This window comes from Odocoileus virginianus, chromosome 2 (assembly GCF_023699985.2).
Source record: "Odocoileus virginianus isolate 20LAN1187 ecotype Illinois chromosome 2, Ovbor_1.2, whole genome shotgun sequence".
NCBI lineage: Eukaryota > Metazoa > Chordata > Mammalia > Artiodactyla > Cervidae > Odocoileus > Odocoileus virginianus.
In genome coordinates, this window is record NC_069675.1 from 8,966,903 (window position 1) to 9,027,850 (window position 60,948).

Sequence of the window (60,948 nt, forward strand, 5' to 3'; positions counted from 1 at the left end):
TGCATAACTAAAAGATGAACCACAGACACAAATACAGATCTGTCCTACCTATGCAAAGTACAATGACAATAACATCAACTATTTAGAACATATCGATATCTATAACCTGCTCTGAAATTTACACACCCTTGTTGCTAATAATCGCCAACCACCTGTATTGTTGAACTATTGTCCTGATTATGCAGATCCCCCCAAACTGAGGTTCAAGGAAGTTTGTTAGTCACTGGCTAGAAAGTGGCCATGGTGGATTACTGCATCTGACTGCAAAGTTCATGTTTTTTTTCCCTTTGTACCTTGATACCTTACTAAAAAAAAAAAAAGAAAAGAAAGAAAGAAGGAAAGCAAGCAGAGACTATCTATTCACAAAAATCTTCCTGAGACAAACGAGAATTGTGCATCTAAAGAATAGCACTCAACTTAAAAGAAAATGGATCAAGGAAGTTCAGCACAAGCAGTGTTGAATGTCTTCTGCTCATTCTAGCCCAGAAGTCCCAGAAACAGTCATCAACTACAAGCGACATTCAAATCTTTTATGAACTCCGTGTGTCAGTATTTGATCGGTTTCCTTCTAAAATCACTACAAAGTATTACTATGTTATAGCCAATTTTTTTCTAACGATTTGCACAATTCTGTCATCTACCCAGGGAAGCAACTATAGATAGTATTCAGTCCGCAGAGTACCAAAATCTAGATGGAAAGGGTCAAGTTTCCATCACAGCATTACACCACGTTATACGGCTATTTCAGCCATAATGTCAGTGATTATATATTGGCGGCGTGCCTAAAGGCTGGTTCGAATCTATACTTTAAGCACATATCATGCTAAAGAGTGTCGTTGTGCCATAGCCAAGAGGTATTTGGTATGTGATGCCGTTCCCCTTCCTGAGACACAAAGAAGCTTAGTCTGTTCTCCAGTCACAGGTGTGACGTAGGAAAATGCCTCGAAAATTCCACCCGCGAATTGCCTGGGAAAATAACTGAGTTTTCTGAGCTATAAAAATTTACCAGCTTTTCCTTCCGAGTGGGTTCATGGAAATGGGTAGAAATGTATCATTTCCAGCTGATATACATTTGTGTTCCTGACACCTTGGAAACATTTCAAAATAAACAGCCCTAAATAGGTAGGCTCATAGGCCGAAATGCTTATCAGACTGTTTTGCATCGAACCTTCACCGGCACACAGGAGTATGAGATTAAGTTGATTTCAGTCCATTTGGAACTTTTCAGAAAGTCACTTGCTATGAATACAAGGTCGGGAAAAGCTCAAATGTATTCTTAAACTCAAGCTCAATGAGTTTGTGGCAACAAATTTCAGAAATTAAAAAAAAAATGATGGATGGGAGATGGCAATTATGCTCCATGCACTTCCCTTACCCACACGGAGTGTCACACAAACGTGAAATATCATAGCATCTGCATGCAGTGTGTGTGGCTGAACTTGGACTTGAACTTCATCACAGAACGGCCTTGGTAACAACCTGGGTTTACAGAAAGCCTATTCCACTTCTCCAGAGCCCAAATTAAGCAGTCTTAGAATGTGGGAGGAAACAAAAGGTCTATTTATTATTTGACACTGTTAACCAAAAAGAAAAGACAGTAAGTGGCATTAATTGTCCGTCTTTCTATTCTCGCTCCCCTCATCCAGAACAGCGGTATCATTGCCTGAGCATTCTTGGTTTTAAGTGGTCAGAGAGACGACACTGATGGCTTCTTGTCCAGACTGGCTTGGCTGTGGCTGGCCTTCCCTCTCTCTTCTGTCATGTGACTTGTTCTCTCGGGAAATTGAGAAAAGGGCATTTAGGTCTTAATGGGTATGCTCAGCCGCTTCGGTTGCATCCGACTCTTTGTGACCCCAGGGACTGTAGTCCGCCAGGCTCTTCTGTCCGTGGGATGTCCCAGGCAAGAATACTAGGGTGGGTTGCCGTTTCCTTTTCCAGGGGATCTTACTGACCCAGGAATCAAACCCGTGTCTGCTGCATTGGCGGGTGGATTCCTAACCACAGAGCCATTATGGATGCCCAAGACCAAGTTTTAAAACTTCCAGGACCAGAATACATAGGCTGTCCTAGGAAAGGACCAGAGAGACTATGATTCCCAAGTCACCACTCTCTGCTTCATCCACTTTGATGAGTGATGGGGAGCTGAGCTCAGAGGAGATGGAAGGCTGGTCTCCATTTGCTTGGCCTTCTTGCACGAGACTGATTCTCCCCATGAAAGTTCTCCTGTGAAGACAGACTCAATGAGAGGTCCACCCCTGGTCCAGAAGAGAGGGTGAAGCCAGAGGCAAGTCAGCATGTTACAGAAGGTCAAAGAGAAGGGGCAGGGTCAAGAAGGAAAATGCAGAACCCTTCCTGGAGTGAGGGACAAGGTCAGGGAAGAAGCAGCAGTCGACATGAACCTTGGAAGACTGAGATAGAACAGAAAGGAACACCTGATGAATTGAGCATCTGAACAAACGCTCAGGTGTGGGTGTGCGTTCAGGAGGATTTAACAGCAGCGTCTGTCCCCAAGGAAGCATAAGCTTTGCTCTAGGGATATTCAGATCTGCAGTCATATGACTCATCAGATACAAAAGTTCATTTTTTAACGTGATCCCATGTTTGAATGTCCTCACTTTTTGTATGACACTTGTAGGCTCTCCAATGTAGATGTTGCAAAAACTGTATTAGTCGTATCTGTTCCTATAATCGATAGGAACCTAGTCCCTGGGAAAGTTCATTTGCAGTCTCAATCTTTTCAAGATACTTAAGGGTTTCAGATACTTTCAAGAAAGGGTAAGTATTCCCTTTCACTCTGAAGCTATGAGTGAGCTTCCTTTAATTTCACTCAGATCTTCCTTTAATTTCTCAAAGCATTATAATATAAAGTTTAGTTTTTTCAGTTATGTAAGAATTGCATGTCCAAATATGATACTGGCCACATATGGGAAGGAGAAGCCTCTTACAGCCATGCCACACTGAAGGTCCACCGTTGATATTTTGGTGTTTACTTCAAAGATTTCAAGGCACTCCTTGACATAGTGGTGATTACCATACATATTCATGTTATTTCTTGCAAAGAATATTTTTATGTCTATAAAGGTAATTAATTGGGTGACTGGGTTTATTTTCACTTTAAATCACCAAATTAGGGCTTCCCCAGTGACTCAGTGGTAAAGAATCTGCTGGCCAATGCAGGAGACATGGGTTCGGTCCCTCGTGGGGAAAGATGCCACATGCAGTGGAGCAGCTAAGCCTGACTGCCTTGACTGCTGAGCCTGCCCATCCTGGAGGCTGTGCTCCACAACAAGAGAAGCCGCCACAATGAGAAGCCTGTGCACCTCGACTAGAGACAGCGCGTGCAGAAACGCAGACCCAGCACAGCCAAAAACGAATAAATACAATTAGTTTTTAAAAATCTGGGGTTTACATCTGCTCAAGTACAATACAAGAGATCTATCAGTGCATGGGATCATTAAGAGAGAGTTCTCACATGGATGCTTGATGACTGAAGGACAAAAATTAAAGCAGTATTACTTACGCTAGCATTCAATATTATGATAGCATTCAATATTAAAGCACTCAATAGTAACTCTATTAATATGCTCCATTTAAAATCAGCTAATGGACAGTTAAGCATCAGCCAGACCTGTTCTGAACTTAACAAGAATCATCAGCTTCCTGAGAGCCAACTTTGGGCTGGAGGGGTTTTTCAAAGGAAATGTGTGCGTTCGATGAATGCTAATTACATGGTTCCAGATCTTCTTTAGCCAATCCGCTGGCAGCTGTTATCCAAGTTATTTTATAAATGTTGGAAGCAGCTGTCAACATTCTGAGGGAGAAGCTCTTCAATCAATGAATTGACAGAAATGCAATACTTAGATTTTTTGGAGCAGAAGGCAAGAGAACATAATATACATCTATTTAGTGATGTAGCCAGCAATGAAAGGGAAGGATTGATATCACCACTGTGTTTTCAAGTGTTATAGAACATTTTCATGCTCATGGGCATGGAAAAGACATTATGAGATCACACGACGTGGGGGAGACCCGCAAAGTCAAATGGGCTATTTGAGTGTCCTAAGGACACAAAACGGTGCAATCTTATTTTCCTTCGATAAGAATGCTTCCAGTGGTGTCGGGCAACATCGTAAATCATATTTTAATTAAAATTTTAGTACTTGTTGATGTTATTTGTTTATTGTCTCAATAAAACATTTTTAACAGATGACATCTGGACATTTTGCTTAATTTCTCTCTCTCTCTTTTTTTTTTCTCTATAAAATTCTTTAGTAAATCTCATTGTCAAAAAAAGGCATTAGACTGACATTTCTGGAAGATGAAGCCTTTTCTTCAGCCGTCGAATCTGTGTGTTTAGAAAGGACCTTATTTGCAAGGTAGGAATGGATACGAAGATGTAGGGAGTGGACTTGTGGACACAGTGAGGGAAGGAGAGAGTGGGACGAACGGAGAAAGCAGCGTCAATATACATGCACTATCAGGTATAAGGCGGACAGCTGTCGGGAAGCTTCTGTGTGACACAGCGGAACAGCCTGGCATTCTGTAACGACCTAGAGGGATGGCGTGGGGGAGGGCCGTGAGACTGGGAAGCCAGGGGATGTCTGTATAACTACGGCTGATTCACAGTGCTGTAGGACAGAAACCAACACAACATTGCAAACTTGAAAAAGAAAAAAAGAACGAATCATAAAATCAGAAAAGAAAGGAGCTGCCTTTCTGCTGTTATGGTCTCTGTTCCAGGCTAGAGAAACGACTGCTTCAGAGAAGGCTCAGGCCACTTTTGACCTTGGTCTAGTATTTGCTTCTTTGCTAAGGCTGCAGGCTAAAGAGCAAAAACGAGTGTCTGTTATAGCAGTGCTTTCTTGAGCCCCCATGTCTAAAATTAGACTGAATCTACTTTGTCTTTCTATTCGCAAGCAGTCCAAAAATGACTCTTGCATCACGGTGACCCACTTAAAAGTAACCCAATATTTTCTTGCCAAGAAAGAAAGGAAAATGCTATCTGCTCTGACTTCTCATGGAACCACATCTCTACATGGGCATGTCATCATTGGTCCCACACCAGTAGCCAGTAGACAAGGCATCTAATTAGAGTGTACTAGTTTCACAAGTCTGCCTGGTTAAGTTATCCTGGCAGAATACATATACTCATCTGTACAAATTTGATACTGATGATCAAATATATGCTAGCATTTTGCTGTTGATGCTGTTGCCTAATAGATGGAAATATCAGTAGTTGTGGCATGGGATCTTTGGGCAGTTTTTAAAAACAGAATAATCTTTTAACTTTCAAATGAAGATTAAAAACAGAATGTCCTCTTTGGTGACTTTGAGGCCTCTTCAAGCATTGCTGAATAAGTTTGTTCTTTTCCAATTAACATTTCACTGTATGATTTTCTCTTTCCTTCCTTAACGAATATCTTTGTATGGTTGGTTAGTTACTCTACGAGGCCACCAAGGAACCGTAGCCACACTGGGTTCCCAGAAGCAGATTCTGAGACAAGAATGTGTGTTCAAATGATTTATTCAGGAAGTGCTCCCAGGGGGAACCACTCATGAACGGGGTTGCTGGGTGGAGCAAGACGAAAAGAGCAAAAGTAAGCAAGGGTGTGACCTCGGGCAAAGTTTGCTGGAGAGAAGAAAGAGGCTGATCCCGCAGGAGAACTGAATGTGAGTTTTGCCAGAGTTTATCCAAATGGAGCAAGAGAGCTGCGTTTTCACTGGTCCCAGCAGTTAGCTGTTAGCTAAAGGTATGGGGGCCTTCCCAGGTGGCTCAGCAGGAAAGAACCCGCTTGCCATTGCAAGAGACGTGAGTTTGATCCCTGGGTCGGGAAGATCCCCTGGAGGAGGGCATGGCAACCCACTCCAGGATTCTTGCCTGGAAAATCCCATGGACAGAAGAGCCTGGCGGGCTACAGTCTGCGGAGTAGCAAAGAATCAGATACAACTGAAGCAACTTAGCACACGTGCATGTCTTCTAAAAATTTCTTCAGTTTTCCTTTTCCCTTTTCATTTTCTTCTTTTGAGAGTCAAACATTTAGGGTCTAGAACATTTCATAGCAAGTGTGTATATGGGGGAATTAAGAAAAGTCATCATGCTTGCCCAAGGAAACAAATATATGACATTGTGTTTGCATTTCAGGGTGATTCTCAGCACAGAGACAGCCTACTGCAATCAAAAAATAACAGAAGTCTCTCCTTATCTGTGAAGAGGATGAAAGAAGAGAGTGAAAAAGCTGGCTTGAAACTCAACATTCAAAAAACTAAGATCATGGCATCTGGTCAGATCACTTCATGAAACAGTTCACATCCCCACTAGATGGAGAAAAAATGGAAGCACTGACAGATTTTCTTTTCTTGGACTCCAAAATCACTGCAGACAGTGACTGCGGACATGAAAGAAAAGCTAAGACAAACCTAGGCAGCATATTAAAAAACAGAGACATTACTTTGCTGACAAATGTCCGTATAGCCAAAGCTGTGGTTTTTCCAGTAGTAATGTGTGGATGTGAGAGTTGGACCGTAAAGAAGGCTGAGCACTGAAGAACTGATGCTTTTGAATTGCGGTCCTGGAGAAGGCTCTTGAGAGTCCCTTGGACAGCAAAGAGATCAAACCAGTCAATCCTAAAGAAAATCAACTCTGAATATTCATTGAAAGGACTGATACTAAAGCTGAAGCTCCAAAACTTTGGCCACCTGATGGGAAGAGCCAACTCATTGGAAAAGACCTTGATGTTGGTAAAGACTGAAGGCAGGAGGAGAAGGGAGCGGCAGAGGATGAGATGGTTGGATACCATCACCAGCTGCATGGATATGAATCTGAGCTAACTCTGAGGGATAATGGCAGGCATGCATGCTAAGTTGCTTCAGTCATGTCCAACCCATTGTAATCCTATGGACTGTAGCCCACCAGGCTCCCCTGTCCACGTCATTCTCCAGGAAAGAATACTGGAGTATGTTGCAACACCCTCCTCCAGGGGATCTTCCTGACCCAGTGATTGAACCTGCATCTCATTATGTCTCCTGCATTGGCAGGGTTCTTTTTACCACTAGCCACCTGGGAAGCCACTGGGAGATAGTGGAGGACAGAGGAATCTGGCATGCTACAGGCCATGAGGTCTCAAAGAGTCAGACATGACTTTACGATTGAACAGCAACAATTCTTTAACAGTAATTTCTTTGAGAGTAAGTGGATTAAACTCTCCAATCAAAAGACAGAGATTGGAGGACGCACTGTTTAGGGAGCATTAGCTTGCTGTGGCCCCCTTTGTCTGGCAAAGCAATAAAACTATTCTAAAAAAAAAAGAGAGATTGGCAGAATGGATAAACACATGACCCAACTATATACTATCTACCCAATACAAGAGGATCACTTTAGATGAAAGATGCTAACAGATTGGAGACAAAGGGTGGAAGAAGATATTCCATGCAAATAATAACTACATAGTAGCACTATTCATAATATCTAAAATGAAGAGGCAACTGAGCAGCCACTAAGAGATGAATGGATGAGAAAAAATAGCATTCATACAATTCAGCCTTAAAAAAAGGAAATTTTGACATATGTTATAACGTGGATGAGCTCTGAGGGTATCATGCTAAGTGAGGTGTGTGTGTGTGTGTATGTGCTGAGTTATGTTTGACTCTGTGACCCCATGAACTGTAGCCCTCCAGGCTCTTCTGTTCATGGGATTTCCCAGGCAAGACTAATGGAGTGGGTTGCCATTTCCTTCTCCAGGGAATCTTCCCAACTCAGAGATTAAACCTGAGTCTCTTGCATATCCTGCATTGCAGGCAGATTCTTTACCACTATGTCATCTATAAGCCAGCCACAAAAAGACATGTTCTGTGTGATTCCACTTACATGAGTTTCCTCGAGGTTCAGATTCATAAAGAAAAAATTAATAAGATGGTGGTTGTCAGGAGCTGGGGAGAAGAAGGGATGAAGAGTTACTGTTTTGTGAGTTTAGAGTTTCAGTTTTGCAAGATGAATTAATTTGTGTTTATTTTGCCACAAAAAGAGAGAGAGAGGAAAGGTTGACATGACGAGAACAAAAAGGCACTGAAGGAAAATGGCAGCGAAGTGATGGGGGAAATGTCTCAGCCAGGATTCCCTGCTGGCTCAATGCATAGGAATCTGCCTGCCAACGCAGGGCACACGAGTGCCATCCCTGGTCCAGGAAGATCCCACATGTGGTGGAGCTGCTAAGCCTTTGCACCACGACTGCTGAGTCAACACTCTATAGAGCCCATGCTCCTCAACAAGAGAAGCCATCGCAATGAGAAGCCTGCACACCATAATGAAAAATAGCCCCCACACGCAGCAACGAAGACCCAGCACAGCCAAAAATAAACAAATAATTTTAAAAAGAGAAAAAGAAACATTCAGCCCCTTGTTTTCTGAATCCTTGCTGACTCACTCTTACCCTGAATTTGGAGAATAAGCTTGAGTCCCTGGCCAAAGGATCATTTCATGAAACCTGGATATCAATATTTAGGGCAAATTTGTGTTTGTGGTGATGAAATTATTTCAATAATTATTAAAGGATTTATTTCATCTTATTCAGGGTAATCTTTATTTACTGTGTGTGTGCACGTGTGTTTGTGTGTTATAGAAATTAAGAACATCTGATAAATGCAAGGAGTAGTTCTATTTTTGCAACCAGTCTACCTAATGTTTTATTTTTCCTTTGAATTACTTAATTTTCATGATATCAATAGGTGGCTTTTTCTTTCTAAAGATCAAACAACATTTCTCCATTGTGAATATCAGTTTTTAGCATTTAACATATCAAGCCAGTGTATCCAAACTTGACACAGTTTCCAGTATGCTTGAAATATAATTAGGTTGTTGTGAAAATCAAATGACATAAAATATGTAAAAATGCTTTAAAAATATATTATTGAATAAATATAAGGTATACTTTCTGCTGTAGATATGGTTGTAAATCTAATTTTGGAAAGAGGCAGTCTTATGAAGTGGAAATTTGTGAAATAAAACACAGAATTGTGTATAATGTGCAATAAATTCCCTTTAATTAATTCCTAAAGGTGCTGAATTTGGGGTAATTCGATTAAATAATCATCACAATAATTCACTGATAGAAATATGCAGAAACTGGGTCTGCACATAAAATGAAATGGAGGCTCCTACAGGTATTGGAGCAGGAAATGAAACACCAATGACTTTTCTTTAGGAAAAGAAAAATCAGAGTTTTAAAAATAAAGGATAAAAAAAACTTATGAGTGTAGAAAAAGGGAGGGTATCCTTCACTCCCACTCACAGCAATAAAGCCACAGCAAGGACGTGCTTTTGGAGCACTGACATGATGATCGTCATTTTCTGATTAATCCTATGGCATTAGCCTCGCTTCAAGAGCCAAGGTGCCGTTTTCTAAGGTTAGAAGGAAGATAGCTTCTAGGAGGATAAATATCTTCAAGGATATTTTTCTGTGCAGTAAAAATAGAAACAGACCCAGCAGACAACAGCACTGTTATTGTAATGGCCAGACTTACTCTGAGTTAACTAAGCAGCAAAATAAACTCAGCTAACACAACACTGTAAAGCAATGACACTCCAATAAAAAATAAACCACAAGGATGTATTGCACAAAACAAAGAATACAGTCATCATTTTATAATGTTATATATACTGGAGTATAATTGATAAAAGTATAAGTAAAGTATAATCTAAAAAAATAAATTCAGCTGTCAGCATGAAGAGCAGGTGCACACAGACGTACTCACAAATCCTGTTTGTACACATCCTCAACTTAGGAAAAGGAAACCAAATGATAAAAGTGTCCACTATAACATCTATACGATAGCAAAAAAAAAAAAATAGGAGAATAATCAATATATAAATCTTGACCACTAAAGAATGGCAGAGATGAAGAAAATGACAACTTATGTTCTACTTATCATTCATTCAACCAGCAAGAGTCTATTGATAATCTTGTACTGTACCTGGCACAGTTGACTTGGGGACACAGTATGAACAAAACAGACATGGACTCTGTCCTCTAGGGATTTGATGAAGACCCCAATTCATCTCATCTAAGCATCTGTCCACGCTAAACCTCCTTTGCAATATATCCCCACTGTGTATACCTATATGATCAGTCGTACAGGACTCTTTGCAACCCCATGGACTGTAGCCCCCCATGCTTCTCTGCCCATGGGATTCTTGAGGCAAGAATACAGGAGGAGGTTGCCATTTCCTACTCCAAGGGATCTTCCCAACCCACTGACTGAACCCATGTCTCCTGCATTGGCAGGCAGATTCTTTACCGTTGAGCCACCTGGGAAACCCTATCCCCGTTGAGTGGATGTGGCAAAAACCATGAATTAGCTTCCAATTTCCTTCCTTCAACGGACGTTTATGTTCCAGGTTCTGGGTACTGTTTGGAAAACTGTTAGGAATAGAGTAGCAAGCAAGATGACTAAAAAGTGTCATTCCTCCTGCATAGCGAAAGCTAGAAAGTTAAAGAGCCCCTTGCAGCTAGAACTCCAGGTATGATTTAGTTTCTGGCTAATCAGAGGCCTCTGTGTGAGACTTGGATTTATAGTTGGATGTAGTGATCCTAGGGGCTTCCCTTGTAATCTAGGGGCTCAGACGGTAAAGAGTCCACCTGCAATGTGGGAGGCTCAGGTTCAATTCCTGGGTTGGGAAGATTCCCTGGAGAAGGGAAAGGCTACCCACTCCAGGATTCTGGCCTGGAGAATTCCACGGACTGTACATGTACAGACCATGGGGTCACAAAAAATCAGACACGACTGAGTGACTTTCACTTTCACTTTCACTGGTCCTAGACGGGCAGAACATGAGGCATCCACTTGGCTGGTGCACACCTTAGCATCCTCAGTGTAGTTCCAGGGAGATGGTGCTTGACTCACTATCCTGTTCCATTATTTTGTCAGTTACTTACTACCAGGTAATACACCCCAGCCACAACTGAGCACAGATTGAGGCAATGTTAATAATCCAGTGCTTCCATATGTGGTTTCTTGGGAGTCCCTCCCTGCTGCTAGGAAGATGTAATTCTATAATACTGACTCAAAAAACAAAAGAGGAAAACAAAAATCCCATTTCTTTCCTTTCACTTTCTCTTTCCAACAATAGATGAAACATATAACAAAATCTGGAAGTCACAAAGGCTCGTATTGTCAATTTTATCTTCCCTGTATAAATTGCATGAACGGTTGAATTCGGAAATTGAACTTGAGTTCTGACTGCATAAAGAAACTCACTGCTCTAATTAGATATGAAGTCACAAAGAATATGAATATTTGACAAGTGTGTACCCTGAGGTCGGCAACCTATATCTAAAGAGTGCTGGACACATGAATAAAATGACAGGAAATCATGGATTTACTGTGTAAGCATAGATGTTTCTAAGCTTCAAGGTTATTAAGAATCTAACTCTAATAGCTTCATTTGAAAATTGACATGCTTATTTCAGGAAGCTGCATTTTCCCAGGATAAAATGTTCTTTTGAGTCTAAAGTTAAAATAACAACATGCAGGTGTTTACAATCTAATCACAGTGAACTTTATTCATAAAGAGATGTGATGGTTTAATCACATACCAGGCTGTGATCTGCTCAGTGAAATTGGACACAATTTCAGTTTTCAGGTAGGATACTTGATTTTGGAAAACACTTGGAAAATGGGCCAGGAATGTTTCCTCACTGGAAATAGGAAAGGTGGTGTGCAAATTCTTGAGAGTCATTTAAGGATATTGCAGAATAATTTTTAATCGCCTGATCTGATAAATTGAGATAGAAAATTCCACTTTATAGGGTTTGTAAAATGGGGTTGGTTAATTGCTTTCAGAGAGAGTTTAGAAGTGGTTCTGCATAATGGTGAAGAAATGAGTTCAATGGTTTCCTTATTTTGATTTGCAGCTCTTTAAAACATTTAGGAAATAAAACCATCTTGATCCATTTGGCAGGGAGTAATGTTTTCCTTTGCAAACTCCCACTTTACTTTGCGATTCTTTCACAACTACATCACAGTCTCTCTAGAATGATTAGATTTGTGTAAATATCTTTTTTTCCTATAAGTTGATAAGCTCTGAAAGACAGGTATCATCTTAATACCCAGATAGTTTCTATCACAGAGCCTTGCAAAGTATACATCAATAAATAGTGGGTGATAAAGTAGTCTCTGTGTAGAGTAATTTTTTACTTTAATTCCTAATGTACCAAACTCCACTTTCCAGCTGGGTGGCAGTCAGCAGAGTTGTGGGGCACGTTTATCCAATGTCCTCAAATCACTAAGTATCCACTTCCCTGAAAGTTTGACCTTTCTGGAAGAATTCTTTGAGTCCTAGAACTTGAACATTCCTAGCTATCTTTTAGTAGGTAAAATCTGAATAATTTGGGGATTCATGTTTATACTGTTGTTTTTTGGTCACCAAGTCATGTATGACTCTTTGCAACCCCATGAATTGTAGCCCGCCAGGCTCCTCTGTCAATGGAGATTCTCCAGGCAAGAATACGGGAGTGGTGTGCCATTTTCTCCTCCAGGGGATCTTCCAGACCCAGGAATCGAACCCGGGTCTCCTGCATTGCAAGTAGATTCTTTACCATCTGAACCACTAGGGAAGCCCATAAATACATGCAAGTACCATTTATACAATTCTCTTCTATATGGCTTAGAATCATACCCTGTGGTCCATCTGAATCCATGCACTTTCCCTGATGGAGACCCTAGAGATTTGCTCTCTCCTTTACGAGTAAAAACTGACAATTACCCTTCAGTACATTTTTGAATGAGAACACTTTCATTTTTCAGGTCTGATCACAGTCTTCTACTTATTTACATTTTCAGGTTGTATCAACCTCTTAGGAGCAATGCGCTTTTTAAGTTGCCTCCCTGCTGGGTAAAGTGGTACTTCCTCTCTTGGTCCTAAAATCATCTCTTTGATGCCTCAAGAAGTACACTTTAGTTCTGGTTTTCTGGAATTTGATTATTGTTTATTTTTGCCATGCCCTTAGTGATTTTATTGATTCCAATTCTGTTTCATTCTACAAGCCCCAGGCTCTTGACTATACCCAGGCTACAACCGTGTTCATTTCGTTCCTCTTTTCTAGGTCTTTTTTATGTTCACTCAGTATCCATCAAAGGGGAGAACTGGATGGAGCCCAAATCCAGGCCACAGGCATGGATAAAGAGACACCCAACAATGACACAGAACATTTTGTACACACTACTATTTCAGATAGGGGAACCACTTATAGTCCCACCACTCTATCAGGATAACCACTTTCACTGTCTCAATGCACTTTAAAAAATGACTTCATACAAATGAATTACAAACACGGTCAAGGAGACCAAGCACATGGCCCCTTGAACTTGTGTGTGTTTGAAGTCATTTTCCATGCACAGCAAATCGTGCGATCAATCCACCTTTGTGTTTCATGTAAATTTGTTTTATTTTTGATAATGAAGCCTGAAGGAATGATTCTTGAAGCATCATAACAGCGTTGACTGACAGCTCCCTGAGTGCTGTCTGTTTTATAGCAGACGTAAGTGACAGCTTGTAGGTAAAGAGCATATGCAGATGGATGGGGTTCACACTGAACACAGTGGGGTAAAAAAACCAAAGGAGATATTTATTCTATTTCTTATTTATTAAAATTCAATCAATATGGTAAAATATATGCATCTTGGGAGAATACATTTACTTGTGGGCTGAGACAGATTCCGTTTTTAAACTGTAATAGAAGCTTGATCTATAGAAATTATGTACTAAAATTACCTCATAAATATTTTTAAACTCCAGTGAGATTTACATTACTCATTTTCACACCCCATGTATACTATCTCTTTAGCTGGGAGTGGTCAATATAACTAGAGCCTTTTTAAGTTGTAGATTTAAATTATCAAGTTATCTTTTATGGGCACCCACTTGTATTGATTAAGTTAAAAATCTGGCCAAGTTAAAAACAAGAATCCTGCAATGCCACTTCTAGGTATATACCCCAAAGAACTGAAAGCAGTGATTTGAACAGACACTGTACATCCATGTTTGTAGCACCATTATTTACAAGCTCAAAGGTGAACACAACTCAAGTGTCCCTGGACACTTGGATGGATAAACAAAATATGGTCTGTACATACAATGGAATATTATGTAGCTTTAAAAAGGAATGAAATTCTGATGCATACCATGAAATAGATAAATGAGTAAGACTTGAACCCACAACTTTTTCATTAGAATTACTCCTCTTCAATATTACTCAGCCGTAAAAAGGAACAGTTTTGAGTCAGTTCTAGCAAGGTGGATGAATCTAGAGCCTGTTATACAGACTGAAGTAAGACAGAAAGAGAAAAACAAATATCATATGTCAATGCATGTATGTGGAATCAAGGAAATGGTACTGATGAGCCTATCTGCAGGGCAGGAATAGAGATGCAGACATAGAGAATAGACCTGTGGACACAGAGTGGGAAAGAAAGGGGGGGACGAATTGAGAGAGTAGCATTTAAATATATATGTTACCGTGTATAAAATAGATAGCTAATGGCAAGTGGCTGAATAACACCGGGAGCTCAGCCTGGTGCTCTGTGACAACCCAGAGGGGTGGGATAGGTTAGGAGGTAGGACGGAGGTTCAGGAGGGAGGAGATGTATGTACACATATGGCTGATTCATGTTGATGTATAGCAGAAACCAACACAACATTATAAAGCAATTTTCATCCAATTAGAAGTTAAACAAAAAAGAATCGCTTCCCTCCCTCTGCCCCTTACAAGTGATGAGCCTTTCTTTATTCCCAGTTTGTCGCAAGACCAGCTCCCGCTCACTGCAGACACCACCGGGGACACCTTCTGTACCATTCCCTTGCAGCAATTTTCCGGGCTCTGACACCCCGTTGGGAGACCATTTTGGAAGGGATAGCATGTGAAATCAGAAGTGCAAATCTCAACCAGATTGTGCCATGGATTTTCACTTGAATGGAATTTTGGCTAGCATGGGAGTTAGAAACATTATCTTAGGCTTAGATCTGAAATGGGTCAGGCTGCATCAATCCTGGCTGATACCTCATGGATCATATCCTCTGGGATTGCAAAAGATTCAGGCAACAGAAATTAGAAAGGAAAAATAAGCAAATAAAACACCTTAGTAGGATATGTAATCAGGTTTGATCATATATGAATTAGGATGGAAGCACCCTATATCTAAATTTTCATGTCCTTGTGTCTAGGCAGTGGAACCCAAAAGGAATTTAAGGCCTATGTAGCTTGGACAGAAAGCTCTAGAAAGGACACAGGAGATATTTTAACTGACCCACCCTAGAAGGCCATGGGTGTCAAACGAGCAGGGATCCCTCTCACCCAGCCCACTTCCGCCCCCACCCCATCCCCTGGCTCAGGCCCTTTGGCCATGCATTTCACTGCCCAGTCTGCCCCAGACATCAGGCACAAAGTTCAGAACACAGTGCTGGTCCTCAGACTCTAATGAATGATTTGTTCCAATTGTTTTATTCAGTTTTCAGTAATAGAGATATGGCCAAAAAAGCTGAATAGACCCAGAGAACTGTGCAAAAGGCCCAAATGATTGCAGTGGGTATGTTCGTTCAGGGACCACCAATGAGGAGGTCGGTCTTTGGGGGCCAATCTGGCCCTGGCAGACCACGAAGCCCAGGGGTACCCAGACAGGACCACTGCACCCTGTGTGGACAACAGGGGCACTCGAGGGAGGGCTGCAGCTGATGCACCCTTTGCAAAGGGCCAGGGTATTGGTGGAGGGAATGCCCCAGATGCCAGAGAATATCAGGGCCCCCTCAGTCACTGACACTTTTGCAATCAGAAGACTGAAGGGGCCCAAGGCCAAAAGTGATTCTGCCTAGAGATAGCATCTACATAACTAATGTCAAGCCTTGGGCGGGCAGTAATGTGGCAGGCCACGAGATAGAGTTTCTGACAGACACTGGTGCAACCTTTCAGTCTTAACCCAAAGGGCTGGAAATCTTAGGAACCATAAGGAATATGTAATGGGGATGTCAGGGATGAAATCGGGGCACACTTTTCTGGAACCCCTTTTGTGCAGCATCAATGGCCTGTTATTTTTACAACGCTTTGTTTGTGCCTGACTGTCCCATCCCTATAAAGAGAAGAGACTGACAGGCCGCTCTGTTTCTCAAGGGGCAAGGGAACCACCCTCGTCACCAGATGGTTCTCACAAAGGAACAGTTAATAGTAGACCTTAGTAGATCATGGAATGTGGAATTTTGAGGTACTTAGCTTGGCCTAAGATACTCAGCTGGTGATTATTAAGTAAAAGGGTTGTACAGTGTCTAAATAGAGAATACAAATTTCTTAAACCTAGGGAAGATCCTCAAAAATGTTTGTAAATAGATGATCAAAAGGGGAGGCCACTGGTCTAACTAAACTATGTGCATGCTCAGTCGTATCCAATTCCCTAAAACCCCATGGACTGTAGCCCCCCCGGCTCCTCTGTCCATGGCATTTCCCAGCAAGAATATTGGAGTGGACTGCCATTTCCTCCTCCAGGGGAACTTCTCAACCCAGGGATCGAACCGGCGTCCTCTGCACTGGCAGGCGGATTCTTTACCACTAATGCCACCTGGGAAGCCCCTAAAATTTTCCATATTGATCAAAAAACCTCTGCAGTTCCAGAGATTTCTAGGAATCCTTTAAAGGTGTGTGTGGGTTTTTTGTGTTGTTACAATAAAAAATGATTCTATACATATTTGCATGCATGTATCCTGATATACTTGTGCAAGAATTTCTGCAGGGTATATACCTACAAATGTAAGCAGTAAAGTTGTGTGCTGTGTTCATCTTAACATAGACCACTGGCTCGTTGATTTCAGGAAAACTGTACCAATTTACACCCTCCCCAGCAGCACCTAACAGTTTCTGCCGTTCATATCTGGCAGCACCTGTTTTGTTAGTGCAATGTCTGACTCTTCTGATATTTACATTATAAGCTGGTTTTAGAACCAAACTTTCACATTTACATGATTCCACCATGTTGGATAGTTGGGATTTTAAGATCCTGATATGGGACCAAGAATACCTGATGTCTCCAACATAACGGGTGCTCAGTAAATGAGAAAAGATTAAATGAATCTAAACTTCAGCTGTTTAGTAAAATCATAAGATTTTTTTTTCATATTTTAAATGTTTATCAGTAAATTCCTGATTCCACTCTTTCCTTCTGTCTCCAGATTATGCACCCAGTGTCAACTTACAGTGGTGTATTTCTTCCCAAATTCAGAGGCTACACAGGAAATTGAATGCAGCAGTCTAAGGGTTGGCCCTAGAGGTGGGATATGTATTACAGTTACTTTATTGTAATCTAGTAAATCTAAGTGAAATATCATAACATAAATTTTAGAGGAAACAAACCCTCCACAATTTCTAACCTTGATTTGAGTACTTCTGTAGTTTTTATGTGTTCTGACATGTCATTTTTAAAAAATGATATAAATTTGACTTTAACATACTTATTTGATTGTTTTATACTTGGTGAAATTTTCATGAGCTAAATCTTGGTTCCCAATTACTAGTTCATGGGCCTCTGCCAACTTCTGGCCTAAAAAGTAACAACAAAAAGAAGAGAAGAGTGAACTTACCATACAGCTAAATGGATTCCAATTAAAGGACCACATTTCATTCCACAATTATGTCATTTCTACCTTCTTACTATTAAAATGTTCTGTTTTACAAAATAAGCAATAGTAGATGATATTTATCTGTTTGACAACTTGACCTCAGATTTTCCTTATGTGTGTGTCTGTGTATTAATTTTACTGACCTTTCAAATCTAAGTGTTTGGAAACATTTTCAGAGCTGTTTACTGCTTCCTTTAATAAGTATTTTGTAGAAAGCATGTTGGGAGTTACCATCAGGAGCACACAGCCTCAGAAGGTAAGGCACAGTCATCAGGATTCATACCTATTTATTAATATTTAGTTCTGACTGGGTTTCCAGGGAGGCTTAGTATTGCTAATAGTAAGGGTTATTGTCGTTGTTCAGTCACTCAGTCCTGTCCCACTCTTTTCGACCCCCATGGAGAGTAGTCCGCCAGGCTGCTCCTCTGTCCGTGGGGTTTCCCAGGCAAGAATACTGGAGTGGGTTGCCATTTCCTTCTCCAGGGGATCTTTCCAGATCAGGGATCAAAGCCCTGTTCCCGGCATTGTGAGCCACCAGGGAAGCCCAACAGTAGGGGAAAGTGAGAGTGAAAGTCGCTCAGTCGAGTCTGACTCTTTGTGACCCCATGGATTGTACAGTCCATGGAATTCTCCAGGCCAGAATACTGGAGTGGGTAGCCTTTCCCTTCTCCAGGTGATCTTCCCAACCCAGGTATCGAACCCAGGTCTCCCGCATTGCGGGCAGATTCTTTACGAGCTGAGCCACCAGGGAAACCCAACAATAGGGGAGTGATGAACAAAGACAAGGGTCTGTTCCCGCCGGTGTAAGGGTTAGCCTGTGCACCATACACTTAGGAAACAATCAGTTTCCCGGAGAAGGAGGGAGACCCTGGGCCCGGATCCAGGTGGGAAGGTGGAAGGAGGAAAACCCGTGCTCCGACGCGGTCGGCTGGGAGCAGAGGCTCGGAGAAGAGCTGAGTGATAATGGGCGGGAAGTCAGGGCTGCGCAGGGGGGGCTGGCGCAAGGGCCGGCTGAGCGTGGCACAGAAGGGTTGGCGAGAAGGCTCCTGGAAGTCGCTGCAATGAGACTCGATGAGCTACCGACTTCAGGGTGCGCAGAAGCACCAGGATGCCAAGTAGACTAGAGACCTGGATCAGAGGCGGGGGTGGACTCGCCCCGCGTGCTCCCGCGCCCAATCAGCGACGAGCCAACCACGGTCGCGGGACACGCCCCCTGCTCCGCGCCTCTTCCCGGCAGCCTCGCGGACCCGGCGCCCATCTGCGCCGGCGCAGTTTGCAGGCCCTGCCCCATCGCCCTCCGGCCCGCGCCTCCTGCCGCCAACATGGCAGCTCCCTGTATGTCCTGCGGTGCAGCAGCTTCCTACCGGCTCTTTCTTGCGGGTAGGGTTAGCTTCGCCCGGGAACAAGGCCTCTGGAAAGCCGCGGCTTCTGGGCTGCAGACAGGTACCAGATGCCAGGTAAGGCTTGGGAAAGGTGGCAGTGCTGGTCCTTGTAGCATGCCGTGTGGCCAGGCGCCGCCAGAGTCTTTAGTTGCTCTGAGGATCTTTAGTTGCTGGGTGCGAGATCTCTTTAGGTGCGGCTGATGAGGTCTAGTTCCCTGGCCGGAGATCTAACCCGGGCCCCCAGCACTGGGAGACGGGGCCTGTGGGATCTTAGGTGCTCAACAGAGGTCTCGGGTAAACAGAGGGTGGACTTGCCTTGCAACGGCCAACCTTTGAGGTTGTTGCTGGTTTTCGCAGGGTGCAGTGAGGGGGAACTTATCTGAGACAGAAACAGAGCGACTCCTCCCTTGACTTGTCGCCCGGGTGAATTATGGGTTCAGCCCTGCCCCCCGAGACCCCGATCAAGAGGGTGTTGGTGGATGAGAACTGGACTCCTGCAGTGGCCCGAAGACTTAATGCAGGAGGTCATATAGTGGAGAGGAGAGAGAAACATTTCCAAAGTGTCTTGCGTCTGAGCAGTGTCCATTCTGTTAATTTTCTCGGCAGTCTGTCTCTGATTGATGGAGAGCATAACTTGTAAGTTACATTTAATCCCGGGGCCAGTGGGAAGCCAGGATTCTAACTTCAGAACTGATTGGATGATAATGCCATTTACTGACATGGGATCTGAGTAAAAGGAACAAAATTTGAGAGGGAAAAAAACGAGCATAGTTTTGGAAATAATTGTATTTATTACATAGTTATATTTGCGGTGTCCAAGTGGACCCAAAGAGAGGCAAGCCTATAGTTCAAGAAGAGAGCTGGTTTACAAGTCCTCTGTTGCCTTGTGTGTGGTAATTAATGAATGAGATCATTTGGGTGCAGTCAGTGAGGAAAAAGAAAAGGACCAGACCCTGAAGGACAAAGAGGAGAGAAAGAAGGGCCCCCAGGAGACTGGGAAAGACTACCAAAGAAGTAGGAGAAAAACCAGGCAGTGTGGAGCCATAGAAAACAGGAGAATGGTGCAAGGAGGGGAAGTGATTAACAGTACCAGATATTGTAAAGAAGTCAAGTACTATGATCAAAACCTGTGTTAAAAAAAAAGAAATACTAAAAAAAAAAAAATTAAAAAAAGAAATACTATCTTTTTTCATTTTTTCTTCTACATTTTATCTCACAGCAACCAATCCATCCATTCATTTACCCATCAAACATTTCTTTTTATTGTTTTTTAACTGGAAAATAGGCTGGAAGTTTTTATTTTCTCATGCATCTCTTTTGAGTATATCCTTTTGTATACACACAATTTTCTGTGAAAGGTAATGTAGGTTACAGAATGTCTTTATTGACAGTGTGGGGGAAGCAGCCAAGAGTATTTTTTTTCCCTCCCTGGAACTCCCAAACCTGCTAATGCATGTATCCTTCTGTGTCTTTCTTTATGTTTTTTAAATCACATACAGACATACATGAAATGCATGTTTTTTTTTAAAGAATAGAGTCTGTTCTACTTTTTGTTTCTTTACCTAACATGTATAGTACAAGTCTCTCCAATTATTATTATTATTATTATTATTAAACACCTACTATGTGTCTTTGTTGTTAGTCACTCAGTCATGTCCAACTCTTTGCAAACCACATGGACTGTAGCCCACCAGCTCTATCCAAGGAATTCTCTAGGCAAGAATACTGGAGTAGGTTACCATTTCCTTTTCCAGGGGCTCTTCCCAACCCAAGGATAGAACCCTCATCTCCTACAATGCAGGCAGATTCTTTACCACTGAGCCACAAGGGAAGCCTTCTTATAGAGGGTATTTTTACTTTTTGTTTATCAAGTATGAATGTGTTCCAGATAGTGATATAAGCAGTAGCTATTACTGTGAGTCACAGTCAGAAACATTTGAGAGACTGTGATGCAACAAGGAAAAAGAAATAAGTTCTGTTAAACTGTGACTCCTGGGTGCTCAGTTGGGAGCCTCTGCGGTGGGTTTTCTCCTGTGTACCAGAATTGTGGAATCCACATTTCACATCAGTGCTTCAGTACAAGTGCCGATGTCTGGCTGTCCCAAACTTGAGTGCAGGAGGGAATATTACTCGTGAATGACCAGATCTTTCTGGTTTTAAACCTGTGAATATCAAGGATCTACGCAGTGTCCTGTGAGATTTGTAGAGGTGAATGCAGAAGAGCACAGACACACGGAGCCTAATACAAATGAGCTGGATAGAATGGATAGAATGACAGCCTCCTCTCGGGGAGGTAAGGGGAGAGTCTGTTAGGAGTTACGTGACAAAAGAGGGATCCTGTTCCCGAAAGATGCAGTAGGTACCCAAGCCCCAGAGATGTGCACAGTCAGTGGATTCTGGCAACGACAAATAATTGGTTCTAGCAACTGCAGTTGGTATAATAACTGATGAGAGAATGGCGAGATGGGATTAGAAAGTGTTTTGCTATGCTAAGATAACTTGATTTTTTTAATTTATTTATTTTAATTGGAGGCTAATTATAATATTGTGGTGGTTTTTGCCATACACTGACATGAATCAGCCGTGGATGTACATGTATCTGCCCATCCTGAACCTCCCCTCTGCCCCCCCATCCATCCCTCTCCCTCCCACCTCCCTCCCCATGCCATGCCTCTGGGTTATCTCAGGGCACCTGCTTTGAGTGCCCTATTTCATGCATTGAACTTGGACTGGTCATCTACTTCACACATGGTAATACACATGTTTCAATGCTCTTCTTTCAAATCATCCCACCTTTGCCTTCTCCCACAGAGTCCAAAAGTCTGTTCCTTACATCTGTGTCTTTTTTGCTGTCTTGCATATAGGGTCGTCATTACCATCTTTCTAAATTCCATATATATGGATTAATATACTGTATTGGTATTTTTCTTTCTGACTTACTTACTTGCCTCTGACTTACTTTCTGATTTACTTTCTTTCTGACTTACTCTGTAAAACAGGCTCCAGTCTCATCCACCTCATTAGAACTGACTCAAACGCATTCTTTTTTATAGCTGAGTAATACTCCATTGTGTATATGTACCACAACTTTCTTATCCATTCGTCTGCCGATGGACATCTAGGTTGCTCCCATGTCCTGGCTATTGTAAACAGTGCTGTGATGAACATTGGGGTACATGTGTCTCTTTTACTGTCACAAATGAAAGTAGTTTTGGCTTTGTTATAAGTAGTTGACAGTCACAGTGTAATACAAAGGTTGTCCATGAATTCTTAACACTTATCAATATAATTTTATATAGGAATGCTCATTTAGCTTTCCGTAATATTTGTGACATTCATAGTAGGAAAAAGCAGTAGGCCAATCTCTATTTTGAAAACTGTTACTACAAACATCAGTATGTCCTCTTGATTTTCTACTGAGCACTTGCTAAGTTTTTACTGAGCCAGCAAGCCTTTGTTGATTGGACTGTCAGCCAGAGAAGAATGCTGGATGATATTCAATGGCTTAGCCTTTGTGTATTTTGCTTTTATTGTGAAAAACATTGCTGCCTCTGTCTTAAGGATCTGTTCTTTTCGTCTCTCATCTCGTGGGCTCCTGGAGGTTATAATGTTCTATGTTTATCACCGCATCCACTGTTTATAGTAGTCTTAATACTACTTGCAGATTCCTCAAAAGCCTTCCCAAAACAGATATAAAAATTGACCAGTGTTTGTAGCAGATGCTTTATACAGCTAGTGTATTAGTTGTGTTTCCCCCAGATAATATTTGAAGTTTTTAAGATTCCATTTGGTTAGCAATGGGAAAGGAAAGCCCTTTGGCAGCATTAGCTGTTCCCTTGGCAGTCTCATCCTCCGAGATGTGTTAGTGTGTCCCTCGTCACTTTAATTACGGAAAATACTAGGTCAGTAAAATTGTCATTTTCCTCATGTGGTTTACAAAGTTCTTATTTAAGGAAAGCTTGATAATAGGCATACCCATCGTTGCCACCTCTCTTTCCTTATAAAACAGGGTAAGTGAACTTTCTTGTACTCTGCTTTAGTGTTGTGATTGGGGTGTTGAGTGATTATTTACTGCTATATAGCAAATTGACCTCAAATATAGCAGCTTAAAACAACAGATATTTACCTGGTGGACTCTGTGATTCAGGGTTCCAGGCACAGTTGCACTGGGCCTTCTGCTCAAGGTCTCCCGCAAGGCAGCAGCCCATGGTCATCTCGGGTCAGGGATGGAAATCCGCTGTCCACATGCTCAGTGTGGGTGTGGGCAGGACTCACATCCTATTGTGCTGGCTGTTGGCCAGAGACCACCCTCAGTTCTTGGCCTGTGGACCTCTGGGGAGCAGCTCACCACGTCTTGCTTTCCTCGGTTTGATCAAGAGAGAGAAAAGGGGGAGGAGAGCCTTGCTGTAACCTGACCTTAGAAGTGTCTTTCTGCTGTCAGTGGTGTTCTGTTCCTGAGAAGCATGCCCCAGGCCTGTGTCTTCTGCTCGCTGGTTTCTGTCTGCATGCACACAGGCTTATTTTAAGGGGAGTGGTGTTTCTCTCTTTGGGCTTCCCAGGTGGCGCTAGTGGTAAATAATCCTCCTCTCAGTGCAGGAGACACAGGTTCCATCTTGGGTTGGAAGATCCCCTGGAGGAGGGCACGGCAACCCACTCCAGTTTTCTTGCCTGGAGAATCTCAGTGGACAGAGGAGCCTGGCAGGTTACAGTCCATGGGGTGCAAAGAGTCAGACACGACTGAGGATGCACTGTACCGTTGTACCATTCATTCACTATACGTCAGGCTCCATAGCAGCTGACATTGACCAGTCAGTATCAAATGTGGATATTTCTAGCAGATAATGGAGGTAGCATATCACCCAGTTATTTTTATTATTATTTTTAGTGTGTTGAAATTCTAATAGGTTAACTTCTTTGTGAGATGGGCTTTTATTTATTTATTGATTGATTGATCATAGGCTTTTAAAAGCAAGCTTTATCTTGTCTCCAGACTCCTGTCAATTGAGTACTGTCCTAAAAAGACAATTGTTTGAAATGTCTCCTTTTATTTAGAAACAGTGGCCTATAAGATCATTGTTTAATTTGAAATCTTATACTTCCATTTGTATTTTCTGCTAGATATTAAGGCTCAAACATTCCCCGGGTGTAACAACAAAGAAAAATGTTGCAGCCTTAAGACGTGAAAATTACACAGTGGACTTTATTAAAAAGCAGATTGAAGAGTTCAACATTGGGAAGAGACACTTGGCCAACATGATGGGGGAGGACCCAGAAACCTTTACCCAGGAGGATGTTGATGTAAGTGCGGTGCTTGTTCTGGGAATCACGGGAACAAGGGCAGATCTTTGTTTTTCTAACATTGTTCAGTGAAACATGACTTTGTAACAGTAAAGCCTTTAAACAAAGTGTTAGATGTCAGTTAAAACTCACAAGAATCAGAGATTTTTCTTATTATACTTTAAGGGATACAGGTTATTTATTTATTTATTGCATTAATTGACTTGGATGTTAAACCAGGGGCTTCCCCGGTGGCTCAGTGGGTAAAGAACCCGCCTGCCAACGCAGGAGCCGAAGGAGACGTGGGTTTGATCTGCGGGTCGGGAAGATCCCCTGGAGTAGGAAGTGGCAACCCACTCCAGTATTCTTGCCTGAAAAATCCCTAGACAGAGAAGCCTGGCGGGCTGCAGCCCCTGGGGTCACAAGGAGTGGGACGCGACTGGGCACAGTAGTTAAAAGACTGGGCTCACTGTGTGATTTTACATAAGCAACTGGGTGCCGTGTTCATATCAAACCACTTGTTAGGATTTTATGTTTCAGAGATTGGGTTTTCCTTACTGTTAATACTTAACCAATTGCTAAAATAGTGATCACTGAAATCATTTATGAAATTCATTTAGGCAAAAATATTGAAGATGTAAAACAATTTTTTCACATACTAAAGTAGCTAACTTTTTTTGTTAAGAAGTTTAAAAAGATACACGTTGGTGTCTTTCATCTAGAGTATGCTTATATTATTTAAAGACATCTAAAAGATTCTGTCATTCAGTCAGGTAGAAGCAGTATTATTAATTCTGCCCCTTAAAATATTGAGTTGTTTTCCAGAGAAGATGTGCTTAAAATCTTGCTGTAAATGTGAGAGTTCACAGCTTTCCTGTACTTTTGAAACTGTGTGTGTGTGTGTTCAGTGAAAGTAACTTGATAATATTTTGTATCATTGTGCTAATTGAACATAATAAAAATCCTCTTTAGAGTTAGCCAATAAAGTAGTGAAATCATGAATTAATATAAAAAAATACAATAACTTCTTTTAAAATATGTAGAACCTTTTAAAAAAAATATAGAAGTTGGATTTCTTGTGAGGAATATAGATGTAAAACTTTGTTACTAATCTTTTTTAGAAGATAAATTTGTTGTAGTTGAAGTGATGCTGTAGAAAGATACAGAAGCTGGCATCAGGCGAGTCCCTGCAGTGTCGTGAGCTTACACGTTTAGCAAGTCGCAGCATCATCACTTGGTTTCCCCGTGTCTGAAATAACAACTCCTGTTCGCGACCTCAGAATATAACTACGGAGCATGAGACTAATGTGTTGTTGCCCTCATTGCCGTTAGCGGTAGTAAATAAAATCTACCGTGACTTGAGTCAGTCCCCAGTGCTCTCCATGAGCCGACGTGTGGGGGAAAAGACTGCAGTCCCGTCGGGAACGTGGGTTCGTCCTGGAGCCGCTTCATCCCGAGCGCGCTCTGTGCTGGGGGCTGGCAGTGCTCTCGCCTCGCCCGTGTCTGGGAGCCCGTGTGGAGGTGTGAGCCCTTCTCTGTGACACGAGTGATGCAGTGCCACTGCCCTCCACTTTACTGCTGGTGACCAGCTTTACCAGGTCTCACACGTCATGTCAGTTGACCCCTGTGGCATTGTATTAAACTCTTTGTCTTTAGAGTAGACGCTAAAGCAAAAGAGGACAGTGACAACCAGCCATTACTGAAGCACTGAAGTTGTATGGGAACGTACCGTTTTATGATTCCTGTTTGCATTAATGTTTCTGAAACTGTTCTTTCGGTAAGAGGTTTGGCTGTGTGTATCACCTGAAAGAGACAGTACAGCTGATGGGTCTTCTTTAACATTTCCATACTGACAAAATGCCTGCTTATTTCTAAGGACAAAAATAAGTAATTTGATATCCAAAGTTCAGTTCAGTTCAGTTGCTCAGTCGTGTCCGACTCTTTGCAACCCCATGAACTGCAGCACACCAGGCCTCCCTGTCCATCACCAACTCCCAGAGTCCATACAAACTCATGTCCATTGAGTCAGTGATGCCATCCAACCATCTCATCCTCTGTCATCCCCTTCTCTTCTTGCACTCAGTCTTTCCCAGCATCAGAGTCTTTTCAAATGAATCAGCTCTTCGCATCAGGTGGCCAAAGTATTGGAGTTTCAGCTTCAACATCAGTCCTTCCAATGAACACCCAGGACTGATCTCCTTTTGGATGGACTGGTTGGATCTCCTTGCAGTCCAAGGGACTCGAGTCTTCTCCAACACCTGCAGTTCAAAAGCATCAATTCTTCTGTGCTCAGCTTTCTTCACAGTCCAACTCTCAGATCCATACATGACCATTAGAAAAACCATAGCCTTGACTAGATGGACCTTTGTTGGCAAAGTAATGTCTCTGTTTTTTAATATGCTGTCTAGATTGGTCATAACTTTCCTTCCAAGGAGTACACATCTTTTAATTTCATGGCTGCAATCACCATCTGCAGTGATTTTGGAGCCTCCAAAAATAAAGTCAGCCACTATTTCCAATGTTTCCCTATCTATCTGCCATGAAGTGATGGGACCAGATGCCATGATCTTAGTTTTCTGAATGTTGAGCTTTAAGCCAACTTTTTGACTCTCCTCTTTCACTTTCATCAAGAGGCTTTTTAGTTCCTCTTCACTCTCTGCCATAAGGGTGGTGTCATCTGCATATCTGAGGTTATTGATATTTCTCCCGGCAATCTTGATTCCAGCTTGTGCTTCCTCCAGCCCAGCATTTCTCATGGTGTACTCTGCATATAAGTTAGATAAGCAGGGTGACAATATACAGCCTTGACGTACTCCTTTTCCTATTTGGAACCAGTCTGTTGGTCCATGTCCAGTTCTAACTGTTGCTTCCTGACCTGCACACAGGTTTCTCAAGAGGCAGGTCAGGTGGTCTGGTATTCCCATCTCTTTCAGAATTTTCCACAGCTTGTTGTGAGCCACACAGTCGAAGGCTTTGGCATAGTCAGTAAAGTTAGGAAAATATTTTTTAAGATTATTAATTTCTTTGACCATGTCAGGCCTTAGTTGCAGCGTGTAGGGTCTTCCATTGTGGTGCAGACTCTGCACTTGCCCCGAGTGTGGGTTCGTTGCTCCATGGCATGTGGCCTCTTAGTTCCCCAGCCAGGGAAGGAGGCTGTGCCTCTTGTGTTGGCAGGTGGATTCCTAACCACTGGACCACCAGGGACGTCCTGAGGGAGAGAAGCTTATTTTTAGTTGTTATTTGTAACGAAGGATACCGCCACTTACTGAAACCTCCTGTGTGTGCTCATGATGCATCCCCGTGTTTCATCTTCATAAAAACCTCACAGGGCAGGTGTTTATTCTTGCAGCCGCCAAGACTATACAAGGCGTTCACCCAAAGTCTGCTGTTCCCATGCTTTCAAAGATGTGATTTGGATAACACTTTGTACAATCAGATGCAGTCTCCCTGCCTTACTTGGTAGAACTCAGTGAGCGCAGCGAACCTCTCAGAGCCACAGGACTCTCCTTTCTGGGATGGCTGTTAGACGGTGGGGTCCCCGAGGACGTGGTGTCCCTGTGCTGAATGGCCTGGCACTGCCCTTGCATGTCAGCATGTCCATCTCTGCTTCTGCCGCTCGGCGCTCCTTCACCTCCTGCCTTTGGCTCAGCTCAGGTGGGTGGGTGTGTGAATTAGAGCCAAGAGCCACTGGCCTCGGTGTGAGGACCCGTATGCCCTTCCTTCTAGGTAAAATCACAGATTTATGTCGGCTCATCTATAGACCTTTTTCATTGACTTCTAGGTTTACGATTTTATTCCAGAAGGTTGAGCTGGACTAGAAGTCTGGCCTCTGGCCTCCATGAAAGAAGCATATATAACGTAAAAGTATGAAAATTACACCTAGCTAATCTTGCATGTTGGTGCACCCTTAATTTGATAAGCCTTTTGAAAAAGAGTGCTGAGGCGGATTAGTAAAATAAAAAAGAAATATGATCGGTAGAATTTATGAATAAAAATAATTCTGCTTGTTACTGTTGATATTTAAAATTACATTATTTAGAAATTTTATTATTATTATTAAAGCTCCAGCATTGCATATCCAACATTGCTGGAAATGTTTTTGCAAAATATTTAATGCTAAATTTATATGAAAAATACCCTTTTAGTTAGTAAAATAGCAAATTCACTGGAAAGGAATTAGGTGTAGACATTCTCCATTTCAAAATAGTTTGAATTTTGTCTAGTTTCTTCAGTTATATTGAAAAGAAAGGAGCCGCGCACTATTCTTTATTCCCAAATTACTGGTGCTGCTGTTGACAGGAAAAGCAGGTCCCTCTGACGAGCAGCGTGCTGTGCTGGGCTTAGTCGCTCAGTTGTGTCCGACTCTTTGCAACCCCATGGACTGTAGCCCGCCAGCTCCTCTGTCCATGGGATTCTCCAGGCAAGGATACTGAAGTGGGTTGTCATTTCTTCCTCCAGGGGACCTTCCTGACCCAGGGCTCAAACCCAAGTCTCCTGCATCGGCAGGCGGGTCCTTTACCACTGAGCTGCCAGGGAAACCCATGACAAGCAGTGGTGGGCTCTGTATGTGGCACCTTGCTGAAAGTACTTTAATGCATGCTAAACATTTTGAAGGTAGATTTTAATGGCGTGGACCTCAACTCCTGTGCCATAAATCTTTCCCAGGTGACTGCCAGATGTTGATCAGATGAGTGTTCTCGTCTGAGAATACTGTGTGCTGGGTTGGGGCGGTGCGGGGTGGGAGTCAGATGAAGACGGAGCTGAGTGGGGTTGTAATTCAATGTAAAACAGTTACAGTTTGGCCAAGAGAAGAGTCTGTGTGTACAGAAACTGAGAAATAGCCCCGTCGTGTATAACAGGAGTGGGGTAGAAATATTTTCTGCAGATCTTGACCCAGGGCTGCAGACTGGTCAGGTGAGTGGTGGTCAGGGCCCCGGGATTACAGACAGTCACACATTCGCTCTGCCAGAGTAGACAGACCTCTGTACTGTTGCTGACTCTTAACCCTTTTTGATGGTTCACATGGATCATCAGAATTCCTTTTCTCAAAGTCATGCTGCAAATACACAAAAAGGTGAGGACCACCGGTATTTGCATCTTTCCCTTTGAATCAGCCTATCAATTTTAAGTTTCGAGATATTTCAGTTATCCTAAATATTACGGATGCAGAATTGCACTTGCATTTACTAATGAGTGTATTTGGGAATTAAAAGTTAAGTTCTGCATTAGTCGAGAAATTCAGGGAAAAAGCCAGCAAATTGATATATAATACTGCTGAAGTCTACCAATTACTTTTTAATTGGTATTATAGACCTCCTTCCGAAACCTGAGTGTTTTATTCTCCTAAGTGCGAATCTGCTGTGTGAAGTTTCTCTAATTGATTTGCTGTGCCCATTCCATTTGATGTATCATTTTTCACAATATTTCATAATTTGTGCTCACTTCTAATGAACAGAGTCGTTAGGACAGGCATGTCTAAGTACAACTGACAGCCAACATTAGGTGCCAGATGCAGTTTATAAAGCTGTGTAGCGCTGCAGAGAACAGTTTAAATAAATTAGCACCTGTACATTAGTCTCACTTGCTGGTAATTTATAAGCGAATCAGTAGAGATGACATGTAGGTAAGTCATTGATCACGTTAACAGCTGCAGACCCACTGCCCAGCTGGGATCCCTAATTAATAGGGATTGCAGTCCTGACCCAGGGCTTCCGTGTTCCGGATGGCATCTGCAGTCCTTTCATACTTTGACATAAAGCCTGAGAATACATAGTTACATATTTAGCCTTCATGGGAGGGAACACTGCAGTCACCAGTATTCTCATGAAAATATGAAGATGTAAGCAGCATGTTTACAAATGAGAAATACCTTACTTTACTCTGTGACACTTACTTGGGTTAATTTTTTTTTTACATTCTTTTGTTTTGGATTTAGATAAGCCATGCTGTAGTCTTATAAATTTCTAAAGGATTCTGTTGTTTTTGTTCAGTCGCTAAGTTGTGTCTGACTCTCCCCGACCCTGTGGACTGTTGCCTGGCAGTCTTCTCTGCCCATGGGATTCTCCAGGCAAGAATATTGGAGTGGGTTGCCATGCCCTCCTCCAGGGGATCTTCCAGACCCAGAGATCGAACCCAGGGCTCCTGCATTGCAGGCAGATTCTTCACCTCTGGGCCACCAGGGGAGGCCCTGACGGAACTCACCCATGCTGTCTTCTGGTGCTGCTTTGACTTCGTCTTCCAGCTTTGGCTCTCTGACTCATCTGGAGTTTACTCAGATGTGTGGTGTGAGGTTTGGGTCCAGTTTTATCTTTTCCAATTGGCAACCACCTGTCTCAACATCATTTATGAAATAAAAACTCTGCCTTCTGCAGAAAAGGAGAGAGAGGAGCCCCTGGGTTTTTCAAAAAGAAGAAAGTTCACTAAAGTAGCACTCTGGTGTTTGACCGGAGTTTTGTTTTTGTTTTTTAGTGTCGGTTTTATTGCCAGAAGGCAGAGTGAGTAAAGCTTGACCCAGAGACACACCTGGGCTCCTTAATGTAATTGAATTTGTGGCGCCCCCCCCCCCCCGAATTTATAGGCCCTAATTCTAGGGACAGGATCTGGTCTAGCTCATTTTCTTTAAAAAAAAAAAAAAAAATCTATCTGACAGCATCGAGCCTTGATTGTGGCATGTGGGATGTGGTTCCCTGACCAGAGGTTGAACCCGGGCCCCTGCATTGGGAGCACGGAGTTGAGTCCCCGGACCACCAGGGAAGTCCCCAGCATGTTTTCTCTGCAGAAGAAGCAGGTTCTGAGAGTAGAGCGCTGGGCTGTGGGGCTGCCAGTCTATCTGGAGCTCAGGGAGGGTGCAGGGTCCAGAGGCTTTGCGTCTGATGACGTGCAGCAGAGACGAAGACCCGTGCTCTTTGCGTCTGCTTTTCCTTTCGGTTGTGAGGAGGGCGCTGGAGAAGACTGCGGGGGCTTAGGTGGTCCCTCTCGGGTTGGGGGCACTGCCCCCAGGAGGTGAAGGCCTTTGGAAACGTGTGGGGGCGAGACTTGTCAAGAGCACTGGGAATGTTTCTGCCGGAGGTTTTGGGAGAAGGACCAGGGATGACAGAATGACCCACTGTATGGGGGAAGTTAGTCTGTAGGGCAGCCTCACGTTCAAATACCAGGAGCATCCCCATTGAGAAGCAGGCGCTGGAGGGAGCATGCTTGGGAAAACAGTTGAAAAGCCTCTCCCAAGTTCGAGGAAACGTTCAGAGAGCTTCTGAAAGCATCCAGGTGTCACGGTGGCGGAGGATGTGGGGCCTGCCCTTTGGGGAATGTATGCGCGGTGGTTTTATTAATTCACTTAAAAGAATACACAGTGAAATAATGCACATGGAACCCTTGGTTCACTATCTGGCACGTAGTAAGCACTCAGTTACTTTTAGTCATAAACATGGACTTGTTTTTACAACTGGTACGAAGTTTGTGTGTCTTTTCAGAGGGCGATCACTTACCTTTTTCCCAGTGGTTTGTTTGAGAAGCGAGCCCGGCCCATAATGAAGGTAGTTCTCTTTATTAATACTTTTTACAAATTTCACTTAGCTCTATATGTTACAGTAATTACCTAATGCATTTTTAATTTATTTTACAGCATCCTGAAGAGATTTTTCCAAAACAAAGAGGTGAGTTTGTTCAAGAATAAACTAGCTCTTTCTTTCCACTGTGCTCTTGTGTATCCTCAGTCTCTCAGGTGTGTGGAGATCTGTGTCATGGTTGTTGTGAAAGAAGTCGGGACTATTTTATAACTAATAATGAATGACTGGAGTTTACAGATTGTTTCCTTTTCACTAAATAATATTAAAATTAGATCAGGTTAGAGTTTACGCCTATACTGATGTCAGTTTATTTGCATTCTAATATACCTTTTTGAAGAAAAATTGGGTATAGATCTGCTGGAGACAAATTCAGCTTTTTTAAATGTTCTTCATTGTGTAAGCATATTTTCACTAAATACAGATTTTTGGTCTTTTTTATGTGATCTTTTGTTTCTGATGAGCGATTAGCCGTCACTGTTCTCTTGCCCCCTGTCTTCTCTAGTTTCTTTTAAGATTTTCTCTTTATCTTTTAAATATGTCAGCTGAAATCTTGGAGAAAGCATGCGGCAAGCTTTAAGGTCACCAGGGAATAGCATATATACTATTTTCTAATTCAGATTAGAAGCTTCTTGGATAAGCTTGCGGCGGGGAGGTGGGTTGTCAGTTACTTTAGAAAGTACTAAAGCCAGAAGTCATTTCTTGAAAACATTTGAAATAGAGATTTGTATTCAGCAGACTCTTGCTGTGACCCTGGAGAGTTCTCTTTGAGGATGTGTCTGTCCCTCCTTGTTTCTTTCATGCCGCTTTGCTGCTGATGAGTCATCAAAGGTTCCAGTTTTGGTTTCCTTACCGTGGAGCAAACAACTTAAACTTCCTTAAGAAATCTGAGTGACCAGTATTTTTATATTTCTGCAGATGTTCCCCCAACCACACTGAAGTTGAACAGACCTTTTTTTTTTTTCTTTTTTAGTAACTTGCCCTTGAATCTTTTTAAAGCATTAAACTTAGTCTTCAGAGAAGCAGCTACTATCTTTTTCTGTTTTCACCCATGTTTCGTCTGTTTATAGAATACTTAATTCATGTAATTATAGGATTAAGTACAATTGTAATAAACACAACTGACTCTTAGTAAGCGTGTACCTCAGCAGTGAAAATGTGTGGAGACACTGGAGGGTCCCCATCTGGCCACAGATGCTCAGTTTATGGGTGGCATTAGAGTGTTTCAGAGCCAATAAATTGATTGGTAAGAGAGTAGATATTTCTATTAAAAATTAATTTGTTCCAAATTGATGTTTTTGCTGAATGTTCACCTCTGTTCAAAGCTAGGCATTCTGTCATTCTCTGCTTCACTCTTTTCAGGATAACTTTTATTTTGAATCCTGTTAGAGGTATTTGGAATCTTCTAATAAATATTTTCTGTCTTACATTTTCTGAACTCTTACATGTGGTTGATAATAAACTGTGACATCAATTTAATTAATAGCTTCTGGGAAGATAATAAATGAAGGCTATATTAAGAATGTAAATCAAATTTAAAGACACAACTCAGCTTTCTAGAAGTAAAGCTGAAGGCATAGCACACAGTAGCTTACACTTAGAGCTTTTCTGTAGATGATTGTAGTGATAGTGATGGTCCCCGCTCTTTCCCACCTTTCAGCCTCTCAGGCTCCTCACCTGTGTCTCTTCCTCTCTTTGTTCTGTGTCTCTGTGAGTTGCATCTCTTCTTGTGCATCTGCCCTTCTGAGCCTGGTCCTTTGAGGTCACACCAGCTTCTCAGTAGTGGGAAGTTTTTGCTACTGTCAGCTGGAGTGTCTGTGTGTCCCTGCAGAATGCCCATGTGTTATCCTGGAAACGTCCGTGTTGGTAGGATTTTCTTACATTTCTTACATTTAAGTATATTTATCTGTGTTTTGGGGGCTCCCCTGGTGGCTCAGATGGTAAAGAACCCACCTGCCATGCAGGAAACCCAGGTTCAATCCCTGGGTTGGAAAAATCCCCTGGAGAAGGGCATGGCTACCTACTCCAGCATTCCCGGCCTGGAGCATTCCATGGAGAGAGGAGCCTGGGCTACAGTCCACGGGGTCGCAAAGAGTCAGACACAGCTGAGCAAGTAGCACTCACTTTCGCTTCAAACACTATACCTTTAGAATCAGCTAAATACTTTCTGCCATCTATCTACTAACCTACTTACCAATTTTGTTGTACTTTGTAAATACAGGACAAATTGATTTTTATGTTAAAAAATATCATTGAGTTTTAGATTTGAATAGATTATGGCACTTTCAATGTGCTCCGACTTCCCTTATCAAAATATGGAAGCTTTTAGATTGAGTTAACATAAAATCCTGCTCTGCTGTTTAAAGCAAGTGATTAAAAAATTATTGGGAAAAACAAAGATAGGTACCCGGTTGATGACAGAAGCAAAGAGGAACATCTAATACCAGACAGAATGGAATTCAGGGAGCTTAGGGAATGGCTCAGTGAGACAGGAATGTTAATTTATATTGATAAAACCTAATATCCATTAAGTGGCTTTGACGACCATGAACCTTTTTGCACCAGGCATTTAGCATGGAAACATTTAAAGCAAAAAGCTGTTAACTAAGGCTCTGAAGAATTCAAGTAACACAGCATGATTTTATAGCTACAGATTGAAGTACAAAGAATACATTTTCTATGCAGATGCCAGTGGAATATTAATAGAATTACGATGTAGTAGGTTGTAGAGAAAACCCAACAAATTATAAAAATAGAAATTATGTGGATTAGAACTGTAAAACTTTGGGGTTAAAGTGAAATCAAAATTGAGATTACAGGCTGTTTAAAAATATGACAGTTCATATTAAACCCTATGGGATATGGACAATGTTTAACACAGAGGCAAATGTATTTATTAAGCATTGAGAAAGACTAGAAATAAAATGAACAGTGGTCAGTTCAAGAAGGCAGAAAAAGAATGAAATGGATGACTGAATTAAAGAAATTTAAAAGAAAGGGTAGGACAAATAAAACCAACCAACCCTTTGAAAAACCAGTGAAATTGATCGAGTGCCTGCAAGTCTGGTGAATGGAAGAAGAACATGTAAGAGGACCACATAATGCACATAATAATGTTCGGAGGGTATTTAAAAGTGTAAGATTGCTATGGGTAACTTGACTCTAATTGATGTGAAGTGCCCTGAATAACACAGTCGCTGGCGTCTGTTGAAGCTTAGAGCAGATCGGGTACAGTTCTCAGGGTTTTGCGTCGACTCATAATTTTCACAGCCGCTGTGGGAAGTAGATAACTGTTGTTTTCCTTGTTTTCCGATGTGGGAGATTAAATGCTATCCACAACTCCTTTTGCTAAGGTTTCCCTGGTCATCTGTTGGTTGAATGCAGTTCATTCATTTTCTAGTAGATTTTCCAGAAGGGCTCAGAGACACAAATTCTTACGTTTTTGAAATTGGTTTTTATAGCTTTGATACGTGAAGGACAGCTTAGCTGAAGGAGGACGTCTCTGGTTCGCACTTCTCCCCTGAGCTCCGTAAAGTCGCTGCTCCGGGGCTGCCTCGCCTCGCCTGTGGTTGTTGAGAAGCTTCGTGCTGACCGTCTTCCGCCGGTGGTCTGAAGGGGTTTTGTCTGTTTAGTAGCTTTATGAAAATACGGCATCCAGTTGATTATTACTGAGGGTTAGATTACAGTGGTGACAGCTCTTTCAATGGGTAGATTCAAGTCCTTATATCCAGAAATAATTCTCTTAATGGTTACAAATTATAGTTCTATTCCACTTTTAATTCTTTCCTTTGGACTCCAATTACATAAGTGTTATTCCTTCTTTGATTGCCTTCCAAATCAGTCACACCAACTCTGACTCTTAACTTCTTTATATCATTTTCATTTCTTTGGTTGTTTCCTTTTTTTAAAAAAATGTATTATGTTTTAGTCTCTTCTCTTTTATGTTACTTATAAGCTAGTCTACATTCCTGATACTTTTAACTTTTCCTGTTTCTCCCCTGAATTTAGTCAAGTTGTCGAGTTTTTTGTCCATTTTATTTTCAGTTTTGAACTGTTGATTCAGAGTGTTCTCCAAAAACCCCAAGTGTTTGCTTGAGGATATTTAATTCAGTTTGGAAGGTTGTGTTTCAGTTTCCTTCTCTTTTACCAGAAATTTCCTCAGTTTGCCTGGTTTTGGTGAGGATGAATTTTCATCAGCAGAACATTTGGGTTATTCTCACTTTCTGGGTTTTAAAAAAATTTTTTTAATTTATTTTATTTATTCATTTATGGCTGTGTTGGGTCTTTGCTGCTGCGTGGACTTTCTCTAGTTGTAGCAAGTGGGGGCTACCTCTACTTATGGTATGCCGGCTTCTCATTGCAGGGGCTTCTCCCCTGGAAGAGCTCAAGGCTCCTGCAAGGTGGGGGTGGGGCACAGACATTCAGTCTGCAGCAGGTGTGTGATGTGAATGCAGCTGGATACCATTTGTATTTTTTTATATGTGTTTTAAGTATTGTTCATTTATTCTCATAATCCTCGTGATTATTTTGTGGTTTTCTTTCTTTCTTTTTTTTTTTTTTTTAAACAAATGAGCAGCCTGATTCACAAAAGAGTTAGTAACCCACCTAAGGTCACAGCTATTAAGTAAAGAAACTAAAAAGCAAACCAAGGAAGTTTCACTTTGCAGCCTAAGTTCTTTCAATTACACACTTTCTAATAGACAAATAGTTGCATAGATCAAGAGATGCCACTCGTACTTATAAACACACACAAGCATCTCTGTCTCAGAAGGTGGACATATGTAAATGCAGTGAAGGAGTCCAGAGCAATAATCTCTAAGCTTGCTTCTGGTGTGGGGATTCTAATATCTGAAAGATTATGCAGATAAGAAGAGTGGGCCAAAGCCATGCTCCGAGGGAAATCTATAGCACTGAATGCATGTATTAGAAAAGAAGGAAAATCTAAATTCAGTTATCTAAACATCTATCTGAGGAAAGTAGAAAAAGAAGAGCAAGTTAAATCAGAGTAAGCAGAAGAAAAGAGACATTAAAAGTTAGAACAGAAGTCAGTGAAATTGAAAAAAAGGAAATTAGGGGAGAAAATGAACAAAACCAAAAGTTGGTTCTTTGAGACGGCAGTAACGCTGATAAGCTTCTCGTTAGGCATAACTGTAAAAAAGGAGAGGACACGGCACTGTCATCAGAAAAGGAGGGGGCAGCGATTCTGGTCCTGCAACGTTAAAAGGATAATCAAGGGATACTATGAACAGCTCTGTGCCCACCCACCTTATAACCCAGATGAAATGGGCCAGTTCACCGAAAGGCCATCTGCCGAAATTTGAGCACGAGGAAGTAGACAGTGAATAGGCCTGCACCTATTAGAGAAACTGAACCAGTACTGAGCAACCTAGAAGACTTGGATTTGCCCCTAGCTTTTTAGATACAACACTGAAGGCATGGTTCATGACAGAAAGAATTGATGAATTAGGTATCACTACAGTTAAAATTTTCTGCTCTGTGAGCGACATGGTCAAGAGAGTGAAAAGACAAGCCAGAGGACAGTAGAAAAATATTTAGAAAAGACACATCTGATAAAGGACTGTTACCTAAAATGTATGAGGAACTCTTAAAACTCAACAATAAGAAAACACCCACCTGATTTAAAAATGAGCCAGAGACCTTAGCACAGTTCACTGGAGAAAATACTCAGATGGTGGAAAATAAACAGATGAAAAGATGCCTCAGGAAGATACAAACTAAAGCAACAGTGAGATACCAGTATACACCCGTTTTCCACCATTTATTATAAAATGGGCTTCATTTTAAGTGTATTCACTTAAATTGGCCTGTGTTTAATCCAGTTATCCCAGAAGAGGAAGATACCCTACATGCTGTACAGGTGATATTTCACAAGAAAAGAGCATATTATTTAAAAAAACTGATGGAATAATGACTCTCTTTGTTAGACAGAATAAGGAATACTTGGATTTCTGCCTCTCAGATATATTAATAAATTGCATATTGATTAAATTTCTGATCAGACAAACATACAAAAATTCCAGAAGATAGTATATAGGAAAATAGTTTTTAGACAACCCAGAGTCTTAGAGCAGGTTTTCTCAGTGAGGGTGGTATTGCCCCCAAGGGAGTGTAAATTGGTTCACAGGAGGCAAAAGAATCTTAGCTTTTTCTGTGTTTGTGGCCCTAGAAAGGGCCACGGTGTGTGTCAGCAGATATACAGTGTATCTACAATGTTCAGCTTTCCTGGGGAGACAGGTGATGAGGGAGAAAGTGTCTAGTAAGGGTTCCTTAGTAGGGATTATAATGAAAAAGCAGTTGAGAAGCACTGCCGTAAAGGGAAAGGGACGGAGTCCACTGCTACATTTTGCATATCTTGACTGTGAAGGACACCCCAGACAAGGTCAGAAGGCAGGCAGATTGGGAGAAAAGTGTTTACAACTAGTGCAGTAGAGAGTGTAATCTCCGTGTTTGGAGTTCTTGCCAGTGGTTAACAGAGTAACATTGCCATACAAATACAAGGACGTGGAATTAGTGTTGGCTTCATCTACTGCTGCAACGCCATTTCTCAGCTTGTTTGGGGTTTATTAGATGTGAGTGATTATCTGTATTTCAGAAAGAACCACACATAGCATCCTGTGGGGCCCCTTCTATTTTAGACTTCTTAAACTCTCGGAGGTATGTCACCACAGAGTTGAAACAAACAGAGTGGCACAGACAAATCCATTTCATTCTCTCCTGTGTTATATTTTCCCAACTGTTATCACATTTGACTTTATCAGTGTTCCTTTTTAAGAATATGGGAGTGCATTGTATTAACAACCAAACATAAATCGTTTTGTTCTAGCAAGATAATACTGGCATTTTGTGTGTTAATTTAAAACAAATTATGGAAACCCTCATGGTGAAATGTTTAGAAATGTTTTATCGAATATAAACATTGTTTTGTATCAATTAGTATGAAATATTAAATATCCTAAATATAGGTTAAACCTGCCAAACTCAATTCTAATTATTAATGCTTTTTTTGTTATTTTAAAAGTTAATCAGAATTAAAAGCATGTCTTACTGCAGAATTACAAAACCGCAATTAAATGTAGGCTATTTGGTCTCTGTATTTTTATTTTTGCTTATTTGTTTTCGTTTGGTTTTTATTAGCTATCCAGTGGGGAGACGATGGCCGCCCATTTCATTTTCTCTTTTACACTGGCAAACAGTCATACTACTCATTAATGCATGTAAGTATATTCCATTTATGGTAAATAATATGAACTGTTAGCTAAGTAACTAATGATACCAGAGATTTATTTCACTCAGCTTCAGAATTTACCTAGTATGTTTCATAATGGACAAAAAGTAAGACTTCAAGAGGTAAGACAGTATGTTAAAAGGCTTTATATCTTATTAATTTATTTTTGTTAAAGGTAAGCACTAGAGAATTTATGTCAGAATGGCTTGTCCTTAAAACGCTTTTGCTTCCAAAGGTCGTGTTGAGAGAGAGGTGCTCAGGGCAGTATCCAGGTGTGGGTGCTCATCACAGGGCCAGAATCAGGAAAGACACCATCAGGGCGATGGGGCGCTCGCTCACCTTGGGGAGAGGCAAAGTCCTTCCCTCTCGTTGTTGTTCAGTCGCTAAGTCATCTCATCCTCTGTCCCCCTCTGCTCTTTGTGCCCTCCATCTTTCCCAATATCAGGATCTTTTCCAATGAGTCAGCTCTTTGCATCGAGTGGCCGAAGTATTGGAGCTTCCACATCAGTCCTTACAATGAGTGTTCAGGACCAATTTCCTTTAGGATGGACTGGTTTGATCTCCTTGCAGTCCAAGGGACTCTCAAGAGTCTTCTCCAGCACCGCAGTTCAAAAGCATCAGTTAGTTCTTTGGCGCTCAGCCTTCCTTATGGTCCAACTCTCACATTCATACATGACCACTGGAAAAGCCATAGCTTTGACCTTACAGACCTTTGTTGGCAAAGGGATGTCTCTGCTTTCTCATATGCTGTCTAGGTTTGTCAAAGCTTTACTTCCGAGGAGCAAGCGTCTTTTAATTTCATGGCTATGGTCACTGTCCGCAGTGATTCTGGAGCCCAAGAAAAGAAAGTATGTCAGTCACTGCTTCCACTGTTTCCCCATCTATTTGCCATGTAATGATTAGTTATTCAAATACGATTTGCTTTTCATAGGCCAGCACAGTGTATGAGGCTAGAATCAGGGTCTAGAGGACCCACAAGGAAGTGGTTTTACTACATTCTGACCCCCCCACTACATTTGCCTGTCCTGGGAACAGGTTGTATTTTCTTTCGGAGCCCAAGTGTTTGATGATGTACACACTGGGGCATCTCCTACAGTTACTGTGACAAAAAGCTGGATGCTAATACCCAGTTTTAAACAACAGAACCTGCTTCACCTTTAGAGCACGGTGTCAAGTTTTATTTTATTCATAGTGTGATTTCTCCCAGTTAAGGGAAACAGTCCCCAGGCCTCCGTGTCCCCAGCGCACTCTTGGGGGGCTTGGCCCGCACGCACGTGTGCCCTCTGCTTTGTCAAGCTGGCTGGGGTTTGCGCTCTGCAAAGCCAGAGGACAGAATCCCCACTTGTCAGGAGCATTTATTTCTTGACGGGGGTGGAAAAAAAGAAAACCTTCCTTTCACTTTCTGTTGACCTTGGGCAAATGAGCTTCTTGCCCCAGCAGAAATGAAATGAATGATGGACGCGGAGGGCGTCTTTGCTGAGTAATGGAGCCGGCCGCGCTCTCCGCCCAGGCTCTCCGCACCGCCCGCGGCCGCCCAGGGACCCCTGCCGCTCATTTAAATAGGTATGTCAAATCTGCCTCCCGACGCCGCTGGTTTGATCTGTGGTAATATTTGTGAAGGTTCCATATGGACTCGAGCCCCCCGCAGAGCTCAGAAATAATGTACAACGCTTCATGGTGCAGACGCAAATTCCCCCTGAAAAGGGGCGCAGCGCGCAGTAGCTGTCGGAGAGGTGATGGAGCTGGCGCGCTCGGCTGTCAGCTTGTTACACGGATGGCTTGCACGCAGCGAAGCTGTGGAAAATCTGTGCCTTTTAACTTTTCTACTTAATCACGGTTGTAGCATTGCCTTTAGACTGTATGCTACATTAATTCTCTTCCTGCCTTCTGCCTTTCATCCCAAGTTTCACGGGAAAAAGTAAAGCGTGCGGGTCGTGGAGAGGAGCCTTATCAAACAGCTGTCACCCGACAAGCCATTTGCATTTGTCTGGGCTGAAACCGAGCAACCTCAGGGCACGGTATTCGGTTGCATTCCATCATAATGAAGAAATTACACATCGGAGAAGAGGCCTAACTTTAGTTTATGTGTTTTTAAAAGGGATCGCTCAAGAATCTGGTCGGTTTCTCAGTCGATCAGATACTACCCCAGTCTCAACTCAAGTGTCAGATTACACTCAGTTTATTGACGGTCTTCCTTCTTACATCATATAGTTTCATTACATACAGGAGAGTTCTTTGGGCTTCTACATTTTAGTTAAATCTAGTAATTTAGGTCTGTCTGTTGCGTGTTTTGAGCCCCAAACACTGTGGGTTTGGTATTCATTTTTGTTGTTCATCAGAACAGTTTACACCTGTGAATTACGGATGATTTGGTTAAATTTGAACATATTAATTCAGATAATTAATAAAATTTTGTATTTAAAAAAAAATGCACCTTATGAAATTTTAAACTAACTATGTGTATGGAATAAAGGATAGGAGTTTCCCTAAGTGCATAGCAAGCGCTTACACCTCATGCAGGGCAGATGTTGTTAATCGCAGTTGTGGTCCTTGCTGGGCCGGTGTGGGTCAGCATTACACGAGAAGCTGCTTGTAACCCTGAACGTGTTACGTGGCTAAACTCCCTGTTCGTGGTGAATCAGGCATCACGTGTGATATAAGACAGGAGACCTCGAAGCTGCTCCCTGTGTTGCTCTGCCCTCTCTTGGTGGGGGAGGGGTGCCCTTCCCTCTGGAGGGGAGTCCCCCTACTACCATCCACCACAGCCAGGGCATCGAACCCCCAAGACTGTGACAGGTGGGCGGGAAGTGAATCACTGTTGTCACCATTTCTTTCTGTCGATGTCATTTCTTCCCATGTGACAGGGTGAACGACTCTAAGCCAAACTGAGCCTCCCGCGTCCTGGGCGGTCTGTGACGGTGAGAGCCATGGGCATCCTCTGCCAGGCTTTTTGGCAGAAGAGCACCAACCTCAAGCCCGTGTGCGGCTCTGCCAGGGGGCCTTTGTGGCATCTGTGACCTTCTGTCATGATGTCAGTGCTGCTTCCCAGTGTCTGATCACTGCATGTTAAAGTTACACAGTACGTTACAGCAGCAGGTGAAAGACGGGCCTGGTGCAGCTTCCTGTTGAGGATAAGACGTAAAGCTCTAGTGAGCACTGTTTCCCCTCGGCCTGAAGTTAGTCCATCCGGTTCTTCTGTGGAGAAGTGGGGGGAGTTTTGAGGGAAGAGGAGGATTCTCAGAAAGAAGCAGCTCACTGTTGTGCCCGGAAGTGAAGCTGCTGGGGGAATGTCAGGTGCAGGAGCATGTCCTGGTCCTCGGGGGGCACCCTGAGTGTGTTGCACCCTGAGAGTTCACAGGCAGGTTGGCTGGAACTCCCTCCTGTGGGCACAGCCATGCACCTGTCTCCAGGTTCCTGGGAAAGTCAGTAAAAACCATCTATTTTATAAACTAGTGAGTAAGATGTACATATATAATGAATGAAGTGTGAAACAGTACTAATAAGTAAATTATTAAACAGTAAAGGTCGTTTTAAGTAAGAGGAAATGAGAGCCTTATAGCTTCTCAAAGGATCACCGAGGAGGGTTAAGGGGCTCCGTGCTGGACAGCCCTGCTCATCTGTCTGTTTTACCCAAAGTAGATGACTTTCCATCTCCTTAATAGCCACTTACCAGTAGAACTTGTGTACTTCTCAGACATGATTTAAGTTTTCAGGAGCAGAATGAAAAAAGGTAGTAAAGGAAGTGACCTGAAACCTCTCCACCCAGAACACCTTTTCACATCCCGTGAAACCAGAGCTCGGGAAAGGGTGTGAAACACTTCGAAAACACTGTAAGCTGTCACAAACATTCAGCATTTATTGAAATTTTCCATCAGCTCTCCCCACCACAACCTTTAAGATAAGGTTCCTCATCTCTAAAAGCCACACTGGGAATTTAGAAACCTCATTTACATTTCATGACTTGTCTTACAGTAAACACTGGAGTATTGCCAGAATATTTCTATAATTCAAAGCAAGTATATGGCCACAGATGAAATTTTTACCCAAAGAAGTGTCAAATTAAGGAATAAGTAGATTATTATATACTTAAACTGTTCTACCCAATTAGGGGGAAAAAAAGTTTAAAATGTGAAAAAAAAGGAAGTGATTCTAATCCTGATAGTGTAGGGATAAATAGGATTCATTTGCCTGGCTCATGTAGAAATTCTCCAGTTTATTTTAAGTGACTTAAATAATTTCTGGGTTCACACAGCAGCCCCAGAGGGGTGTGTATGTCCACTTATGTTGTTCCAGACCCAACTAATGAAAGTTCTGGGGACCTGGCGCCCCAGAATTCTTCCTTAGTTTACGTCCTCCCTGTCCCCTGGTAGCGCATGTTGGAAACTTTTGAAGCAGCACTTAAAAATGGACTTAAAGCAGTGACCCTTCCCACAGTGAAGTATTACAGAATTCTGCTTTACAACTGCATTAGGGGCTTCCTTTTAGAAAGCAACAGACCAGGCTGACCTGCATCTGCGTGCTGTTTTCAGCCCTTTCTTGACATGCATCTGTGCATGCTATGCCGCTTCAGTTGCCTCCAACTCCGGGCGACCTTTTGGACTGTATGCAGCCCACCAGGCTCCTCTGTCCATGGGATTCTCCAGGCAAGAATAGTGGAGAGTTACTTTGGTAACTAATTCAGTAACAGAATCTGCTGTTCTGGAGGTATCTTTAATATACGTTTTCCTCACATGTGAATAATTACTGTTGTGGATCTTGTATGTTCTAAGTGTAACAATTGGGAAAGTCAACTTTTAAAAACCGATTCAACTTACTGCCTCTGTTGATTTCAATCAGATTACTTCTTTTATAATGATAAAATTATTTTTCTAAATATATGATGGAGCTTTAGGTAGTGAAAATGTATGGTATCGAGTCACAAGCACTCCTGTGTAATTACTCCTGGTGTGTACTTTCCCAGAGGACTTGTCTCTGTGACCTATATGTGAGACTGTTTTGTTTGTGCTGAATAGCATTACATGAAGTGTACCTGTATAGCATACTGTGTTCATGAAGTGACAGTCATGGTCTCCCGTGGAAATATGTCTCTTGGAACTCTAGATAAATAGCATGATGAAATCCATGAGAAATGAATTACATGTACGTTTATTCCAGTTGGTTTTGTATATGCCAGTAGCCAAAAAATTTTGAGAAGATTGTTATTTAGGAAATTTATTTTCTGTGATTTTTTTTTTCCAAAAAACATTTTAAATTCTCTATTGAACTAGTATCTAAGATGATAATTATTGTTAGTTGTATATATTTTATATATCAAAAAATAAATATATATATACAGACTTTTTCTGTACCACCCTCCTAAGAAATGTTATTTGTTTGCCCTTCCTAAAATTGGAACTTCTACATGATTAATAAACCAAAACAGATTTGGGAAGACTAAAATTAGTTTTCTTTAGACTAAAAATCATATTGCTCATGCTCTTGGAAGAGTTTAGTTTAAGCATTTCTTTTTTGCACCCTGAGCATCTGGTATTTTCAAATTAGGCACCTTCTAAATGCAACTCATACATTATGGAAATCTGATGACATGAGGGGTGGATAGACTGGCTTTGATTTTATGAAATATTAATCATAGCTGTGATTAATGATTCAGCATTTCACATGTGGGTTATTCCTGTCATATTTGAAATTATACTATTAAATACAGTATATAAACTTAGCGTAGCTGGGGTCACGGCTAATCCTCTAGCGCCCCTTAAAAATTAAGTAGAAATTGAACAATGGACCAGAAGCCAGTGCTGATAATCTGTGATGTTGACAGTGCCTGGCGTATTTTATACTCTCTGAGGATTTTCTGATGTAAATTAGTACACACACACCTCTTCAGGGAGCTGAAGCTGTAGGGTGTACTTTCCAGACAACTCTTGTCTCTGAGTAGCCAGGACAGACTCTGAAGAGCAGGTTTATTATTTAGAAGAGAAAGAAAGGCAGAAACAGCGTGCACATAAAATGGTTTCGCTTATTTGACACCCAAACGCCATACCTCATCCCTGTGTCCTTTTTTGGCTGTTACTATAGGCCAGGCACAGTGCCAAGTACTTTACATATGTTTTCCTAAATATTTAGAGAACTGAACAAGGGGCTTTAATGTGAGCATTATATAACTTGATGGATCACAACTGTCAAAGCACATCTGAGCCACCAGGGAAGCCCCATAAATGATTAGAACTTAACCATGTTCGAAATTTGACGTATACCTTCATGGATGGTTTTTCTCACATTTGACATTTTTTCTGGTGATTTTACATACACTGTTTATGCATTTTTATGGAGCTAAATATGAACTCTAGAAGATAATAGCAGAGTGAAAAGTTTAAGGAGAAAATGGATTTAATGTAAAAATTGCTAAGAAATCACCGGCAAACGATGGCAACTTGAGCAGCCCAAACTGTGACATGAAACTTACCTATGAGGCAGGTCAACTATTTTTGTTTTTGTTGCCTTGGTTATTCAGAAAATTAACTAGGGCTTTAACAAGCCAGTGTGTTAGTTGCTCAGTCGTGTCCAACTCTTTGTAACCCCACGGACTGCAGCACGCGAGGCTTCCCTGTCCATCACCATCTCCCAGAGTTTGCTCAAACTCATGTCCCTTGAGTCAGTGATGCCATCCAAACATCTCATCCTCTTTTGTCCCCTTCTTCTCCTGCCTTCAGCCTTTCCCAGCATCAGGGTCTTTTCCAATGAGTTGGCTCTTCGCATCAGGTGGCCAAAATATTGGGAGCTTCAGCATCAATCTTTCCAATGAATATTCAGGGTTTATTTCCTTTAGGATTGACTGGTTTGATCTTCTTGCTGTCCAAGTTGTAGAGGTAGTTATTTTTAATCTGGGCAATAGAATTGAATTAACCTAATTTCTTTCCGTAGTTCAGGTGTTTAGACCCAGACTTCAGCGTACATTACTTAGGGGCATGGTTCTAACAGATCAGGTTCCTCTTCCGGAAGTCTGGGGTGGAGCCTGAGACGGTGCATTCCCGACCTGGTGTTTGGCTTTGCTGCTGCTGCTGATGGGGACTTAGCTGTAGAACCTCTGACTAGTTATTCTTCACCGTGTCGGAGATGCTCAGCCGGCTTCACAGTTTCTAAATGTGACTGCTTTTCTTCTTCTCTTCTAAGTTATCAATTCTACGCCCCTTCCAAGAACAAACAACACAAAACACTCTCAGGAGTCTCCCAGCCACAGGAAGTGAACTTTGTCCTCGTCTCACCATTCCTAGCCCACGGAGTATGATCTGGGCTTTTCTCACCTATATTTATGTAAATCAAAGGTGCAATCCTTACAGCCTTTCTTCCTGCGTCTGCCCTTTCTTCCTTTTTTGCTTGAAAGAAATGGATTCCTGAGAAGAGGTTGCAGAAATGAAGATGATAAAATGTAAGCACTGGTCAGTACAGAGGCAGCAGCCAGGGACACGCCTATTCTTAGAGCAGACTCTCTATTGGCAGCTTTGACTATAAAATAGTGCTCTGATCAGCACCCACACAGGGTTGTCCCCCAAACTGGAGATTATTAAGACTGTTTGAAATACAGACAGGCATCTCTGTGAGTACAAGTTGTGTCTTCTGAGATTAGTAGACGCTCTCATGATTTAGCAAGAAAAAAAAATATATCATCTCTAGTTCATCCTTTGAACATGTCTGTTCCTTAGATTAGTATATTATAAACAAATACGCACATGAAATTAGTATGAAATACACACAGAGTCAACATGAGTCTTCAGATAGGCTCAGTCAAAAAAACCTGGGAGACACTTGCATTATTCTGCTTGTTGTAAGCTCATTTCCTGGAAAAATGTATTTTATTAATCACCTTTGTTGCCAGAATATTGCTTTTCTACAATTCTAACAAAATGGTAAATTTCCCGTACTTGCATTACAGTTTAACAGGTGGCACACATTTGAAGTCTTTGTTAGAAAGTAAATAATAGAAATCAAATAATGAAAAGTAAATATTAATAGAAAACTTTTAAAGACACAGACTACATGGTGAAGACTTAACTATTACATAAGTGTTAAATATTAGAAAAGTTGTTCAGTGGTAGGTATAATTTTTACTGGTATTTCTCCAAGTTTAAAGGCATATTGCTATATAAATTAGAAATTTTTTAAGGAAAGTTTTTGGTTCTGTTTGAGGAATTCTTAAGGCAAATAAGTCATTTATAACTTTATTTTGTGTTTACTATCCTCCCTGAGTTAGTTGTAAACCTCTTAAAGAGTTATTTAAATTCAGTTGAAGTGTGTCACTATGCATAATACTAAATTCTCATTGAAATCACCATTCTTCAGTTTGAGTGAGAAGTAGTATTGTTGAAAAGCATTTTCAGCAGCACTTGCCGTGCAGCTGTGACTTGAGAATTGAGGAGGGGCGCTTCTGAGATGAGGGGGACTCAAAGGGAGGTAGAAAGTCGTGGAGAGAATGTGCTGTCTCTGGGATCAGCGTGTGTTTTACTTGCCACAGGAAGCCTATGGAAAGGTGCTCCATGTAGAGGAACGCCAAGACCAGCTGCGAGCCAAAGGTCTGTTTTCAGAAAAACCTAAAACCAAGTAAGTTCTTCTTTGCGTTAAAATACTAACTAAAAACATATCACTTATCATTGGTGTTTCTTAGGTATTACATAAAGCGAAAAATGTGTTCATTATTTCAGCATTAATCATTATAATTCCAAATAATGGAACAATGTTTTTTTGTTTTGGAGGATATAATTATTAAGGTTATTATTTTTATATTACTTCATTCCAGATTTATTTTAAATGGCACTTAATTACTCTATTTGAATATTATTTCTTCAAAATTTTTGTGTTGTACACTTATGTGCTTATGTATATATGTGTATGTATATATGTGTGTGTGTGTATTATATGTATTTTGTGTTTAAAGATTTGTGTGTCCATTTAGCAAACAGTGATAGACTAGATCCATCAACTTGACCCACTGGTTTTAAATTTCAGACTGGTTAGTCATATATTTCCTCCTATTCAAAAGACATAAATTTTTGACCCAGGTGGCACAGTGGTAAAGAACCTGCCTGCCAATGCAGGGAAGACGCAAGAGATGTGGGTTCAATCCCTGGGTTAGGAAGATCTCCTGGAGAAGGAGTAGCAACCCACTCCGCTGTTCTTGCCTGGAGAATCCCAGGGGCAGAGGAGCCTGGTGGGCTGCAGTCCATGGGGTTGCACAGAGCCATGACTGAGCACACACAGCACAGCATATTCATGTGTTTTATTCAAAAGACCCAGGCTTTGGAATGTGGCTAGTTTAAGCTGTAAGTACTGCCCCTAGCCTTTTCTTTGCATTCATTGCTACTTTAGCCCACTGACAGATTACTGTGCTTCGTAACCTCTCCTGTCAAACAAGTTATGAAAAGTAAGCACAATTTGAATTTTTGAGAAATCTAGTGACTTGAATATCCAGCAAGTTTCACAATGCCAAGTCTGACTCTGCCAATGGAACATTTGCTAGACTGGATCTCTCTTCTTCTAAAGTAGACTGAGGAAATGTAGTAACCCATCTCAAAAAATTATTCACTTGGATGTAATTTTACAGCTGTGTAATATTAATACAAAAGCGTGTTCCCCCGTCAAGAATCACTACCACTTGTGGGATCTTTCATGATGTAACTCTCATTGCGTAGTTAATTTAAAAGAGAATATATGTGATATTTTAACAGAGACCCGATTGGCAGCAGATGGCTGATTAAGGAAGAACTGGAAGAAATGTTAGTAGAAAAACTGTCAGATCAAGATGTGAGTAATTAATCTTTTTAATTTAAGGGGACCGGTGCTGTAAGATTGTAGACAATTGCTATATTAATATTTAAGATCCTAATAGTAACGTTCCTCAAGAAGCATGTGTTCCTAAGACAGTTTTCCTTTAAAACAAAACAAAACAAAACATTTGGAGCTGATTCTGCGCATAGGCCAGGAAGGTGGCAGCCTAGAAGACCAGACCGTCTCCTGCAAGTGCGCTGGCAGTCTCTCTGCCTGTTTTCTTGGGGGGAGTATGGCGGGTGTCATTTTTTACATCCTTCAATAGAGTGGGTGTTAATTTTACAGTCCAATGATAAATATAAGGAGCCGTTACAGATGAAATAGCAAAGAAACGAAGCACAGGGTTCCCTTCCTGCTTAGCAAATGCAGTGTCTGTATGGCCAGCTCTTAGAATCGGCAAAACTACCAGTGTCAGGATCACCTGGAATGCTGGGAACAAAATGTGGTTTCCCACGATCCAGGCCTTGCTCAGAATTTCCACCGGCCTCACCCAGGAATATACATTTTTAGCAGCCTCCCAAAATCCTATAAAGATGGTGATCCTTGGTTAGGTCTCAGCCAGATTCTTATTTTGCTCAGTATTCTAGCATATGCCAAGATTATCAGAGGAGATCTGATGTTTTAAATATGTTGATGTTCTGGATTTAGATTATTTCCAGAAGATGGGAGTGTAGATAAATTTCACAAATTGTTTCGAGAAAGGTTTTTTCCCTCCCACGGCAGTGGCTGACATTGTTAGTACCTTGCCACTGTGTAGATTTTAAATCATGTGCTTAGATTTCTCTTTTCTTCATTTAAGTGGTTACAGAAATTAATGTGTTGGAAAAGTTGCAATTTGCTAAACTAAGGTGTTGGACATGGTGAATGGTAGAGCTGAAATTAATTTCTAATATCCTGACTGCGAAGTCAGTATCGCTACATTGGATGCAGCTGAAAAAAATCTCTCTTTTCCTCTTAACTGGCTGCATCATTTCAGTGTTTCCCATTTCCTGATTGCTTTCATTTTTTATGAAATAACAAGTTTGTTTTCATTTTGGAAATATCCCAAAGACTTTGTTAAAGGTGTGCAGCCATGAAAACAAAACAACCAAATATATAGGCTCATCTGTTCATCTATCTATCTGTAAATATATGGGGTCTTTGTACTTTGGACTGTTGGGTAACAGAAGAAATCCTGAAGCTGACAACTGGTGTTAAGATGAAGGAGGCAGGAGTGGTCAGTGACATCTCAGCTCATGATCTCGGTGCCTGAGCACGCCGTGTCACACCTGTAGTCGCCTCCTTGTGGGTCCGGGGGTGTCACGGCACATCCAGAGGACTGAGAGCAGCTGGGAATGGAGGTGACGGGCGCCACCAGACTGGGTGCCCCAGCACCTCACCCTTCCTGAGACTGCTTCTCTCGTGACTTCCTTGGAGGCAGTCATTGAAGTAGACCTTGGAATCTTGCTTGTGTGAGTTTTATATATTTCAAATCACTAGTGGCAGATTTTCACTATAAAGGCAGAGGTCATGAAGACGAGCCTGATTTTTAGGGTTGGCAGAAACATAACTCAGGTCACAAAAAGCGGGGTCTCATGCTCTGTGCTCACCAAGGAGGTCAAGTGTCGATTGCTTCCTTCTGCATAAACACTTTAGAGTGATTACTTTGGCTTCTAATTTTAAGGGTTAATACCAAGTTGTTTACTTTCTAATCACATGTTCAAGAACTATTAAAAAAATGCACAGAGTAGCAAGGATAATTTATTTCAAGAGGTTGCCCTTTAAGTCAAGTATCTCTTGAATTTTTAAATAGCTTGATTGTTCAGTTTTAAAGGAAATCATAAACATTAAAGTAACACAGCTTGAACAGCTAAAGATATATTTGCCAAGTGTATTATGAAATATAATTTAAGAGGTACATTTTCTCAAAATCAGACTCTCCCCATTTTACTGTGCGAAACTCACTGGAAATTATTTATGAAGCTCCTCTTGATAGCAATTCTAGTAAAAGAGTAGAAGTCACACTCAAAGATCATCTAAATATTTTTTTGAAACGGAATTTAAATTTCACTTTCTTGTAATATCCCAATTCAGAGAAATGGATTTTTCTTTGAAAGGTTTATCTCTCTTTGTTTCTTGAAAGAAAAGATTGAGCACCAGAGGTGCCCGGGGAGAATGCCACGCCTGCACGCTGTTTTAGAAGCAGCGCAAGTGTCATCCTGTCAGAATTCATCAAGAAAAGCAACACTGGAAAGATCAAGTATATAAAAATAGAAAAAACTTAGCAAATGCAATTACACTCCCATCTCCTAATGAATTTTTGTTGTCTGCAGTACGCACAGTTCATCCGGCTGCTGGAAAGGTTATCAGCCTTGCCGTGCGATGCAGCCGAAGAGGAATTTGTGGGCAGGTTCCGCAGGACAGTGACTATTCAGTCGAAGAAACATCTGATCGAGCCTTTGCAGTATGATGAGCAGGGCACGGCCTTCAGCACAGGCCAAGGTAACGCGCCCTGGCGAGGAGGCGCGCCCCCGAGCGTGGGGAGACGGTGGGGGGCGTGTGCTCTCGCCCTTCGCTGTTCCTTTTGTCCCTTTGTTTATTTTTGCTGTTGCTACTTTGGATTTCCGAGGTTTTAAGATTCTTGTTGACGTTTTGAAAACCGGAACCCTTTAATATCCCAAGAAAGGATGTGGACACATAACCTACACAATCACATTAGCGTTCTGTATTTTCACATTTTCAACTGGTGGAAACAGCAAAGTATTTATCACAGAGCTTTCTTCCATACACTGAAAATGTTCAGTGAATCTGCCCATCAGATTCCAAAACTACGAGACCTGAAAACTTCAGGTCCTCAGTTCACATGTTCCTTGTAGATGCCCAGAGCCATTTGACATGGTGTCACTTTAAAGAATTGAGCTATTAAATGATCCATCTGCAACTCTAAAAAGTTAAACATCATTTCCTTTGTCATTTTCAGTTAATATTTTCAAAGAAGTGTGACCTTCCCTGAGGATTCCTTTTATTTCAACCTTTTATTCCTTTTCTTTTACTTAACTTTATTATACTGTTAATGTATTGTAAAAATTTACAGTTGAGATTCAGGTATATTCTTATTAATTTAAAAAAGAATACTAGGTGAATTCATTTTTTAAAAATAATGTAAACAAATGTGAATTACTTGGTTGAAGCTAGAATCATTGTAGTATTTCTAAAATGGGATCAAAGAACAAAATCACCCCCATAATAAGGTTATTACATCAGTTATAGTGTAGTTTGCCTGTTTTATTTTTGTTTGACATGTAATAATTATAGAACTTTCCTATAGAGAGTTAGATATTGTTACTCTGGGGGGAGGAAATTAATGTAGTTTTGCCTCACTCAGAGCCCTGGTCTTCAAGATGTTCACTGAGTAGATGTCTTGTATTTTTCAAGGTAAGAGAAAGACTGCAAATGCGGAGGCGGTTGTTTATGGCCACGGAAGTGGGAAGATAGAAATAAATGGGGTCGACTACCTGCTCTACTTCCCAGTGACCCAAGACAGGTGAGGTCTGCATTTGGGTTTGGCTTTTTGATTTTAAAGGATACATCCCAATCAACAAGGCTTGTAATTTCCTTATGTTTGCCTGATTGCTTCTCTTTGTTGTTTAGTTGCTAAGTCATGTCTAACTCCTTTGTGACCCCATGGACCGTAGCCTACCAGGCTCCTCTGTCCATGGGATTTCTCAGGCAAGGATGCTAGAGTGGGTTGCCATTCCCTTCTCCAAGGGATATTCCCAACCCAGGGATCAAACCTGCGTCTCCTACATTGGCAGGCTCATTCTTTACGACTGAGCCACCAGGGAAACCCCAGTCCAGGTTAATTCAGATGACTAGTGGAGTGATCATTTTTAGCTGCTCCCCTTTGGGTGTGGTTTCCTGTCCTCATAGACTTTCGCTGTATTCTGGGTACCTGCCTCCTGACTGCAGACCCCGCTTCCTGGGAGTTCTTTCTCACCTTGACCACCCTGATGCAAGTGCTCTCCTATCTCCTGATTTTTTTCTCAATTTTGGTCTCAGTTTCTTTATGCTTATAAGCATTTGCTTGGGAACCTTAAAAGCTTCAGGAATGAAAGCAGATACATGTTTACGCTCCCAAACGAGTAGGTGATCAAAGCTTCCCTTAGCAGCATCGTCACTGCCATCACTCACCCTCAGTGAGGCAAGGTGTGCCACTGCACCCGGAAAAAGAGAGACCGACCCCCACTCTCACGGTGTCTGAATATCTGAAACAGCAGTGTCTCTGCGTGTGTTGTGGCTCCTATAAATGACCAGAGCTTAAGCGTTCTGCGAAGTTGTGTGTATATGCCGCAAACCTAACTCCACCTCTTGTGATGTCCTCAGAGAGCAGCTCATGTTCCCCTTTCATTTCCTCGACCGGCTTGGGAAGCACGACGTGACCTGCACGGTGTCGGGGGGCGGGCGGTCGTCGCAGGCGGGGGCCATCCGCCTGGCCGTGGCCAGAGCCCTGTGCAGCTTCATCACCGAGGACGAGGTTGAATGGATGCGCCAAGGTATGGCTCGTTTGAGTTTCTGTGAGCCCTGGAAAGTAATAAAGTGTCATCACTTAACTTTTCAACTAGAATTTAGACAGGTCTGGTTTGCCTTCCATGCAAGTTCGTTGTTTTTTTCCATGCCTTTTAAGTCGAGTACGTGCAAAAGCCATGGGTATGTGGTAAGTGAAGTTTTGCCTTTGCTGTGTGGCCATTAAAAGTACTCTAACAAAATACATGAGCCTGGCACACAGTGAAAAGAAGTGCTAGTGTTGGAAGAGTGAAGAAAACAGTGAAGACTCCAGCCTGTGTAATACTTATAAACGGCAGTCACTCTCAGGGCTGGAGGCTGAGAGTGACTCGTAATCACGCCTGAGGACTGGGAGAACGGAAGCCAGCAGCAAAGCTGACTTTACTCTCCCAGATCGCAAGTCTTGAGCTGAGAACACAACCCTCAAGCTATTTGTTTTTTAAGATCTTGAAACAAAGTCCTAAGAAATACTATTGTCACACAAATGTATAAGTTTCTTTTCTCAAATGTGTTCGTGAAGTCATATGTTACTTGTACATAATGGAGGGGGGATTGGGATGGGAAATACTTGTAAATCCATGGCTAATTCATGTCAATGTATGACAAAAACCACTACAATATTGTAAAGTAATTAGCCTCCAACTAATAAAAATAAATTAAAAAAAAAAAAAGAAAAACCTCCTGGATGGTGAAGTGTGTGGAAGTGTAGACCCCTTACAGTCACAGTGTCTGTAAAACTTCCACTTCTGTCACGGTAAGCACGCCAGGCGGCTTTCCTTGCAATGACTAGGGATGCCACACAGGAGCAGCTTTGTCCTCAGTTGAGCAAGTTTTAAAACCAAAAAGGAATTGATCATAGCTCTCAGAGCAGAAGACAGGCAGCCTCAAATAACGTGCCTGGTGTTTGTCCCAGAAATCGGGAAGATGGCCCCGGAGAGGGAAAGCACGCTGCTGTGCTGAGGTTTATGTGAGGCGGGGAGTTGGCCGCGGGCCCGGGTGCTTCCTCTTAGCCCAGGAGCTGTCGGTTCACGCGACTCACCTGCCGCCCTGCATTTTCCATGGTTCCTAAAAGCGTCTCTTTCTATGCTGCAGCTGGACTGCTCACCACGGATCCCCGCGTCCGGGAGCGGAAGAAGCCCGGCCAGGAGGGCGCCCGCAGGAAATTCACCTGGAAGAAGCGCTGAGGGTCCCTCGCGGGAAAGCAGAGGGGCGCCCGGGGACCGGGGCCAGCCGTGGCTGTCCTGGTGAGGTGACTTACTCTAAAATGCGGTGCTGTGAAGGTCGCCTTCTAAGAATAATTACTTAAAATGTTTCAGCTTTGTTCTGCTGCTTCACTTTTAAAACTTTCTCAGAAGAGAGTTTTCAAAGCATAACTCGGACTCCTGGCACGGTCAGTCTGAAAGGAGCGGTCAGCCGAACCCAGCAGGAGGCCTTTCTCAGACGGCAGGCCCCAGCCCCCGGGTCTGAGCCGGGAGCCGCGGGCGGACGTGGGAGCGGCACAGGCTCGCTCCCGGTCCTCCCCGCGCGTCGCTCTTCCAGGCAGCGCACGTTTTTCACAACAGGGGGATGACGTGCTTGGCGAAAAGAACGGAGCCTGCGGAGTGGCTGATGCCGGCAGGCCAGCCTCTCCCGGGGCCTCTGGCAGCCACAGCCCTCTGTTTCCATGAGTCTGACTTCTGTTTTTCTTTAAGACTCTGTGTATGAGTGACACCACGCAGTGATTGTCTTTCTCTGTCTGGCTTGTTTCTCGGCACAGTACCTCCAGGTAAGGCTACAGACTTGCAGTCACAGGAGGAATCAGCTCCGAGGCTCTGGGCCTGCACGGTGCCCTGGGGGTCCCTCCCTGTGATGCTGGGAGCCGCGGGCGGGAGGCGGGTTTGGGGTTCTGTAAAGGACAGTGAGTCTGGTCTTTGTGTGCAGTCCTGGACACAGCGGACAACGTGGTGAGAAGGCCTGGCCCCGGGGAGCAGGGGTTGAAGGCCCCGGGCGTGATCTCTGTCTGGGAGGGGAGGACATAAGTGTCCACTTCACCTTCCACATGTGATACAAGCAGTTTTTGTTACGAACCGTTTTATGATAAAAGTGACTAAAGGACCAACCACCCTGAGACAGGATGTAGGGCTCAGGTGTGGCCTTGGGTGGGGGGGGGGGGTGCACCTGTGAGATGGGGGCATAGCAGCCCCTGGCCCAGGTTTGGGGGGTCAGGACAGTCTAGAGGCCCACCAGGCCCCAGTAGGTGCACGGTCATTGTGGTTGGTGATTCTCATCAGGAAACCCAGCCACCCCCGACCCCATATCCTCTATCGTTCAGTTACACACATGTGCAGGGGTCTCAGTCTGGATGGGAGGGGGGAGTCATGGTGTGAACAGGCAGCGTCCTTGAAAATGAAGGATGTTTCATTGCCTTGGCCCCTCAGAACAAACAGAAGCACGATGCTCTGGATGGGGTAGCTGGATGCTGCAGACCCAGGGCTTCCACGTCTGTAATGACGTCCAGGCTACACCCCACTTGGCAGCCCCAGAGACACGGGTGTGCAGCCCGCATACACAAGGGAGGTGGCCAACCACGAGGACCTCTCAGAGCCCATAAGGGAAGGTCAGCCCCTCGCGTTTGCACAGTGCTGACACCAGGCACCCTATCATGAAGGCTGTGACCCTTTCCACCAAATTAACCATCAAGGAGGGGCTTCCCTGGTGGTCCACTGGTAAAGAATCCACCTTCCACTGGAGGGAGGGCACACGGGCCTAATCCCTGATAGAGGAACTGAGACCACACATCTGGGGGCCTGCCAAGCCTGCACGCCACAACTCGAGAACCCCAGGCCCTGCAATGAAGACCCCGCACAGCCAAAAAAATAAATAAAAAGTTAAAAAATATCATCAAGAGCCATAAAAATCAACATCTCACAAAAATACCACCACCTTCTTTGGTGACCAGCCTTGGGATATAGAAATTTTTCTTATTATTTGTAAACCCTTGGTTAAGACAAAATAAACTCATTAAACACATTATAAAAAATTGGAAGTAGTCTTTGAGTACTAAGCTGTTAAAACTCCTGAGCTTCAGCACTGAGCAAGATCTTGTCTATTTTCTTCTGTCATTTCTTTAGAAAATATAAATGACCGTGGAGGTGCAAAGTGTAGGAAAAAAAGAATTCAAAGTCATATCACTGTATTCCTTCCTTCAACTCAGGCCATTAGTTTTTTAAACAGTGATAAAATTCATGTTTTTTAAAAAGGAACCATAGGTAGAATGAGGTTTCTCATTGGAGTCAGAAGACGCTTACGGGTCATGATGTAATGGACCAAAGGCCTGCTTTAACCTTGTGTTTCTAAGCATCTGGGGGCCTTGCTGTCTGCAGGAAGGGCCCCTCCCAGCTTGCCAGTCCCTGGCGAAAGTAACCACGTGCCTGCTCCATGCCTTCCAAGCAGTCACTCCTGGCCTATTGGATTCCTCACACCTGATAATGATAAAACCTAGGTTTTACTGCGGGCCTTGGCCTCTCAGGCTCTGTCCTGCAGTAGCAGCATGGAGCGTCACAGTCTGGCCTTGCTGTATTAGTGCTTTTTCATACTCAAGTTTTGTTCATCAAACATTTACTTACCACATTATAAATAGCAGCCAGACAAGTTCCTTCTAGGAAATTTTCTTTAAAGGATGGGAGGAGACCCTTTCATGAAAATGGTAAATTCCTGTTGCATGCATACTTAGTCACTCAGTCGTGTCCGACTTTGCAATCCTTTGGATGACAGCCTGCCAGGTTCCTCTGACCATGGGATTTTCCAGGCAACGTTGCTGGAGTGGGTTGCCATTTCCCACGAAATCATGGCTGCTTAAAGTTTCCACAAAAGTTAGGACCACTTTTGGATCCTCTATGAAAACTTCTCATGAGAAATGCAAATTTATTCCTTTTTCATTTTCCCAAGACCTGATTGAAACCTGCCCGGTCTTGCAGGGTGGGGTCTTCCTCTCCATGTGGAGAATGAGGGGTCCATCTGAGCTCTCCTGATTCTCGCCTTCCATCAACCTCTCCGCCGGAGATGCTGTCATCCCTGTTCCCTCGCAGCTCCCCCACTATTAAATGAATTTTCCTTCTGTGATTTCAGTACGCTACCTTGAAGTGAGGGGCAGGTGGTGGGAGGGGCATTTTTCACGATGGTGATTAATAAAGGAAGCAGAATATTGCAGGTTGTTTATATGAGGAATTCAGTTGCAGGTTGCAGAAGCCCCAAACTTGGACTCCACTCTGAAAAGGAGGGTCTTCTTGGGAGGCTCTCGGGGTACGGGACCCCTGAGGGAGGAGCTTGGTGGACGTCCTGCAGGGCGGGAGAGGGGCTGTGTCCCCGATCTCCGGGGCGATCAGCTGCCAATCCGGTGTCTTGCTTTCCTGCTCATTGGGGCTCTTCCCACAGACTAGGGAGCCAGGGTCACTTGGGACCGAGAGCCATCCCCACAGAAGCCGTGGTGGAGTGGGGGCAGACCTGGCAGGCAGTCCTTTACCTGGAGGTGGGACCTGTGCGCCAGGGTCCGGCCTGGGTCCCTCGCTTCAGGGCTGTGCAGAGTGGTCTTCGGCCCTTCACCCCCGCCCCCAGGCTCAGCCCTGCCTGCAGCCCCCCAACCAGCGCCCACGGGGCGGCCGACCCCTGACACTGCCTCCAGGTCCGGCTCTGACCCTCCGCCCGGCCGCACTGCCCTGCCCTGCCCGGTGCCCACGAGCGGCCCAGCCGCTGGCCTCCCATCCGCCCACCCTCAGCCCAAGCTTGGCGTGTGCGGCTGGTCTGTGCGCCTGTCTCCTCCAGCAGACACGGGCCTTGGACTCTGCTGCCTGCCCAGCCCCTGGCTTGCAGGGGGCTCGAGAGTGAGCAGGCCAGCTCGAGGAGGGCCGTCGCTGCTGACCTGTCGCGGGGTGCTTCAGACGACTCAGGAGCTGGGCCCGTCTGCACGTCTGCCCTGGATCGTCCATCTGCCCGCAGCGTCTTCACTGGGGTCCCGCAGGACAGGGGTTACAGAAAGCCCTGGATGGAGTTCCTGTCCTCCAAGCCTTGAGTTTGCGTCTCTAATTAGAGACACACAACAAACAGAGAAAACAATTAGATGGCAATTAGGCCCTGCTGGGAAATGTCGACTGAGATAATGACTCGGAGCCAAAGATGGGCCGCCCTCACCTGGCAGGTCGCCTCGGAGCCTCTGCAAAGCCTGGGGTGACAGCTGCTCAGGAGACCACTGCCCTCTGTCCCCACGGCCTCTGCCCTCCAGCCTGAAAAATGGGGCAGAATCCTGGCGTTCCAGGGCTCCTTGGACCCCTCAGAACCGGAGTGAGACACGGGGCAGTCTGCGGCATCTAGCCCTAGTGAATCACTGTGCCCGGCCATTTGACCGGAAACATCAAAACTGCGCAGAGCAGGAGGTGGGCCCTGCCCAAAGGGCAGCAGTCAGAGATCACCCTAGTCGCTCCTGGCAGTCGCCCCCTGCACACCACCCGCCTGCCTGAGGAAAGAAGTGACAGGAAGTCGGTGCCCACTGTGTTGCTGCCTACCGCTGTGCCCTGGGTGTTCCCGTGTCCCCGAGGTGGGCTGGCCTCGCCGGGCTGGCTGGCTTCCTGGTGACGTCTCTCTTGCAGGGCCCTCCTGGGTCTGGCTTCACTTCGCTCTGACCTGGCTGCCCACAGGCGGCGGCAAGAGCAGTGGTGAACCGTGGCCTGGCACATGGTGTGGGAGGGTTCTCCCTGGAGGCATCTCTGCACACAGATGCTGAGCAAGCCGGAGGCTCGCACACACGTCGGCACCAGGGTTTCTCTCTCAAGATGGTGCAGATTCAAACCGTGAAACTTCCAGTCCAGGGGGGAACCATGGATCCACGTGGGAACCAGGCTATGGGATGGAAGCACAGGCCCCTCGCCCTGGAGAGACGTCAGGTAGGAGACTAACATTGAGGGGAGGAAGAAGCATGATGGGCGGGAGCTTGGGGCTCCTTCTGTCCAGCGGTCACCAACCAGAGGCTCCCCACACGGGCACCAGGAGGTCAGGGGCCGGACTCGGGGTCCCACTGGGGTGCCACCTCTGACACCTGCCCCCCACCCTTTCACAGACAGGGACACCGAGGCGCCCCAAGGGGATGGCTTCCCTCATTGCTGGGTGCCAGGGTTCTGAGTTTTTATTCCAACATGCCAGCTGATCAAATCCTGACCAGCTCTCATTCCTGAATCGTCTGGAGATGTTGATTTGTTGAAAGTGAAGAAGCCAACAGGTGACTAATTCTCTTCTATCAAAGGATATTCATTTATTATATGCCTGTATTTGATTTATAGAATCTACTTGTGTCTAGATATCTTTAGGCAGTGAAATTATGGGTAATTTTTAACTTTCTCCTTTTATGTGTTGTTTGAACTTTGTAAAGCTCATTCACAGCTTCTATCACATAATATAGTGATTTTTCACCGTGAAGTGTCTAGATTTCTTGCGGGCAGTACCCTTGTTTAACCACAAGGTGGAGTAGTTTACAACAGCATAAGCAACTCCATGCGGCAAGGTAAAGGGGTGGATTGCCCCGGCTCCTCCCCAGGTTCATCTAGGTGATCCATGGATGCTCTAAGGCTCTTGGAAACAACAGGCGTATTAATTATATTTTCAGATCCATCCGTTACAGATGAAACTAAATTCTGAATATTTTCATATTTGAATTTATAATTTATAATCTATAATTTGAATTTATAATTATCTCACTTATAAAATTGATTCCTTTTTACTATATTAGTTTTAGGTGTGCAACATAATGATTTGATATTTGCACACTGGCATACCTCATTATTTTATGGTGCTTCCCAGATACTGCATTTTTTTTTTTTTATAAATGGAAGATTTGTGGCAAACTTGTGTTGAGCAAGGTTGTCAGTGCCATTTCCCCAAAGCATTTCCTCTCTGTGTTTCTGTGTCCCGTTTTGGTAATCCTCTCAATGTTTCCAACATTTTCATTATTATTAAATTTGCTAGGGTGACATGTGATCAGTGACCTTTGATGTTATTGTGCTGCCACAGGCCACCGCCACAAAAGACAGGAACTTCATCGATTAATGTGTGTGTGTTGTGACTGCTCCACTGACCAGCCGTTACTGATCTCTCCTTGGGCCTCCACCTTTTCAGAGACACAATATTGAAATTAGGCCAATTGATAGCTCTTCAGTGGCCTCTAGTGTTCAAGTGAAAGGAAGATCCACGTCTCTCTCGCTTGAAACAAAAATTTAGAAATGGGGCTTTCCTGGGGGTCCAGTGGTTGAGAATCCTCCTGCAATGCAGGAGACATGGGTTCAGTCCCTGACCCGGGAAGATCCCACCTGCCGCGGAGCAGCTAACCCCGTGCGCCTCAACAGCTGACCCGAGCTCTGGAGCCCGTGCCCTGCTCGCCACTGCAGTGAGAGGCCCACATACCGAATCGAAGAAGAACCCCTGCTTGCCGCAACTAGAGAAAGCCTG

At 43.1% G+C, this 60,948-nt stretch overlaps 1 protein-coding gene across 1 annotated transcript; it reads left to right on the forward strand.

Annotated features, from left to right (window-relative positions):
* Positions 1-18,920: 18,920 nt before the first annotated feature.
* MRPS9 (mitochondrial ribosomal protein S9) lies at positions 18,921-56,497 on the forward strand. The gene is made up of 11 exons (XM_020915264.2): positions 18,921-19,107; positions 24,151-24,330; positions 31,779-31,841; positions 31,931-31,961; positions 39,027-39,106; positions 47,627-47,712; positions 48,837-48,912; positions 51,249-51,417; positions 52,351-52,459; positions 53,299-53,468; positions 54,571-56,497. Exons 1-11 carry the CDS (start codon positions 18,973-18,975, stop codon positions 54,660-54,662), a joined length of 1,191 nt encoding a protein of 396 aa, XP_020770923.1. The 5' UTR covers positions 18,921-18,972; the 3' UTR covers positions 54,663-56,497.
* The last annotated feature ends 4,451 nt before the right edge of the window (positions 56,498-60,948 follow it).

Coding starts and splice junctions, on each gene's coding strand:
- MRPS9 (XM_020915264.2), top strand. CDS start 18,973: ATGGCAGCTCCCTGTATGTCCTGCGGTGCAGCAGCTTCCTACCGGCTC. Junction 39,107..47,626: donor CATACTACTCATTAATGCAT/GTAAGTATATTC, acceptor TACTTGCCACAG/GAAGCCTATGGAAAGGTGCT. Junction 52,460..53,298: donor TTCCCAGTGACCCAAGACAG/GTGAGGTCTGCA, acceptor TGATGTCCTCAG/AGAGCAGCTCATGTTCCCCT.